Source organism: Panthera leo, chromosome C2 (assembly GCF_018350215.1).
Source record: "Panthera leo isolate Ple1 chromosome C2, P.leo_Ple1_pat1.1, whole genome shotgun sequence".
In the NCBI taxonomy this organism is placed as follows: domain Eukaryota; kingdom Metazoa; phylum Chordata; class Mammalia; order Carnivora; family Felidae; genus Panthera; species Panthera leo.
Window position 1 is genome coordinate 84391779 of NC_056687.1, and position 72089 is coordinate 84463867.

The 72089-nt window shown below is 38.9% G+C and overlaps 1 long non-coding RNA gene across 1 annotated transcript; it reads left to right on the forward strand.

Moving 5' to 3' along the window:
* The first annotated feature begins 10321 nt into the window (after positions 1-10321).
* On the forward strand, positions 10322-39061 carry LOC122198848. The gene is made up of 3 exons (XR_006193183.1): positions 10322-10389; positions 38099-38166; positions 38905-39061. It is a non-coding gene; the product is annotated as an uncharacterized LOC122198848 (long non-coding RNA).
* Positions 39062-72089: the final 33028 nt, after the last annotated feature.

The window sequence follows — 72089 nt, forward strand, 5'->3', positions numbered from 1 at the left end:
AAAAGAATAGTATTAGTCTCAGTTCTCAGCACTCTGCCTGGAACAGAGTAAGCACTGGAAGTGCCAGCTGGCGCAACACTTGCTGACTGGTTTTGGCCAGCCCTGATAGAATTTGCTGGTGGCCACATTGGTGGCCACGGTAAACTTTGTAGTAGGGTGCTATGATATAGAACGTTCCAGATCAGCGGACTTCTCTATAAATAGCATTCCTTAAGGCTCACAAAGAAATGACTTCTGTGACCAGTAGTCGCACGTGGCACAAGTGCTATGTCAGGCCTGGTCAGGAGCTAAGCGACACCCTGTCTCATCTGGCTCACTGCTTTAATCTCATGTCATGCCCTGTGGTCCTGGAACTCCACATCCACCCATATCTGTCCCTCTTAGGTCTTAGGATGTGACATGCTCTCTTCTCTCTCAAACACACTACTGCTTCTACTTGGAATGCTCTTTCTTCACCACCACAGCCCCAGGCCCACCAGTCAGCTTGCTCACATCCATCCACATATCCCTTAGGTCTCAGTTCAGATGTCATTTCCTGGGGAGGTTTGTCCCGATGCCCTTAGACTGGTTTGGAAAAAAGTATTAAAATGCAGTACGGTCTCTAATGATGATTGAAATGAAAATTGTTACCCTGAAAACTGTAATGACATTTGCTTAACCAATTGTACATTTGTTTTATATAAACCATATGCTATTTTTTAATATCAACTAAAAGTAATTTATGCGTTATATTCTCTGCTTATTCAAGGTAGTTTACTCAGTTTCTGAATTATACAAATTTCTTTTTTTTCCTTCTTTTTCTCTTTTTGGCTACTTATTCCCTTGTGCCAGCTCTTGACAAAATCAAGATTGACTTTTTTTTTTTTTTAAAGAAACAATGAGTTGAAACTTTCATACCATTGCAAAATCTAGAAAGTGTCAAATGGCTTCTACTTTTCTTACAAACACTTATCTGAAACAGTATTGTACAACATTTAGCTATTGCTCACTGGTTTTAGCCCTCCTCATTTTGTAAACAAAAACAATAGAAAAAAGACAGAAAGATTTATACCTAAGCCTGACAGTGTTACCTGTGAGAGGTAGGTGAAAGCAAATTTTTACTCCTTTTGCTTCCTGTGCATTGTCTAAATTTTCTATAATGAACACACTTTGTCATAATAAAAAGTTACTAAAATTTTATAAAGAAAACAAGAACAACTCAGTGTTGTTCAGTGAACTTCAGTGTTCTCTGAATTCAACAAGGCTCAATAAGCAATAAGGGTTGGGAAGAAGAAGAATTCACAAAAAGTAGACTATGTCCCTGTCTCCAAGGAGATGGATATCCAGAAGATGTTTCCCTTTTAAACCTTTACTCTTTCATTCTTTTTTTTTAACTTACCACCTGCCTTCCTGACCATTCTTTCAGTCCCTCTTTTCCAGTTATGTCTCCTTCAGATGAGATTGTTCCCCCTTCTTCTTTCCATGTCTTCCTCACCAGTGTTTTTAATCTGTATTCCACACACTGATGGCAGACAAAGGAAGCATGTGACATCGCATTTCAAGGTATTTGGGAATGTCTTTGTAGTTAGTGCTTGGAAATCTTTAAACAAGAGGTGCCTGGGGTGGCTCAGTCGGTTGGGTGTCCGACTTCAGCTCAGGTCATGATCTCACAGTTTGTGGGTTCAAGCCCTGTGCTGACAGCTCAGAGCCTGGAGCCTGCTTCAGATTCTCTGCCTCCTTTTCTCTCTGTCCACCTCCCCCCCCCACCCCCCCCCCACCCCCCCCGCTGCTTATGCTGTCTCTCTCTCTCTCTCAAAAATAATAAATAAACTTGAAAAAAAAAAGAAATCCTCAAAACTTTTCATAAAGTTTTTATAGGCATCAAGATAGAATTTTAGTGTTTTTTAAAAAAATTCCATATTATGAGAAGTTAGCTATTTGGAATTGTGTTTTTGAAGACCCTTGGCTAGATTTCCTGTTACATGCCCAAAGGGCCCTGTCACTTATCATACATTTAGTATTTACCTCTCTCCTGCTGGAAGTGGCAATCTGGAAATAGTGAGCTGTGACTCTTACGTAGTTTCTAGTACATCTCACCAAGATCTGTCTGTGCCTTTCTCAGAATGATAAATTTTACATTTCAGCAAATAAAACATGTAAGTCTTTGCAAGAAATCTCTGAGCAAAAGTTGTGCCAGCCTCTTCATTAATGCCACAACTCAAGACCAGAAGAGGGTCTGCCCACTGTCCTTACTTCAGATGAGTAATAGAACTCCATGACCAATTGTTTCTGTCTAAAGAGAGGTCAGAAAGGGGGTCACAATGCCTCTCCCCTCTGAAGCAAACACCGTTTGTATAAAATTCATTGTGTCTGCTCCACAAAAAAATGGGGGTCCAGATCTGTTTGGATAGTTGATTTTTAAAAAAGTAGAATCCAGTATTATAGGTACAGCATACTATTTGTTGTTTTAACTGGCATTTCTTGTGAGTCTGAACATTTTTTCATGTATTTATTGGTTCTATCTAAATATCTAGCTATATCTTATTTTGAATATTTTCTATTCATGCCCTTTGTGTTCTTTTCTATTACTATGATTATCTCCATAATGATTTATATGAACTTCTCATATATTAAGACGCTATCTTTTTGTCCCACATGTTTTAAATGTTATTATTTTCCAGTGTATTTGTCTTTTAGTTTGTTTCTTATGTGAAAATTAAGAATGCATGTAGTTGAATCTTCCAATCTTGTCCTTTTAAAAATGTGTTTAAATTTTTTTTCAATGTTTATTTATTTTTGAAAGAGACAGAGCATGAGGCAGGGAGGGACAGAGAGATAGGGAGACACAGAATCCGAAGCAGCTCCAGGCTCTGGGCTGTCAGCACAGAGCCCTACACGGGGCTCGAACTCACAAACCATGATATCAAGACCTGAGCTGAAGCCGGATGCTTAACCGACTGAGCCACCCGCATGCCCCTAAAGATGTGTTTTTTATTACTTCTTTATTATCCTTGTTTCCAACTCATTAGAGACCGAGAGAGAGAGAGAGAGAGAGAATCCAGTGTTTTCAATGAGTTAATAATCAGCCTTTAAGTGTTATTGAATCTGAGAGTGAGGAAATAATAATAATTCTAAAACATAATTTTTTAGAAAAAAGGAGGAGGGGAGGAAATATAAATTGGAATTAATCCTGAAGTTAGGTGGCTCTGGGTGTGCTCCCCCCATTTTACGTGTCACAATGGAAAGGGAACTTAGGTGTCAGAGGTCATCTCTGTCAGCCCCCAACCCTTACTCAATGGAGGAATCCTGCCCACACTATTTTTACCATCCCCTTGACAACTGCCAGGATAGCTCGATCTTCTGCACAACTCTGCATGTCAGCAGGACATACCTCTCTTATGTTATGCTGAAACCTGTCTGCTTGCCAGTTCCACATGCCGAGCCTAGATCTGCCCTTTGGAGCCACATAGACAAAGTCGGTTCAGCTAGGAAAACTTCACCAGCTAGAGAAAGCTGACATATCACATCTGAGACATCTCTCCAGGGCACACACCTTCAAATCTTTTCTCTCCTCCTCCCACACGATGTTGAGACTCACCACTAGCCCGTTTGCCATCTACTGGACACAACCCAGCATCTGTCTCTTTTCTTGTATGGGCCCCGCACTGAGCCCAGATCTGTGTGCACCTGATGGGGCAGAACTGGCACAAATATGGCATGCTCCTTCTGTCTGCCTAGACCCATGCCCACTCAGGCTCCCTTTGCTGCTTTTTACTTTCTTGGCCACTGCCTCTGTGTCTCAGGAGCCCTACAGCTGGTGGCCTAGGTACCTTGCCTTGTCTTTATCCCATTCCACCCTCGTGTGGAGGCTGGATTTTTAATTTTGTTTGTTGGGCTTGCTATTGCTGACAAAACCCTGGTAAACTCCTTACATAGCTGCTTGGCAAGAGCTGGCTGAAGACTGTTTATTTATGCTCATTTCCTTCTTCTAGTTTTAAGGTCCCTGCCTTTTGTTGACAATGGCAGCAGTTTTCAACCTGGGTTTGTGGGTCAGGGTTTTGGTTCTGGACCTTGGCCTCACTATCCTGTTAGACCAGTGTTCAGGCCTGGCTATTCAAGGGCCTCCACTGACACTTGGCTGTTGGGGAGGGCAGGGCAGGGCATGGCTGGGGTAAAGTAAAGGTGGGGCTCATAGGGCTGGGTGGGGCTAGATTGCATGGGAAACTGACTTGTTTCTCTACATCAGTTGGGACTGGTGATGGCACAGCTGGTAGGTGGCCCAGGTGCCACCTAGCAATGGCAATGGGGGAATTGGACTTAACTGAGTCATAGTCCTGGCTAACCAGCTGGGAAACCCTGAGCAAGTCATGGGTCAATTCTCAGAGGATGACCCTGGAAGGCGGTGCCTTCTACTGCCATCTATCTAGCAATTGTTCGGGGACCATGCAGCTAGCAGGGTCATAGGAATCATCCCATTCAATTACAGCAGCAAATTCAGGACAAAAGTCCCATTCCTGTGCTCATTTTACAGATGAAGAGATAGTAACTTAGAGAGGTTAAATAGTTTGACCAAGGTCACAGTGTTTGTAAATAGCTGAGCTGGGATTTGAACCTAAGTGGTCTAAGTGCCTGTGCTCTTAACCACAACACTATGCACCCCTGGACTCCCCACCCCCAATTCTGCCCAGTTCTGTGGCCTATATGAATTCAGCAGGAGCTCAAAGGTCTGAGGAGAACCACGTTCATGTTATTTGTCAGAAGTATTGAAGCAGCATCCTGGAGACCCACGTGTTATGTTCCTGAATTTTCCACCACTGAGTTAAGGCCACTTACACTCTGCTAGCCTATATGAAACAGCCAGTGAACATTCAGGTACCAAGAGTAAATTTCTATCAGCAATGGCTTTATGTCAGTTTTGCTATCACCCTCTCCATATTCAGGGATAAAAACCCAGAAACAGAACCAAGCAGGAGTTTACCTTGAGTGGGAAACCTGTCTAAAACATTGTTATTAATTATTCATGTTGGCTGAGGCTGTTTCCTTACAATATTTTTTTGTAGACATAAAAAAATTAATTGCTCTGGCCTTTTCTCTGTGATTTCCTGATGTCTTGGCATGCCAATGCCTGAGAAAACTTAACCCACAGAATGAGTAATATTCTGTAGCTAGGAACTGGTATTTCAATTGCCCAAGGTTGTGGAAATCTTCCTGCAACATGGGAGTCAGCTCCTTAGAAAGCAAGCAAGCAAACAAGCCTGCTGTTCTCTGCTGAAAAAACCCCTCCCTCTTTAAGGATTGTAATTTGCCTTCCTTTAACACAACATGATATTGTAGTTATTATTTCCTGGGCCTTAGATGTTAGTTCAATAGGGCACAGTGATTCTTGGGTTTATGTAGTGCCTTCCTAAGAGTGCTACATTTTCATATTTATTATCATAATGTGTGCCTGTATGTGTGTGTGTGTGTGTGTATGAGAGAGAAAGAGAGAGACAGAGAAAGAGAGAGAGAGAGAGAGAGAGCAAGCCCTGATTAGAGAAATGTTTTCATATTGAAAGATAGCAGATCTGAGGCATCAGGAACTGCCAGCAAACCTGTGAGGGGCAGAAGAAGAAACCAGAGTCGTATTTTTATAGATTCATGTACTTAGTGCAGCCTTCCAAGAAAAACACTGAAGTCTGGGCATAAAGACTGCATGGCACTTAGTAGGTGCACTCAATATATGTCGGTTCCATTCTTCCCCTGCAGGGACCTAATCGTGTTTACCACACACTTGACATTTCCATAACAACTAAACTTGGTGCTACCACATAAAAGTCATACTTCTTTCTCCGTAGTTGTTTATTAAGTTTATTTTGATCCCAATGAAATCACTAGGAACCCTCCGGTACCATTTATCTAAATATGGTTCTAGCTCATACGGCTTCGCCTATGTTCTCTCTCTCATTTTTGTACCTGGGTATAACTTAATCTTCTGCCTTTTTGTTTTCTTTCTGCTTAAGTGAAAAACGAGAATGCCCAGATTGCTCCAGGACACACCTGTGCACTGTTGCAGAGCGGCTGATCTTGAGGGAAGGCTGGTTTTGCCACACAGGTGGTGACTGGGCGGCCTCAACAAGCCTCCAAATAAAGAAGGGGGAAAAACAAAGCCAGTGTGTGTGGAGGTGGGGGCTGGGATGGAGGAAGAAAATACCTTTGATGGGGTATTTAGCAGATGTTGCTTAATTACTCTGAGTACCAAAATGTAATTAGAAAGCCAAATACATGTCCTGGAGAAGTAGAATTTTAACACGTGTGCATATACACATGGACCCACTCTGTCAGGTGCACATTTTCTTTCTACATTTTCTACATTTTCTTTCTCAGGTAGTTCCTCTTCCTGGACATCATGATAGAAAATTAAAGATTAGAGACTCCATCCAGTTAACCCCCACGCACTGCGGGAGTCACAGTTCAGAGGGAGATTGCCCCTAAACGTACCTGACTTTTCACTGGGGTTGAATCGCTTCTTTTTTCTCAACACTGAATGAAATCTGTCCCAACTTTGACACCACACACTGAAGAAGAACTGAACATAGCATACAGCTATTATTGACATTTTTGGTGCTAGTGCAGCAGGCAAAATGAGGGGTCTAGATTTTGGAGTTCTGGAACATAAGCTGGAATGCTTGTCAGGTTGTTTTTCGTTGTACAGCAATGGGACTCTGTATGGCTTGGATTAGAATGGAGATAAATGTGAGTCATTTAATATTTCTGCTTTCTACTTCCTGTCTAGAGCACAGAGCATGCCCAACCCATTCTTTTTTCCTTTCAGAATTAGTATTAGCATTAGGAGGCTTGTCAACTCTTTGTTCTCTTTTAGCCATTTCCCGACATTTTTTTGGTCTCACCTTCTTCATTTACAAAATGGGAATGATTCTTGCATGTTGTGATAAATGAATAGTAGTCAATAAAAGAGGCACTTTGAATCTGTAAAATACCATGTGAAGTATTTTAACCTTAAAAAATTAGACTTCAATACAATATTAATGAAATAGTTATTTGAAGATAGTCAAATAGTCATTTGAAGATATTCTGATAAAGAAATGCACCTGAAAGAGTAATGACATTGTATTTGATAATTATCTATCAGATTGGTAAATATAAATTCAATCATAAGTAGTGTTTGTGAGAATGTGGGTATGTTGAATCAACTCTTCTGTGAGGTATACCGTCAGTATATTTCAAAATTAAAAATGATCATACCTTTTGATGAAGTGACCCCTCTTTTAGAAATTTATTCTCAGGAGAAAGTCAGAAAGGTATTTACAGATATATTCATAAGTTTGTTCATCTCAGCTTCATTAATAAGATTGAAAGTGGGGAATAAGATACATGCCCACGAATAGGAAATTATTAAGTGGATTGTGATATACCCCCGAATAGAATAAACACTCTGTTCAAAAGGGGGACGTAACTCTGCTGATATGGAAAAATACCTAGAATATATTGCTAAGTGGAAAGTAAATTATAGAACTATATGTTTATTATCCATTTGGATGGATATGCTTATCTTTATACCTATATTTATATTAAATACATGAAGAATATTTTTGTCTATAGTAGTCTTTGGAACAGGAGGTAATTGGAAAGGACCTTCACTTTGTACTTTATACACTTTTGACATGCTTAAACTTTTTTTTTTTTTTTATAATGAATGGTGTTATGTTGTATAATCAGCCAAGATAATAACAGTAAAGAAGAAAAAAGAACCCAAGGGGCACTGAAATGAAAAAAAACCTCTGAATTCTACTGCTTCAGCTAATTTCTCTCATTTGTAATATGACCATTGAATTGGATACACTGAACCTCTGATCAACTAAGAAGGTCCACGGGCCTAGGCTATTTACAATGGACTAAAGAAACAGTAAAAGATAAACAAGTATGAGATAAACAGTACGAAGATACGATATAAATTGGTGGGGACTGCCATAAATAACACACTAATCTATTTAATGAAATAATATATGACAGGCACCCGATGGGCTTGTGAATTGAATATCATGTGAAAATAAGGTCGTTGAATTTAGCGAAAGTGATAGGGGCCACGGCCGGGGGGGTGATAGGCACTGCATTCAATGCTGTGGGAAGCGTGATTCTCTCTCCAACCTCTTTTCTTTCCGAGAGACCCAGTGGTGGGCATTAGAGACTTTCAGTCTACTTTGCCTTTATTTTGGACTGAGACCTAGATGTTATCATGTAAAAATATCCCTGCTAATGCATATTAAGATGTGACATGCTTCCTTTTTCTATTTTGTATGCCTTTGTATCATTAACCTGAGAGGGGAAAACAAAGCAAAACAAAAAAAAAAACAAAACAAAACAAAAAAAAGAGAACCCATATCCCGATGTGTAACTAAAAACCTCCCGGTGGGATTTGTTTAGTGTGAGAGAGTGATTAGTAATTTTTAGTGATTAGTAATTTTCTCCCTCAGGTGGTTTTTCTGCATTCCTGTAGAGATCGTGTACACAACAGGGCTGCCAAGTGAGAAGAAAAGGCTCAGGCAGAAAATATCACGCTTTAGAAAACAGTATGTGTGCGTGCGCGCGCATGTGTGCGTGTGTGTGTGTTTTAAACAACTACTTTAGTTACTTTGACAAATAAAGTGCTTTGATTTGGAATCATTGCTTTCATGTCTTATATAATCTCTGGTCTTGCGAAAAGTTCCATTATGCAACAATTTTATACAAGGGAATTATATCTGTGTTCCTATCCTCTCACAACCCTGTCTCCCTCACATCCTTTCTATCCCCCCATTGGGTTTTGGAAAGCAAACCAGCTCTAAAAATCTTAGCTTAACAACGCCTCAGGGCTTTATTTGCAAGTTTTTTTTTTCTTTTTTTTTTTTTTTTAGGGCCCACTGTGGAAATCATAGGATTGAAACAGAAGGAATTTGGCTTTTTCAATTAAAACAAAACAAAACAAAACAAAACAAAACAAAACAAAAGACTGCAGAGGTCTACAGTGAGAGTTCCATGAAGGAGGGCCATGTTTTAGTGTCTCGCCAGGACAACCCTATCTGCTTCCCAATAAAGTGGGCATTCACATGAACGCATGCACCCAGACAGACAGATTGCTAGCCAGAGTGTGTGGTTGTTTTTCTTCTTGTCACTCCCTGAGGACTGAAGTCATGCAGCACAATGACAAAGCAACCCGTGTGGCCTCAGGACTCTCCCATTGAAACCTTTCATAATTTTATTTTTGCATATGCATGGGCACATATATTGAGCCCAGTGACTTCATTAGTAGCAACTGCTAGTTCCTCAGAATGTTGTTGCTCTATGAGCCCAAGAAAATGATAGGTGGTTTCTAACTAAAGTTGGCACTTAGGACATAAATGAAATAAGCTTTAAAGTTGAGAGTGAAGGCACTTACGCAGACAAAATTGAATAATTTGCCAACCAACCTTACCCAATTGATGGTTTTCAGTCATGTCCCCCATCATCATCATCATCATCAGCAGCAGCAGCAGCAGCAACAACATATAGCTACTGCCTTTCACAGTTGTAAGTGCTTTCTCATGCACTTATATTTTTCATCATGGCAGCTCTTTGAGGTTGAGGAAGGTGTTTATCTTCTCACCATTTAAAATTTTTTTTTTTAATGTTTATTTATTTTTGAGACAGAGAGAGACAGAGCATGAACGGGGGAGGGTCAGAGAGAGGGAGACACAGAATCCGAAACAGGCTCCAGGCTCTGAGCTGTCAGCACAGAGCCCGACGTGGGGCTTGAACTCATGGAACCGCAAGAACATGACCTGAGCCGAAGTCGGCCGCTTAACTGACTGAGCCACCCAGGTGCCCCTCTTCTCACCATTTTAGATCTGAAGATGCTGAGGCTCTGAAGCCACATGTTTAGCATCAGAGCAAGGAAGAGAATCTAGACTTTCTAATTCCAAGCTCTGTACTCTTCCTGAAGCACCTCAGGGGTGGCTCTGGGAGGGGGACACCAAACACTCTAACTCTGTGCTGGGATCCTCGCCTGCCTTGAATTCCGATCTTGAGGATAGACTGAGGTTACTTTAGAATTCAAGCGATGACTTTGAACAGATAGATTAGTCATTCTGCAAGTTCAGTGTAAAAATCCAAGAAAACATGATTTCCCCCCTCTTTTGTAAATTGGCTGCATCATGGTACAAGGAGGTGTTCTGACAAGCCTGAGGCATCACCTTGTGAGGTCCTCCCAGATACCGCTTCAGGTTACCTGCTCCATGCAGTGGGTGAACCACTCCCCAGTCCTATCTCCATGGATACAAACAGAACTTGCTCACATTCTCTGAATGTGAATGGCAATCCCAGATTGGCTGTCCTAAGCCACTCAGGGCAGCAAGAAGCATTTAAATGTTCAACATGTTAAATGAATTAAAAATACAGGTGAGTGAGACTGACTCATGGCTGGGGAAGAGGCAGAGGTGGATGGCTTTCCATTGTCCTGGAAGGAGACCATGCATGGGCTAAAATGCATCCCTCCTCCCATCCTGGCCATCACCCGTTGGTACACCAGGATTGTAAGCTGTTGTGTACTGTGGAGAGAAGAAAGGGAGCTGGGGTGGGGTAGGGGCTCAGAACAAAAGGTGGAGACAGGGAGCATTTAGAAGTTCCACAAGACAAAGCAGAGGGAAGGACAGAGAGAGAGGATCCTGAGCAGACTCTGCACTGTCAACACAGAGCCCAATGTGGGGCTCAAACTCACAAACTGTAAGAACCTGACCTGAGCTGAAACCAAGAGTCGGCTGCTCAACTGACTGAGCCACCCAGGTGCTCCTGCCTGCACTGACTTCAGATGGAATCATTTTCAGGTAGCCTGTTTCAAAAATTCTCAGCTTCCTGGGACACCTGCTTGGCTCAGTAGGTTAAGCATCCAACTTTGGCTCAGGTCATGATCTCACGGTTCATGAGTTCAAGCCCTGAATTGGGCTCTGTGCTGACAGCTCAGAGCTTGGAGCCTGCTTCGGATTCTGTGTCTCCTTCTCTCTCTGCCCCTCCCCTGCTCATGCTTTGTCTCTCTCTGTCTCTCAAAAATAAATAAACATTAAAAAAAATTCTCAGCTTTCCTTTAGTTACAATGAAACCCCAAATGATTCTGGAAAAAATGTAGGCCCTTTTAGAAAACTATTTGTGAGACAAATTATTTTTGTAACAATATGAGACCCCACACGTATGGTGGTGATTTTACCAAAATTTTAGTTCTCATACTCCTGGCTAAAGGAGTAAAAAATTTGCTTTTGGGGGGCTACTTGGCTATGTCTATCAGAATTAAAGGGTACCTGGGTAGCTAAGTCGGTTAAGCATCTAACTCTTGATGTCAGCTCAAGTCTTCAGGTCTTGATCTCAGGGTTGTTAGTTTGAGCCCTGCATTGGGCTCCATGTTGAGCATGGGGTCTACTTAAAAAAAAAAAAGTATTATTAAAATTTAAAAAAGTATAAACACGTTGATCTAGTAATTTTAGTTTTAGAAATCTAACTTACATAAATCTGTGCCTATAATTATGAAGATGCTTAATGCCACATTATTTGTGATTGTAAAAAACAGAAGTCATTGTAAATTTATTAACAAGGAAATTGGTAAATGAACTATGATGTGTCCACACAAAAGAATGCTATTCATCAAAATACTCTTCGTTCAAAGGGAATCATGGAAATCAGGATTTATTTTTATATTTAATATGCAAGAAGCTGAATAATTTACATAGTATGATCACATTCTTTAAGATATATATGTGTATATATATGCAAATATATGTGTATATGTATATAATATATATATAATATATATAATATACACACACATGTATTTTCTACTTGTGTATACTTGTGTATATGTATTCATATTTGTGGATATATACATAGGCAAAAGTCTAGAAAGACACACACCAAATAGTTAAGAATGGATATCCACAAAGAGAAGAAATGGAACAGGATGATTATATAAGTAGCTGCTCATCTACTGCTCTGATATCTTCTCTTTCCTTCTGCCATTTTGGGCCAGGTATCTTACAGGAAGATTAAATGAAATAATAGTTAACTTAGTTCTGTATTTATTAGCATTTGTGTCTATGCCTCTTTTCTCTCTGATGGCCTTGAGTGTGTGTGTGTGTGTGTGTGTGTGTGTGTGTGTGTGTGTGTTTGTATTTGTGGGGGAACTGAATCATTGGGAAACTATTGGTGAATTTGAGCTTGTGGGTTACTGTCAGAGTTCCTATATCTCTTTTTTTCTTGCTTCCCATGATCACTGACCATAAATAGTATGTACTACCAGGGTTAGATGAAAGATATTTATAAATCTGAGTAATGTATAATTTCCTGGGGCTTTATGTTAGCATGCAGATGACTTCTTTCTCAGATTTGAAGAAAACCTTGAACAAAATGACAAGAAAGATGCAGGTTGTTTGGTGCCCTCCCTTCCAGTGCCCATGCTCTCTTGTTATATTGAATGGCACACTTCTTTTTGAGAAGACAGTAGGTATGAATGAATGTCAGGTCCATCAGTCACCAACTATGTAAACTTGGGCCACTCATTTAGTCTTCCAAAGTTTAGTTTTCTTCTAAGTAACATAATAGTATCCATCTAGTAGGGTTTTTGTGAGGGTGAAGTCAGATAACATGTGTGAAAATGTCTAGTACACACTGTAGATGCTCAATGACTATTTTCTTCCTTCTGATTCTTATTTTAAGGATTCTCTCAAATACGCTGTTGAGCTTTGCTGTTGTCAGAGCATTTTAATCTTCACTAGCTCCCTGTGGTTTCAGAACAGCTGCAGTTATGTCGCCTCTTTCCCAGCTGCCACCACGATTCTGTTTCCCTTGTTTGCTCTCCATTCTTCTCTCCTTAAGCGCTTCCTCTTGCCTTCGGCTCTTCCTCCTAATTTTCATTTCCACTTAGTTTTCGTCTTTTTTTAATTCCCTACCTTCATACCTTCTACTTCTCCATTCAATTCCTGAGACCACTGTGGGGGAAAGGCATGTGGTTCAGAGAGAGAGAGAAAGAAACAGAGTGTATTAAGAGAATAAAACCAACTGTTCCTCCTTCACACTTGAGCCACCCTGGGTTTCTCTCACTTCTCTAAGTGGTGCTTCATCATACCTCCGTGTCTTTGCACATGCTGTTCCTTCTTTACTTTTCCTGACTTTACCTGGCTAAATTCCACCTGTGCTTCAAGTCTCAGATGCATTATCTTCTGGGATCCTGGTCCTGGGCTCCAATATAGTAGGTCAGCTGCTCTTGCTCCCTGTGCTTATAGTGCTCCGTAGACTGTAATGGCTCATAGAACAGTCTCTCTTTCTTGTTCCAATACCAGCTTGCACACACAAGTTGTTCCTTGTTTATTTTCACGTTTCTAGTGCTTGGCTCAATGCTTAGCACTTAGCAGATGCTTATCGAATGGAGCTGTAACTTGACGTGTTCATCATGAAGATATCTATTTGGGAGAGCCGACCTGTTTTTCTCAAGCTGAAGCGTACTCTGGGACCTCTGTCCTGGTCTTATACTAAAACTAGTCCACAACTTTGAGTGGCCCTCATAAAAGCAAGACAAAATTTCACATACTATCTGTGTCTATTTTATTGGAATAAATTTCCAAACTCTCCCTTAAGCCTGGGAGTTAAGTCTCCAAATAAACTTTTCAGCTTTTCAACCTTGATGAACCTAATGATACAGTCACACAAACTTTGTCAGCATCTTGTTCCTGCTCATGCTGTTTCTTCACTTTGCAGAGTTGTCCCCATTCTTTGACTATTGAAAGTCTTTTTATCCCTGAAGCTCCTGTTCAAATAATTGTTCTTACTTCCTGGAGTTATTGTGAAAATTAAGTAAGATAAATTGCATAAATGCATACCACAGTGGTTGCCATAGAAGTAATCACTCCATAAAGATTAGCTATTAGCATCTTTTCTTAACCAGACTTTAAGCTCAGAGAAGGTGGGATCCATGTTTACATTAATTATATCTGTACCCTAAGCACCCAGCGTAAATGGTCTAAATGACCACTCAACAGTGTGGACCACATAGTAAATGTGGCATGCTACCTCCAGGCAAAGCCAATTACCAGGTGTGGTGGGTTTATTCACATGAATTATTAAAAGCAACTCCAGTTGTTTAGACACTTAGGTATGACCTAAAAGATTTTCTGGGAATCACTAATAAGTGATCGGCTAGGCTACAAAAGCACAAACAATATGTAAATTGTTAGCCAAAGTTCTTTGAAATTGGAAAATGTTAAGGTGAGAACAATGAGAGGAGATTTCATGTTTGATCTGGTCCAGTTCACTGAGACCTTATAAAAAAATCAACTTTAGAAATCCTGCTTCCTCCCATTCTCCTTCACTAGTGGTACAGTTTCAAACCAATTGTTAATAGCAAAAAATCAAATACTCTGTGTTTTGCGTGTTGAATTCTTTTAGATGAAGTCTGAAATGGTCAACTATTTTAACTAAATTGAACAGAATGCTAGATAGATCTTTTTGAAATATAAAATAGTTTTATTTTGACAAACAGTCCATGTAAAATATGAGACTGTTTTGAATGTAAGGATAGTACTTTGGCAGTATATTCATACATGAATGCAAATGTCAGTACTTGCAGAGCAGTCTATAACCCAGTCTGCAGTATTTTGGGATAAAATTCTCCATTGCTTCTAGGTACGATTACACATGGTCCTTCCAGTAATTCTTTTTTTCCCCTCCTTCAACATTCCTTTTCCTTTTCCCATTCCCCTTTTCCAAGAGTGATAGATAATCTCACAACACCAGACTTTGAGAGGAGAAGCATTAAAGATTCAATTTTGAATGACACGGTCCTTCTTAACATTAGCTTTCATTTCTAACAATAAGAAAAACCCTTGGGTTTAAGATGATCAGCACAACTGGCACACCAAACAAATAAAAATCAACAGCAAATAAGAAGTGACTCCAAGTCCTCTGAGACCAAGTGGTAGTGTCTCCCTGAGCTGACCATCTGGACAGTTAGGAGCCATGATGATTTCATCAGCTGCTATGACAAACCAGAAGAAGCAGGTGAGCCCTCTGTTCCTTTATGCACTGGAGGTTATGGGACAGATGGGCCTCAGACCTGTCGGCATTGACATGGCTCTGGAAATCTCAAGTTATTCCTGTTCTAGAGACTGTGGAAGGTGTTAACTCAATTTGTGTAGAGAAATGACCATTTCTTCTAAAGGCTGAGGTCATTCTCATCTTCTCTGAGACGTCAAAAATGTCTGTGAGGCTCCTGAGACCTTGCTCTTTCCCAAGGCTCTGGATTCCCAGAGAAACCTAGAGCCTTCTCTACAGCACAGCTGCCTCCTGTTTAGGCCACCATTATTGACCAATCACCCTCTCATGCCCAGAAAAGTAATCTCAACACCATTGAATAGGTCCCAGCTTATCCTTTTTCTAGCTACACTCTTTCTTTGTTTCTTTAGTGGAGTACTGGTACATATGTAGTGTGGTTTTCACTGTCTCCCTATAACCTCTGAGAAAACAAGTTGACATTAATAGCAACAACTCACATTTTAGTGGCTAATTTCCCGTCTTCTTACATAACATATATCTTTCGACCCTCTGTTCAAAGTCTCTCTCAGTTCTTTCTGGTATTATTCAGTTGTTCCCAGTCACTTCATAGGGGCTTCCATGAGCTCATGACTAATTCTATCTAGTCTGTTCTAGATCCTCCTTTGATGCCCGTGGGCATCAAATCCAAATTTGTGAAGCTGAGTCAGAGTGACTCCTCATTTTCTGCCAATCTCCATGAGGGTGTGATTTTTCTCTAGTACATTCCAAGGTTGCAAACCTGTAAGATGCCAAAATGGCACCACACTTAGCTTTCACTCCACTAGAACCACAGTGGCTCACATAGTAATTAGGTGAAAGCTCCTTTTTCCCTTTGTTACTCCGTTATGATAAAAAAAAAAAAAGCACTCTCTGTGCACCAATGTTTCACAAAATCCTCATGAAAATAACTTTTTTTGTGTGTTCTGATTGAAGCCCTGTTTTTCACAAGGCTCACAGATGATATTTTGACCTGGGTAAAGAAAAACAGTCTGCTCTGTATCTTTCCTTGTTTTGTTCTACATGTCTATACCAAACTCTTCTTTACAGACGTTTGGCTTTTGCTTGTGTGTTTATATTTTGGGGGCATTCCTCCTCTCTTTTAAGGAGATTGCCCAGAATTCCACAGAATGCTTTCAGAACCTGGTTACCTGGCCATATATAGTTGTAAGAGAAACTGAGAAAATGTGGCCTTTTATTCCATGTGTTAATGTACCTAGCGAAAAATCAGTATTCTCTTAAAAAAAAAAAAAAAAAAAGGAGTAGGAGAATGCATTTGGTACAGAAAACCAGCAGTCTCTGCTATAGGTTTTAACCCACTTTTCCAGTTTTTCCCCCTACCACTCATCCCTTTCGTACACTTGTATGGAAGACACCCAGTTTGTTCATTGGTTTGGACACAGAAGTGTCCTTACTCACCATGTTCCCTTTGAAATACCTCTGGACTCCTTTTCTTGCTCTGGAGTTTGTATCCATTGAGGCTCAGATTGGAGTTTTCCTCCTACATAAAGTATGGTGATTACATTTCTTCTAGATTTCAATGTTCTTGTCTATACCATTCATGGCAACTTTTATCTTTCAAATTTATACTCAATGCTTTCCTTGTAAACCTGTCAGTGCAAGGGCTGATAGGTTTTCTGAGGCAAAGAAGTGAGAACAATGTCTTGCTGAAAGCCAGTGCTTGGCAATTACTTATTTTTGTTGTTACGATAACCTAGGCTAAGGTTTGATGAAGTGCATTAGGGGTTGTGTAAGTGTTCCAGCCTGAGAATAGTTGAGTCAAGTCATGGGATTGTGCTATGTCTATACCTTTCTTCTGAAAGTAAAAATAATACTAGGAGCATTAGTTCATCACAGGGATAAGAAGCAGGATTAAGGGGTTTCAAAAATTATTGTAACCTTACTCCAAGAATTAAACTCTGCAATTGTTGGATTACATCAGTTTGGGGATAATATATTTATTTTTTATTATTTTTAGAATTGGTAATACATTCACATTTTGAATATAAAACATAGAAAATCTTCATAAAGACTCTTTCCCTTACCAGCCCTTCATCCAAACAACTCTATATCTCTGATAGGCAACTATTATTGATTTCTTAATATACTATGAAAGATATTTAAAAAAATTTTAATATTTATTTTTGAGAGAGGGGAGAGACAGAACGTGAGTGGAGCAGGGGCAGAAAGAGAGGGAGATACAGAATGCGAAGCAAGCTCCAGCTCTGAGCTGTAAGCACAGAGCCTGATGTGGGGCTTGAATCCACAAACAATGAGATCATGACCTGAGCTGAAGTCGGATGCTTAACCGACTGAGCCACCCAGGTGCCCCAAAGATATTTTTTAATGCAAATCAAAGCCATACAAATATCTATTCCTTTTCTGACTCAACCTCCCCCCCCCCACCAAATCACAAAATACTGTACATACTTTACTTTTACTCAGTATAACTTAGAAATGTTCCTTATCAATACAACAATCATCTCTTAATTCCTTTTTGACAGTTGCATGGTGTTCCATTATGTGGACATACCATAATTTATTTAATCAGCCCCCTGTTAACTAACATTTAGGTATTGGCAAATTTTTTCCCATTACAACAATCTGCAGGGAATATCCTTGTACTTAATTCATTTTGCATTTGTATATCTGCAGCATAAATTCCTAAAAGTAGAATGGGATGTGTATTTGAAGCTTTGATAGATATTGGCAGATAGCCCTCCGTGAGAATCCCACCAATGTATATTCTCACCAGCAACATATAAAAGTGTCATTTTTATGCAGTTTTGCCAGAATAGTTTATTATAAAACCTCTGAAATTTTGCCAATCTGTTAGGTGGATTAGGTGGAGGAAAAAACTCCAACCTCATCTAGTTTTAATTTGCATTTTTATACCATGAGTCAGGTTGGGCATCTATTTTTTCTACTTATTTAAGAACCATATCTATTTCCATTTCTGTGAATACTCTGTATCTTTGTGAACTTTGTAATTGGATAAATGACCTTTCATTCACTCTTAGTGGATTGATAGGTACTATTTATATATGTGAGAGATTGGTAGGTACTATTTATATATGTGAGAGATTAGTCCTTTCTCTATGTTCCAAACTGCAAATATTTTTGCCTAGCTGTCATTTGTTTTTCAGTTGGCTTATTGTTTTTTCCTTAAAAAAGTTTTTTTGATTCTTACAGAGTGAATCTTACCAATTTTCAACGGTTTCTGGATTTTGTGTGAGCTACAGACTTTCAACACACAATATTATAAAACAACTCTCTCAAATTTTTCTTTATTTATTTTACACTTACATATTGAATGTATTTGAAATCTCAAGCTTCCTTTTAAACCATTTCAAACAAATATGTCCTTGAGATAGGGTTGCTAAGTTTTACAAATGAAAATACAAATGCCCCATTAAATTTGAATTTCAGATAAACAGTGATTCATTTTTTAGTACAAGTGTGTCCCATGAAATATTGGGAGATTTATTTGGGACTGACTTAAAATAAATAGTAACTTATTATTTATCTGAAATTCAAATTTAACTGAGCATCTTGTATTTTATCTAGTTTGGGAGCCACTAGCCTATCTGCTTAGACATTTTAGATCGATTCTCAATTTAGGCTATGCCAGGGTCCTGTTCCTCTCCCTCATTTTCCATTTAAAAGTTTAATAGTATCATATAATGTCTGCATCCATCTCTTACAGGTTCTGAAGTTTGTGCACACAGTTGCTATTAGACAAACTGAAATAAATTAACTTACTTACTTATGAGTGAATACCTAGTTCCCTTCTGGTATTCCAAAGTGTGCTACAAGAAAATCATATTCTGGAGCAGGGAAAAACAACTACCTGGTGGCAGTGGAGAGTTAGTTCCTTGTTTGTTTTGTTCTAATGAAACAATTGAATTCCTAAGAATTTTCAGTTACCAAAATGATCGTCTCAATTATTGTTTCAAAGGTTAGAGGCCAGAGTATCAGATTTATATAAAATAAAATAATAAAACTAATATTTTTTTACAGGAGAATAAACAATAATATTTTAAAAATATAAGCATATTCTGTTCGATTATATTGGTCAAAACCAAAACTGATGCCTCTTTTCACTGCTTTTGAAAACACCCAGTAAGGAGTTTTATCTCCCTTAGCACTCCCATTATGATTAACAAAGCACAATGTTGAGATAATACTGCCCTTGCCTCCATAGGATTGTACACAAACCACAGCCATCATGATAAAGACACGTATCACTGAGGCAGCCAGGTCCCAGTTATGTTACAACCAGCGGAGGACAGTATACTTACCTCTGTCTAACTTACTTGATTGCCTTTCATTAATCCACTAATTCGTTCATTCAACAAATATTTCTTGAGTGCCTACTAACTTGTAGGTACTGTACTAGTGCTAGGTTGAACAAAACCGTCATAAACCCTGTCTTCGTGGGGCGTTGCAGTGGTGTGCTAGAGCCGGCTCCTGGAAAGCCCATTGTTACATTTTCAGGAACTCTGTGAGCCTTATAATCAGCACTCGTGAGAGTATTTATACACGAAAATTGGCAAACACTACAAATCAGGGCTTTCTTTGTTGTTTCTTTTTCTCCTTCATTGCCCCTTTTATTTAAACAGAGAGCTGGTTGTTAAACCCTGACCAGCACACCAGTGAGTTTACACAGATGCCCCCTGTCTGAGTCTTCCTTCCTGCCTTTCTACCACCACACAGGGCCCCACAGCACCAGTACACCTTGCTTTTCACAAGAAAATGGCTTCTGGAATGCTGTGAAGGAATCAAATTATTATATTATAGGTGACACGTGTTATAGGTTGTTGGCTACCTAAAGAAACCCAAAGTGGAACTTTGAAAAGATTTTTGCAATGTTAAAAGAAATCATTAGTTTATATTTAGTGATGTAAGATGGGGACAATAATAACACTTACCTCATAGGGTTGTCATGTGGATTAAATGAGCTAATATGTATAAGGCATTTAGGGACATGCCTGGTACAGTGTAACATAGAGTAAGCATCATACAGGTCAAGGTCCACCATGTTCTTATGATGCAGGATGTATCCAGATACATTTTCTTTGTGGTACTAATAATATGGAAGTGGGAAGCTTTAGCTACATCTCTTTACTCCATTTAGTCAGCTAAAATGACCTCTTTAATTTAAAAAGATCCGTAAAGGATTTTAGATCTGGAATTGTAACTGCTGGAAAAAAGGCAGAACATCATGTCCTTGGAGCCAGGAGAAATGCTTCTTTTTGCTATCTGGCAACATTAGGGCTTTTTATGAAAAAAATCATACTTTTTCCTGTCTTAGTGCTTCCTTAGCTTTCTTTCCTAAGTGAGTTAGGGCTCTCTGAGTATGTCACATGTGATTATTATGTAAGAAGAGCTCAGAAGGGAGAGGAGACCAGACAGCCTCTGATGAACTCTACTAAAGGTGGGATTTTGAAACCGAGAGTCTCACCTCTGGAAGGATTCCCCAGTTTTTACAAAGATAGAGAATATACTTTATTCCTGATTTATTTCTTGATTTTTATACACTAGAAGAGTTTTCTCTCCCCATTGAAGGTCATTTCTCACATGCAGATCCTCTATAGATTTGGTTAGATTTATGCCCAACTTGTTGCTATTGCTTTGTTCTTCCTCTTTTTAGTACTCTTGTAAATGGTATTGTGTCATAATTTCCTATTCAAGTTGTTTATCGCCAGTGTGTAGGAAAGCAGTGACTTTTGTATACTGATACTATTTCCTGCAACCTTGCTAAAATCACTTATTAGTTCCAGGATTTTTTTGTAGGCTCTTCAGAGTTCTCCACATGAACAATCATGCCATCTGCAAATAAAGGCAGTTAAATTCTTTCTTTCTGATCAGTACACCTTTTATTTTTCTGGTCTTATTGTATTAGCTAGGACTTCAAATAAGAGCGATGAGAGAGGATATCTTTGCAGCGTAACTGATCTTCAGGGCAAAGTGTTGTGTCTGTAAACATTGAGCTATAGGTTTTTCATGTAAACCCTTTTTAAAGGTGATGTGTGTTCCCTTCCAGTTCTCATTTTTGGAGACCCACAGAATATAAATGGTTCGTTTGAATCTAATCTAGTGAGAGGTCTGATATGTGGTCATTCCTCTCAGGGCAAGAGTGGTTTGGAAGTGGTAGAAGGAAAGGACATTCCACCCTTGATTCCTGTGATGATTAGTCCCTGAGTCAGCTCTGTGCTGCCTCTGTCCTCCACCCCCTGTCATAAAACCAGGAATCTCCAGCAGCTGCATTTGGGAAAGAGTCAGCATGAGGTGGAGTGATGAACTTGCTTTTAAGTCTGAAGAGCTGCCACTTCTTATCTGTGTGACCTTGGATGAATCACAAAAACCTCATTTTTAAAGTCAGGGCCATAATTATTTTATAGAGCTGTGAAGATAAGGTTGAAATGATGTAAACTTTAAAGCACTCTACATATTTATCATTTAGATTCTAAGTTCTTGGAGGGAAGGATCTGTGTCAGTTCATTTTTGTATTCCCTAGATAGTATGGAGATGTATAAATGCTAATAAATAAATGGGGGTAAGTAAATGCTTAATATACATCTAATTGTTGTGCCATCACATATAGTTATCCCTTCAAGATCTCTTTGTTTGCCTGTGGGCTGTGTGTGTGGGGGTGGTGCAAGATAGTGGGCAAAATCATGTGACTCTCACCGTCAGGCTCTGTGACCTTGGACAAGTCACCCAAACTCCTTAACAGAAATCGGGCTCTGTGGATGACTACATGAGATGATCCAAGTAAAGGATTCTGCAAAATATTGGCTCACAGAAAACACTCAGAAAATGCTAGCTGTTATTTTTATTTGGGTAGAAACTTCATTATTGAGCTAGAGAGCTAGAGAGGGAAAACCATGGGAGTTTTGGCTTGTTTGTGGTTGTTTTTTGGTGTCTCCTTGAGGGAACTTTCTTGTTTGCTCATGGGTGGTAACAGAGAGCCAGAATGAGGGGGAAAAAGTGACCAAAAGCTGACAGCTGGCCCAAATTTCCATTTGTGCCAATTCACCAATTTTCTTCTTCTTCTGTCCACTAGGTGACACTGTTTACTCATCTATACTACTCCATTTAGCCCTTTCCACAAATCTTAATTCAAAAGTAGCATGTTTTGTTTGGGGTAGTGATGAAGGGTGGGGTGGGGGACTCAACTGGGAGAGAATATATAAATAAACTGCCAGTGACCAACCTCTGAGGTACAGTTAGGGGCCAATTGTCACCCATGGTTATTTGATTTTACGGCCTAGTTTCAAACTATTTTTTAAATTGATTTTAAGAGCAATATGCAATTAGTTTCCACTTCTAGTCCAAGAAATGAAGGAAAACATGGACCGCTCCTCTTCCCAAACCTTCACAGAAGCAAAAGATAAACTGTTGTGTCTTTGAGTGTAGAGTTGAATAGATGTTCTTACATGTCTATGTTTCTGTGTCCTCCACAATAATTGGTTAATGAGGGCACAGACCACTAATAAGCAGCTGAAGCAGTTTCTAGGCTAAGTTTAAGTTGGGCCTTCAAATCTAGTAAAAATTAGTCAGTGCTGAGAAGAAACCAAATGCAATGTGTTCATTTGGATGTGGAGTTAGCAGAGGCCCCCCTTACCTTCCAGGTTGGTTATGGTCCCATTTCTGCATTTCTATATTGCCACAAAGTTAGAGGAAGCTGTCACTTACCTGCATATCCCCACGTTGAAATTTATGATGATTCCAAAATGGCTCATGTAACTGTTGAATAGAAAAAAAAAAATTAGAAATGGATGTTCTTCCCTTGTATTTCCAGGCTGTGAGCCAGGGAAGTGTGTCAACCATATCAAACCAAGGGATCAAGAAATCAAAGTTTTCATCCATTTGTCTCAGAATTTAGGGTCTGTCTTTTCTGTGTATTATCACCTTTTGTCCATTATAACTCTAAAATTAACTTATTTATGCTACTCGTTATGTTTGTTTCGAGATTAATTTATTTATTTTCCCTCAGAGGTAACAACCAAAATTCTGCAACAAATATGTCCCCGTTCAGAATTTTCCTGAAGCTTTCCCGGCCTCTCGCTAATGAGCTCTAATTTTCTGTGCTTTTCTGCGTGTCTACCAGCACGCACCACCTTGAGTTGGTGTGCAATAAACAACTAAATATAGTCACAGTTTTGGCAGCCAACTTTTGGAAGACTGTCACAAGGGCCCCTAAAACAGGAATTAGGCTGATTTAAAATGAACAGGCACTCTTTTGGGCTTGGGAAGAGAGGACATTTTCATATGTTGTGAGCAGTAGTTACCACAATGTCATCCTATATTTATGCCCTACTTTATTTAAACAACAGTAATAATTCTAATGATCATTAGCAAAGCATTGCTAAATGCTCAGCACCCCTCTTTGAAGTGGGGCTTTTTCCAGAACATTCTTTGTGTGGAACCAATACTGTGTAATCTGAAGTTGCATGAAGAGGTTTGGGGAGCAGAGCAGGGAACAGCAGCCTTGTTACTCCACAGAACGGTCATGGCTGAGACATGCACTTTGTTCCCTGATTCAGTGTAGAGCACCCATGACATCCGGGATTTGCTCACTCACATCTCCAGCTTGCACGATCTTCTGAGGAAGAAAGGAGAGAGCAGAAAAAGGAGAAGAGGGAAAAGGGAGAGAGAAGGGGACAGTGAGAAATTCAGGGCTGGCTTCAGCGCATTTGATTTCTAACTTTGGGGCATTCTCCTAAGTAGTGAATACTAATTATACTGAGTGTGTCAAATCGTGTCCTGTTTTTGTGAATCAAACAAATGCTCCCAGGAGATAGGCGGAGGCCACCAAGCCCGTTTAGTTTGTGACCCAAGCTGAATGTAAAGCCAGGATTCTGGGGGGTGGGGGGTGGATAGGCTTTGTGAGTTTATTTAATTTTATGACATGTGCCTCGCACCTTCAGTGCTACCTTGACATGAATGTTGGAGGCTTTCATTTGAACAGTTAATATGCTATTAGGGATGGCTGTACCACTTTGTAGAAACATTGAGAGAAAACAAATTGTTTTGAGGGACATGGGTGGTAGTGCTTTTCTTGGCAAAAATGAGAAAGTTGCGTAGATGATGTTGCTCTCATCAGGAACGGCTGCAGATCTTTACCAAACTCTTGTGAGGTACTTGTGTGTGATCTACCAGTGACAGTACAACAGGGCTGCTTTTAGGAGGAAGATTTGCCATTACAGGTTACATCGGAACACTACAGGCCCTCAACGGTCCCAGGTCCCATCTGTGCCTCTTCCAGTCTTTGTGCTTCTTGCTCCCCTGGATCTCCCATGCTGACCAGATGGGACCTGGGATTTGGCTTTGCCTGTCTTCGTGGAGCCCTGTCATTCTTCCCAGGAGGCCTTCAGGGACCCTCCTCTCTGAAAGCCATCTCTTAGCAGGAGAATACCAAGAAGTTCTTCAAGAAGTTCTACCTGACTCCCTCTGCCTCTAGGCAGAGGTAATCTTCCATTTTTGGAACACCGTATCTCTTTTGTGGCATTTCACTCCTACTTTAGTTGGTAGGTACCTGTGTGTGCAGCATCTTTCCTACAAAACTACAAACTCCTAGGCACTGGGGATTAGAGAATGTGTCTGTCTCCGTGATCTGCACAGCACCCTATGTAGACTATGTGGTCATAAATATTTTTTGAGTAAATGAGTAACATAAAGCATACACACTATCTTGCTGGACTAATTTCAATAGCTGTGTCTAAGAGCTGATCATATAAAATAAAGTGTCAAAAATAAAGCAATTAGGAGTATATTTCTTTATGTGGGTTTTGCTTCAATGCTCTTTTTCAAACAGCTACCTTCTTTCAGATTGTGTTTGACACATAGTGGGTGCTCAGTCAACCAGCTCATAGCTGCTTGAATGCAGTATCACAGCAAATGAGCTTCTACAATCAGGCAAAGAGAGTTTTTAATCAGACTTTTTTGAATTTATGAACTGGAGAACAATCTTTCCAGGTTTACATGGAAACTGGAAAGCTTAAAAGGCAGAATGAATCATTTCCATTCTTGATGCACATGAATCTGTGGACTGTTGATGGTAAAGGATGGGAAACCTGTCTAAATGTAATATGAACGAACACACACTTACTGAGCACTTCTGGTATCCCAGGCACTCTGCTCATCAGTTTACATGCATCACTTCATTTGGCCTCCCAATAATTATTATATCCATTTATAGATTTAAAACACCTGGGTCTTAGAAGAGTTAAGTAAGTTGCTCAAAGACATACAGCTAGTAAGTGGCAGAACCGGGATTCAAACCCAGATAGACTAACTCCAGTGCGTATACCATTCTGCGTCTTTGTGCAAAGGTATGTCCTTCCAGAAGAGAGTGTAGTGTTTCTTGAGCAGTGTTAAAAAATAGAAGTTTTTTTTTTCAGCCCGTACCTCTTCTCAGTGCCCTCCTTTTACAGATGAAGGAACTGACACCCAGAGAGGTTATGTCACTTATCCAGGATCACAGAGATAGTGAGAAGTGGGATTAGACCACAGATATCTAGACTCCAAGTCTAGAGGACCCTCATTTAAAGATGGTGTGTTATCCCACAGATTTGGATGTATATGAGTCTGGCTATGTTCTCTTAAACATAAGCCCTGTGTTCAGTGAAAGCCAAAGGCAGCTCGGATGACCTGAGCTGGTGTTAGTGCTGTCTGATTTATAAAGGGTTCTGACTACCTTTCCTTTTGCTCATTGGTTAATCCAGTAGTACTCCTCTGAATCCAGCATACATGCCACTATTTATGACCAAAGCAACCAAGAGTGCCACACTTGTCCGTTCACGCACCAGAGACCAACATGCTTCCTCTTCTGTGGCTGACTCAGCCCTCTTTATGCCACAACCCCAGTGTGAAGAGCTGGCTGGGTTTGGTCGAGTGTGCTGTTTCCTCTGTGGTGCCATTTGGAGTCCTCTCTACCACTTGGGGACCACAGGTATCTAAAATATCCATGAAGGATGGTCGCTTAGGGTTCAGGCACTTCTTTAAAGATGCTGAGATTGTTGGGGCACCTGTATAGCTCAGTCGGTTAAGTGTTGACTCTTGGTTTTGGCTCAGGTCATGATCTCACGGTTTTGTGAGTTAGAGCCCCGAGTTGGGCTCTGTGCTGGCAGTACAGAACCTGCTTGGGATCCTCTTTCCCTCTCTCTTCCCCTCCCAACTTGCACCATCTCTCTCTCTCTCTCAAATAAGTAAACTCAAAAGAAAAAGATGCTGAGATTGTGGAAGCAAAACAAAATAAACAAATAGCAATGATGGCAAACAACACCAATACAGCACCGTAGTAGAGCGTCAGGAGTCAGGAAGCTGGAGGACTGGGCAGCAAAGGGTTGAGACTTGAGGGTGGGTGAGGTTTCCTTCCCAGTTAAGCAGGGGGTGGCCCTTCTTGGGCTCCACCAGGGGGTTGATAAGTGCTTAGGTTTCCAGATGTTGAGATGAGATTTGAAGTCAGAAAGACACTGTTGGTGTCAAGGGATCATGGAAAAGATACTTAGTCTGTTTGGACCTCAGTTTCTTTAATCTGTAAAATGATATAAATCTTATGGGGCTGCTGTGGCCATCGGGTTAAATTGGACAAGGTAACTGAAGGATCTTAGTAAATGCAGCACCATACACACATCTGTTTTCCATTAATGACCAAGTGTTGCATATACATTCTGGGAGAGCAAACAAACTTAGTTATTTTTTCTATCTACATTACCTTTTAAAAGTTGGTTTTATGAGAAAGGATGATTCTGGGTAAACAGGGTATAGGTAAGGGCATTTCTCTGGTTGGGGTGAGTGGGATGCAAGGAGAAGAATGAAAAGTCAGGAGCCAGAGCATCATTTAAGGGAGGGTCTCAACAGCCAATCAATGTGAAGGCCATGGGCTGGGGATACAGATGAAGAATTTGAAGAGGTCAATCTGGGCAAACTTTTTTCATGTAACTGGCCAATAGCTGTCCTTTTGCAGGTGTCTGAGTTACCTTATGTGCTGTTAGTCACTGGGCTTTCAAGCTGCTGATACCAAACTCCTGTGGTGACCCAGCAACTTATAGATCTTGTAGTTATCAGGTCGCAGAGCCTGATATGCCAGTAGCAGGAACATGTCGGGGAAGAGATACTGAAATAGTCTTAATCAACCTCTGTATCTTCTGATTGTGTTTCCCACACCTAGGACTTTTGTTGAGAGAGGTGATGTTGGGTTATATTTTATTATATTTTCCATTTTAAATTTCAGAGACAAGTAAACCCCCATAATCAAGGTGGGCCTAGGGGTGCCTGGGTGGCTCAGTTGGTTAGGTGTTCAGGTCATGATCTCTGGGTCCATGAGTTTGAGCCCTGCATCAGGCTCTGTGCTGACAGCTCAGAGCCTGGAGCCTATTTCAGATTCTGTGTCTCCCTCTCTCTCTGCCCCTCCCCCACTCATTCCCTCTCTCAAAAATAAATAAACATAAAAAAAAGGTGTGCCTTTACGTATAGGACAACTCCCAATACCAAACACATGAAAACATCAGGTAATAGTAATCACTATAATATCTACCCTGTGTATTATACCTTTCTTGCCAAACTATCAAATTAGGGTTTATAACATCTTAAAATTAAAACATAACTTAAAAATTTTCTATCCTCTATACATATTTAAATCATCCTAAATACAAAGGAAATTCCCCTGTCTTTAAGAGGAGATTCCCAGGGTCCCTTGAAAACTCACTTCAATATTTTGCTACTCTTCTCACTGAGTATTTAATCCCACTGCTATCAGTTTTTCCCTAATTGAAGATAGAGACTAGCTTATTGCCATATTTCTCTGGGAGATGCTTTGTGTCATGTTCACACTTGCATTCCCAGCATTTACCACTGCCTTGAAACAAGGCAATTATGCAATTAGTGTTTATTGAATGAATGAATGGGAAAGTGCATGAATGAATGACTCTTCTAATTTACTCTATTGGTGTGTCTCCTTTTTAGTCAGAATGATTCTAGTTCTTTAATGTTTCATGAGGAATCTACCTTCTTTTGAACATCTGAACCTTTTGATTGGCTCTTTACTCAATCCTCTCAAAGTTTTTCATGTTCCTCTTTGGTCTGAAGCCCAGAATTGGAGATCAGTGAAGCTATCAGGTGAAAATGCTAAAACTCTTCCTCATTTACAGAATGGAGTAAAAAAAAAAAAAAAAAAAGAAAGAAAGAAAGAAAGGAAGAAAGAAAGAAAAAGGAAAAGAAGGAGTGTCTATAACTGTCTGAGGTCTAGATTGCAGGAGGCTTTGGGCCTTGAAATGTTAGAGTTGAAAAGGATTAAGGGAATTGTTGCTAAGTGTTTTTGTTCTATTATTTTTGATTTTGTTGGTTAGTTTGTTTTGATGCAATGATGATAATGTAGTTAAGCCAAAAGTCTTTATCTCTTGGAAATACTCAAGTGTTTCCTGGTGAAATGTTATGGTGTCTAGGCTTTGCTTTAAAAAACAAAAACAAAAACAAAAACAAAAACAAAAAAACATCAGCAGTAAAGGATGGGGGGAAATTAAGGCAGGATATGAGAAGCAAGATATATTGGCAATTTTTGAGGCTAGGTTAATTATAGTGTTGTCTCTGCTTTTGTGAATGAATTTTTTTTTCATAATACAAAGAAAACCGTATGTAGACAAATGTCCTTATTCTAGATGGGAACAACCAGGATGCAGAGAGGTGAGGAGATAAACCTAGTATCACAAAGCTAGATAATAGAGCCTTGGACTACAAGGCAACTCATCTCTCTCCCACTCAGATGCTCTTTCCAATATGCTGTGTGTTAGGTCAGCTTGTCATACACTCCCTGTAGACATTACTCGTGTCACCATCATCCTGCTGATGATAACTTCGCCATGCAAAGCCCATTTATGATTCCAGTCTACTTCCAACCTAACTTAGTGTTCTGTGATTTAAATGAGCACAAAGATTTTCCCATTCCATGTAACAATCAAAAGAGCAAATAATGTTGATATAACTCCCTGTTCTACAGGATTCTTAGTGACTAAAATAAAAACATTAACAAAGAACAAAACAGACAAACATATGTGCAAGGAATTTCAACTGATGAACAGTCACTAAACATATTTAAAGTTTTAAACAAGAAAGTGCACACTGCAATAGAATCTAAGTGATGTCCTAGAAATAATTGCTAATTTAAGAGTGCAATAAAATGATAAAATGCCTTGATAGGGCTCTGGACTGCAGAGTCCCTGTGATACATCCAGCAATTTGGCAGCCATCCAAAGCTCAGCGCGGCTTCAAGTCTGGAATGTGTATTTCATCAGTAGCCAAGACCATGTCTGGAATTCACCTGGGCCCAGAAAACTCAGGGTTACATGGCTTTTCCCATATTCCTTTTGAGAAAGAAAGAGCGAGCATCTCTTTATTTGGAGGAAGGGAATGGGGGATGGGTCTAAAGAAGGGGGGGGATGGAAAATTGTGTGTGTGTCAGGATGGAGGTGTGGGTGGGAGGGAGGAAATTGTTGGGATGTTAGCTTGTTGGGGTGTAGCTCTAAGAAAAATTCCATGAAATGGTTGAGCAAACTGTCAGAGTGGCATAGCCCAGAATACAAGTTTGATAGTAGGAAACCTAAGTCAGGTGACTTACTCCAGGTGAGAAGCGGTGTTTCAGGGAGTGCCTAACCAGGGGGTCTGTTCAGAATGAGGGGAGACCCCATGCAAGATGTCTCTGGAAACCAGTCATGCCATAGGGTGCTGGAGGTACTAAAAGGAAATTTCTAAACTATTGTGGAATTCAAATAGCACTCGTTTTCTTGGATAGGTTTCAAAACATTTTTGGATTAGATCTAAGACATTTTCTCTGATTTGTATTTCACAAGCAAGACATAGGTATTTTGTCCAGTTTTTTTCCCAGTCAGAACTAATTGTCTTTGCCTGTAAGATGTGGATCATCAGCATAACATTGTTTTATTCCCCCATATTTTTTTATTGTATCTTCCAATTCCCAGGGCGATATAAAACTTTTAAAGAAGTTAATGTCAAGTATGGATTTCAATATTAAATGAGCTTCTCAGTGAGGACAAGCCAGACATGAAAGCATACTTCCAAGTGAATTGTGTATTCATTTAAAGTTTAGGAAAAAAATAAAAACAAACCCTGCTCCACCTCCGCCCAGCATGTGACTCCAGGTCACCACCCTTGAAACATTGTGCTTTTGAGCTTTTGACTGGATTTGCTTCTGAGGCTAAGAGAAGTGTGTGGCAGATGTTGAGAGGCAGTTGGGGACGGGGGTGGGGTGCAGGGATGAAGGGTCTGCCAGATGTTGAGTGGGAGGGTGGAGCCGTGAGGATGAAAGCCTGCCAGATGTTTGCAGTGCAGAATGTTGGGGCACCTGCTCTCCATGATCTTCAGAAGAGGATTTGTATCCTCTACTGATGTGCAGTAGGATCCCATAAAGGTCCTACCCCTCCTCAATAAATACTGAATCCAGGACTCATACAACTATTTTCTGCATGGTTTCTTGCCTTGGACTATGTCTTTTTAAAAATTCAAGTTAAAGGTTATATGAATGAAAAATACACAATCAACCAATACAGTCATTTGTACATAAAAGAGGTGTGTGTGTGGGGGGAGACTTTACATTTAAATCTGTTGTTCTAGATTATAAAGACAATCACCTTTTATTTTCTATTTATTTTATCCTTCCAATAAGGGATGATTTGCTCATCTTTCTTCCCCACAATGAATTTAATAGATTTATTCATCAAGTTTTCTAAATTTAGACACCAAACTGATGTTTTTCTCCCACTGCTTAATTTTATTCTTAGCAGCACTTACATAAAGCCAGGCAGTGAAAGATATGGCAAAATTACTAACTTGCTGTGACCTGGAATGCACTGATAGAATAAAATAACAATAATAAAGATTGATGTACCAGAGAGACTTAATACCGAGCGCTCCTAATGAAATCAGTTTTATGCTTACAGTTTTTCCCTACGGGCTACATGTTTCCTGTGGTTTTTAGGAGTCTAAGTTTTCTTTGTGATGCCTGGAATAGACTCAATTCTTAGGCTAGTAGATGGGCCACACAAAGGAAAATATGTGGATCTTATCATTCTTTTGGATTTTAGGAAACTTTAGTGTTTTCCAGGACTAGATTTGATTACAACAGGTAAAATTCCTCACTCTGATCTTGTTTGAGAGGCTTAGAAATAATGGTATTTGGGGACTTAGAGTGACCCAAGAGACTGGGAACATTAAAAGAGAAGGTACATTCGTCCTAGTGGGCTCTCAATCTTCAGAAAGCCAGGGCTTGTCATTCAACATGGACCACAGTTAGCAGTGTTGATCATTGTTCCTCTACACTGCACTGACATTCACGCGTTTGGTAAACAGTCACTGAGCACCTTGTAGGTGCCATTCTGCTAAGTTCTGGGAATATGTGGTGAAGAAGTCCTTTCCTTTTTAGAACTCCTCAGGTACTGGGGAAGACAGACATTGAACAGATAACTGCCCAAATAATTATTCATAAGGTGTGCTATGAAAAAATATACCAGTGGGAACTTTGATGGATGCCATCAGATAACCATGGATTGAATTGCTGTAGGATTTGGCAAATTGGTTCCCTCATTTAGGGTCACCAGATGGACTACAGACTCAGTTGGGTAAGTCAGTTTTCAGTGTGATGGTGTGCAAGCATTTTGTCGGGTGGTAATTTTTAAAGCCTGCATTTCAGGTTTTTCCAGGGACAACCCCAGAGTTGAAATTTGTCTTCATATCCAGACCCTGTATTTTTTTAAAAATAAACTTTTAATTTTAGAATAGGTTTAGAGTTATAGAAAAGTTTTAAAGGAAGTACAGAAAGTTCCCATATACTCCACACCCAGTTTTCCCTGTTAGTAACATTCTACGTTAGGAGGGCACATTTGTCACAACTAATAAACCAGTATTAATAGATTACTATTAACTGAATTTAAATTTGTTACTCAGATTTCCTTGCTTTTTACCTAATGCTCTTCTTGCTCAAGGCTTTCATCTGGGATACCACATTACATTTATTAGCCACATCTCTCCAGGTGTTTTGGCTATGGCAGTTTTTCAGACTTCTCTTGTTTGTGGTGACCTTCATAGGTGACCTTTGAGGAGTACTGCTCAGGCATTTTGTAGGATGCCCCTCTTCTGGAATTTGTCTGTTGGCTTTCTTATGATTAGATAGGATTATGGGTTTTGGGGAGGAGGCCTATAGAGGTAAAGTGTCCTTGTCAGCACATCATTTCAAAGTACATCCTATCAACGTGACCTACCACTGTCGATGTTGACTTTGATCATCTGGCTGCAGTGGTGTTTTTTAGGTTTCTCTCCTGTAAGGTTACTCTTTTCTCCCTTTTCCATACTGTACTCTTTGGGAGGAAGTTACCATATGCAATCTGCACTGAAGGAGTGAGAAGTTATGCTCCAGGTTCTTGAGGGTGGAGTTTCCACACATGTTAGTTGATAGTCTTCTGCATGGGAAATTTGTCTATTCTCCCCTATTTATTTCTTTATTCAGTTGTTTATTTACATCAGTATGGACTCATGAATATTTATTTTATACATTGGGTTAGAACCCATTAATTAGTACTTTATTTGACTGCTCAAATTGTTCTAGTTTTGGCCATTGGAAGCTCTTTTAGTTGGCGCTTGTCACCCTTACACATACCACATCATTGTGGTGTGTATATATTTTCTTCTTGCAATTTTTTGGAGTACTTCATCACTTTCTGACACTACAAGGTTCTCCAGGCTCATCTTGTCTATTTTCTGTTCTGGTTCTAGCCTCAGCATTTCTCTGAGGAGCCCTGATTTCTTCTATTGGAGAAGGGTATCAGAAACCAAGACCTGTCTGGGTGACTCCAGTTTACCTTCTACGCTACAAATAACCTGTGAAATAGTGACTGAACAGGAATGGAGAGGAGAAGACAGTCTGAGCTTCACAGTCAGGCTTTCTCTCTGTTTCCCATATTTCCTACTTATTAACTGCAGAGCTCTGGACAAATAGTTTAACCTCTTGGGAGCTTACCTTTCTCATCTACAAAATGGGCATAATCCTACTTACCCTGTAGGGTTGTGAGAATTAGAAAACAGTATAATGGGTCTGGCATGTAGCATCTGCTCCAAAAGTCATTTCTATGGACTGGTAGGTCCATTTGCGTGTCACCACCCCAGAGCTGGCCAAACACCAAGGAAAATAAATGTTTAATTTTTTTAATTGCATAAACAAAACCATATTATCCATGAAGGAAATTGAAAAAAGAGGATGTTTTACTTACAATCCTACTACCCTAACATATGTTCCCTTTTAGTCCCTGTCATTATGTGCTTATTTTAAAAATATTTTCATCACACTGTATATAATAAGAGAAATAATGCTTTACTGTTGTGGATCTAGTAATAATAAAATAGCAGCACTTACTGAGTGCTTATCTGGTACTCAACCTTTTACGTGGATTATTATAATCTCCACTTTAGAGTTGAGGAAACTGAGGCATGGGCACGTTAAGTTCCTTCCACAGGGCATACGGCCAAGGAGAGAGACAGGATTTGAACAGAAGTCTGTCCAGTGCCAGAGCCTGAAACTCTTAATCATTATGTTGTATTTTCCTTTTTATGCAGATACTCACACACACACACACACACACACACACACACACAATCACACGTACACACAGATGCATATGTTTGCATTTCTTTATGCAACATATACCGGGCATCTATCATGCTAAAGGCACTGGATGTTGCTGATAACGAAAAATGACTTTTTCATAGTCACTTATTTTTAGGTGTTTGGGATTTTATAGGAGATGTCACACAGAGACAAATGACTGCGGTGCAATGCTCTATGTAATAAATGTCATTGGAGGATGCAGAGTTTGGGGTTTGGAAAAATTCTCTGTCCAGTGACACCAGGGCGAGTTTGATGGAGAAGGTGACATCTGAACTGAGACTTGAAGGTTGGGCCAGATGCGGATAGTAAAGGCATTTCAGCCAAATGGGATAGTAAAAACAAAACTGTAGAAGCTTGTGGTAGATTAGGTCACTGAACAGCAGTTATTCATTTCATTCCCCAAACTGCATGGGTGGAGCATACTCCAAACTCAGTGACTTTGGGCTTGGCCTTGTGACTTTCTTGAGCCAACGGAATATAGGTGGAAATGTCATCATGCTATTTGTGAGTCCAGGCCTCTCGCCTGGGAAGAGCATGTGTCAGGTTGCTCCTGCAGCCTGGGGCCTGGAATGAGTGCACATGAAAGCAGGCTTGAAAGTGGCCTGGCCCGAGTCCAGCCTGGCCCAGATGAGCCCAGCTGACATCATGCAAACTTCAGCAGACATGCAGAACTGTCAGTGCAAAATAAATGTCAGTTACAAATCCCCGAGATTTAGGGGGTTGTTTGCTGTGCAGCATAATCTTGGCAAAAATCTGATTGATACAAGGACAGAAAGCATAGGCCAAATTAGAAGAGAAGGTACTTGTCCGGTTTGGTTGAAGAATACATATGCATGTCTGCACGTAAACAGAGAAGAATTTTAACCTAATCCATGAAAGTGAGTAAAATGACCCAGACTTTGTCGGAATTTGCCTGCCAAAATGGCCAAGGTGATTTTACAGGCATCTTATATAGGATTTATGAAAAATCTACAAAGTTATGGACTTGGAATAAAGCACAGAATGTCTTTGGTATTTTTTCTTCTCTCCCCTGCTTCTTTTGTGGGACCTAGCACATACCAGGTAAACATTAGGGACATGGGTCTTCCCTCAAAGGACCTTAACAATTGAGTCAACAAGATAGATATATACACAGGAAAAACAAGGAGAGTTCTTACAAACAGGAAAGTCGCAGGATTTAAGGTAAAGAAGGAAGCTGATACCGTTTTAGTTTAGTGACACAAAGGCCATCTGCTAGCAAGATGTTAACTATGGTCGTATGAATGGTATGATTCATTCATAAATACCTTCTCCTGAGGCCAGGTGATTACCAAAGGTCCTCTACTCTCTCTTCTTTTTCATCTTCAGAATCCAGGAATATAAGTGCATATTGTTGATGATTGACAAGCCACTTGAATGCTTAGCCCAAGGTAGAGCACCAGTGGGAGGAAACAAAATGTTTTAAGGCAAAAGAGGTATGGAAGAAAACAAATTGAGTGAGTGGGTGGCTCTGTGGGAAAGGACCACACCGGGGGTGGCTTTTTGGGAAAACCCTAGGGTACGGAACGGAAACATGCTGGGGCCAGGGCTCAGTGGAATGAATAGAGAGGCTTTCTTTAATACCCACCCCTCTGGACTAAGGTTGGAAGCTGTCTCTCTAACTTCCTTCTGGTTTTTCTGTGCTTTGCTATCAGTAAGACATTTGGTGATGGGCTGTGCCATCCCTGTCTCCCACTTACAAGTCACTTGTATATCATTATGCCCAGAGAGCTTGTCCCCTCTTTGCCTTCAGGACATGCTGTTGGTTGATGTATCTCCTTTATGAGATATACTGGTGCCATCACTTTTCAGAGAATGGATTCTGTACCATCGAGTACATTTGGAACCATAACTTCCCTCTGGCTTAAAGATGAGGAAAAATTTGTAACCATGGTACACAATTTTTGAGGTGCTTCTAGCACTGCCTCAGTCTCCAGTGGATCAAATTTTACTCTGTCCAGGGTGGGCAAGAGAAATCTAAGTTCTAATTGAGCACGGCTCCAAACGCCTCTCCTGGCGTGACTGCAGGGACCCTGACTGTAGCCGTAAGTCAGCTCCATAGGAAGCCTTGCCACTTAAAGTTCTACAAAACATAATCTGCCAACATTTGTTGAACACTTGTTCTTTGACAAGCATTGTGGTAGGCATAGCAAGGGACATAAAATGAATAAGACATCGTTCTCTCCTCCATGGGGGTTTATAATCTAGTGGAGAAATAGATAGGCACAGAAGCAACACAAGGATGTGGGAGGCTGAGTGTTAGAACAAGTTTGAGCATGGGCCAAATATGGAACCACCCAGCCTCTAGGTTCAAATTGGAACATAGTGTAACAGAAATCTTACCCTGGCCACATGGAAAAACAGAGGCAGTCTGGATGGAGGGGACTGATTTAAAACATTATCTAGCAGGGTGGTCAAAGCTGAGGTAGCCTAGACTGATCTGGGGAGAGAAGAACAGACCCATATGGATAAAAGTTCCTCTTTTTTAAAGCCCCACTTCAGCAATTTTTCTTCCTAACCTTCTATTTGTGTCTCACCTCCCAGAGGCACTGTCTAGGAGGCTTCTAGAACACTCTTTGCCTGGGGGATGAAGGCTGTATGATTCTAGTGGGCCCCAGATCAGAACCAAGTGGGTTTATATTTTTAGCAACAAAACCACGGCACTCACCATGAGCTGATTTCCCTTTGAACTAAGTAGAAGTGAAGGTAGCTCTCCTTTCCTCTATGTAAAAATTAGGCTTCTTCCAGCTTCAGTGAATGCTCAAGGAGATCATCTTGGAGATCTGGTAGCAAAATACCACTTGCTAATAGTTCATTCATTTTTTCCTTAAGTGGAACAGTCTTAGAAGACAGGCATGGGAATTAGACTTATAGGCTGGGAAAACAGACAGGGATTGGGGTAGCAGCTGTTTTTAATGTGTTTGGAGACTACATATGTACTATGTAGAGAACACATTGTATTCGGTAAGATCATAAAATATGCATGTGAGCGTGGCAAGAACATGACAATAAAAATGGTGCTGCCAACACAGTGGGAATACTTCGTTATGCTGGCTGAACCATGTGTCTCCATGTCTCAGAACATGGCAGCCGGGCTGTATTCTTTACAGCTGCGATTTGTTGTGTTCTAATGCTACAATTCTCTATCTTTCCCACATGATTAATATACAACATTGATAGAATTGCTAGTGGTAACTTCCAACATCTGGGGAGAACGCAAGGCTGTCCCTGAGATCTATGGAAATGTTTAAGGACAATATAGTTAAAGACAAAAATCTTCAGATACAGGCAATTTACCATGCTAGCAACAGATAAAGCTTTGAGGGGGGAGGGTCACCGTATCATGATTAAAATTAGGTGAGGTAAGCAATCTCTTAAACTCTCAGGGTACCCCCAAATTGTTCTTTTTATGTTAATAAAGTTTTTATTTTGATATAATTTTGATTCACAGTGAAATTGCAAAGATAGTACTGAGAGTTCCCTTAAAATCCCTTAACCAGTCTCAGTCTTCCCTAGTGTTATGATCTTACAGTGTCATGGTACATTTGTCAAAAATAAGACACCAATATTGGTACACTACTATTAACTGTAGACTTTGTTTGGATTTTACCAGTTTTTCCATTAATGCCTTTTCTTCTGTTCCAGGATCTAATCCAGGATACTGCATTCCATTTACTTGTCATATTTCCTTAATCTCCTCTGGTCTGGGACAGTTTCTCAGTCCTTCCTTGTTTTTATAACCTTACAGATTCGAGCAGTAGGAGAAGTATTTTGTAGGATGTAAAAACCAAACATGCTGTGCTTTAAAATGAGGCCCAAACCTCCCTTGCTTGGGAGAAACTGCTTTGTCTTGGAAGGCCAGAGAGGAAACACAATGGATGCCGGGGGAGAGAAGGCATGGAGGAGGGTGCTGTAACTCCCCTCACTCTCATTTTCTGCTCAGAGGTTGGGAGAGCACCTGAGGACTCTGGGTGGTCCAGTGTATTTGAGGGCAATCCCTGGAGTCTGTGGTGTGAGCCCTCGGCACATCAGAATCACTGGAGAGCTTTTAAATGTACTGATGCCCAAAATTCACCCCAGACCAATGGAATCAGAAGTTCTGGGGATGTAACTCAGGCATGGGTATTTTTCAACAGCATAGCAGGTGATTCTAATGTGCAGTCAGGACTGAGAACTGCAGACTTAGCTAGCAATAAAGAACATATTTGCCTAAGCACCCTAGAAACAGCCATGGAAAAGGAGTAGGCCTTAGCTATGCCACTGGGATTTGGGGTTTGGGATCCTGGAAAATATCTTTATCATAGACTTAATTGGCAGTATTCTACTTACTTTTCTTTTAACTAGCTCGAGAGCTGTGTGCCAAGCAGTGGATTTGTTTCCTTAATCATCAGTCTGATGTGAGGCTAAAACAAGTGAGTTATGGAACCCTCTTCCTCACTGAGTATCCTACTTTTAGCTGTCTAGTGATCAGAGCTGACTATTTGGAGGTACAATCTATAACACAGATAACAATGCCAGACTGGGAATCAGAAACCTGATTCCGGTCTGAGAGTTTGAAAAGCCATTTGGCCATTGGCTGGTCAAGTTACTTAATTTCTCTGGAACTCAGGGCCCTCACCAGAAAATGAAGGGTTTGAATTAGGTCACCACTGAGATCTCATCTGGCTCTAAAATGCTGTGATTTTTCTTAAATCCCAGTTTATCGCTTACTAAATGTTCTACAATGAGTGAACCAATTAATCTTAGGTCTCATTTTCTCATCTGTGAAATAGGGACAGGGATGCCTCACTTTTGGGTCACTCTGGGCTCTACTTGAGACCATTCTTTGTGAGGTGTTGCACAATTCTAGCTGTAATGTTTTCTGAAAAGGGAGTGATCGTTCCCTCCCTAGGGGATCATTGTGTCACCTGTGTATCTCTTTTCCCCCACTATGTAATGCCTCCAAATACTCAGTAAGTATTTGTGGACTGAGTAAATGGCATAATTTGAAGATAAAAACTAGTCAACATAGCAGTAGATTTCAACAGTGGCTTCCCATTAGATTTATCTGATGAGCTTTAAAAACCATGACTCTTCCATTGCACTAGAGACCAATCAAATTAGAAATCTCTGGGATGGAATCCAAATGGCAGGTTTTTTTTTTTTTAAAGGTTCCCAGGTGATTTCCATGTGCAGCCAAAGCTGAGAACCACTGTCCTGCAAGGCCAGATCTTCTTCTTCTTCTTGCTCATCAAGTTGAGGAAACTGAGGATGGCTGGAGTATTAAAGGCTGCCCAGTCCTTGAGAGACGTGCACTGTATCTTTACTTCTGTGTCCATCTACCACAACACTTAGCAGCCATGCATGGCAGGAACTCAACATGAATTTGTTGAACTGGATGGCATTAAAAAAAATTCCAGCTCAGCATTTCCTCCCTCAGTCCTTTCACTGATTATGTGATATGATATGAAGAGCAGGTGAAGTCAAGGGTTCTGACTCATGTTCCCCCTCAATCATATTCTCACTATAATATAGGGTCTTTTTTTTTTTTTTGATTCATACAATTTAATGAGTCTAGTTTGAAAAAGAGCCTCCCTCATTTCACCCCCACACTGCAGCCCCATGCTGGTCCAGTGATACAGTCCTGCAGCTGATTGGTGCCTGGGGCTGGAGAGCAAGGTAGGCATCAGTGTGAAAGTGGTGGCATTTTCAGTGGCTGGAGTCACTGTGAGGAGCCCAGCACATGTCACCACTTCAAGGTGTTTCACCCATTGACCGTAGGCACCCGATTTGATCTCACTCCTTTAGGTTCTCAATGCTTTATTTATCTTCATGTTAAGTATGTATTTTTAAAAAGATTCTGAGATGCTCTCCTTATTATTAATACAGGTGCTTACTTAGTTCCAGATAAATACAGACCCCCCCCCCTCCTTTTTTTGAATGTGTTGTAGCTTTATATGAAGCTAATGGAGCAAGGCAATGCTCAAACGTCAAATTAAACTGCACAGCTCTGTAATCACTCAGACTGACATGGCATAAAAGGATAATTAGTAGTTCATTACATGGAACATTGTTTGTTCAGCTAAATTGATTTCTCAGCTGCCCATGTTTTCTGTTTACTTAGTAAGCGCTCCACTGCACATTTTTATTTGAGAGCTAGGAAATCCCTTTCCCTGAACTTTTTTTTTTTTTTTTATCAGTGCAGTTTTAAAATATAATTTGCTCGAGTTGGGTGAACCTCCGAATGACATCCAGGTGTACGGTAACAATCCCGAGTGCGGATTGATGCTCGGAACATAAAACCAGCTGTGGTCAGAAATCTGCGAGACTACCCGAAGGCCAGAACATACCCAGTGGCTTTGTACCTGGAAATGCTTTTGTGGCTGTTTGCTTTTCAACTTAAGAGTGAACTTCCCTCTCAGAAAGGGAGGGAGTGAGAGAGAAATTGGAATAGACACCTAATCCCTTGCTGTTCAAAGTGGAAATTGTCCAACAAAGTTTTCTTAAAGCCTTCATGTTGCCTGTTAATGCCAATACAAAGGAAACAGTGGCTGTTTTAGGATTTCCTGCAACCCTGTTCACCATTGGTAGGATTTAGAAAAAAGGCTAAATGCTAGCTTTGAAACTTTCAGAAATTGCTACCTTACAAAGATAGTGTGCATTTGCTAGGTTGGGGTAGGGGGGCTATCCATTGCTCATGCCGCTTGGTTGTTTTCATGTCCTTTGCACTTCTCTCTGATGAGTGAGGCATCCACAGAGATTTTTCTGGGCAAATACAGACATTCAGATGTGTAGCTTTTGACACCATCAGCACCTGGCTCTGCTTGACCAATGGGCTGATGCATCGAACTAAATGACCTTGGAGTTTTGATAGCCACAAAGAGAGGAGAGAAGCCAGTTCTGCAGCAAGTTCAAGCCTTGAGCACATGATGAAATATAAGTCTGGGCAGCATGTCAGGCTGAAAGTTCTACCACAAAGAAGTTTGTTTCCTGAAAGATTCTCAATATTAACTAGGTTTTGCTAGTTCTTGGAGGAACTTAGGAATCATTTCTTTTCTTGTCTTTTCTTGCCTTTTCTTTTCTCTTTTGATTAAACATCTACATCATCTGTGTTAAATGGAGAAGGTGAGTCTATGAGAGAAGAGGGGAGGCCTTTTGAGGCCGGGCAAAGGAAAGCTCAGTGGCTCACTCTGGCTAAGTATTCTTTCAAAAGATATGTGTGCAGCTGGGGTTCACGCTAGGGAAACGAAAAACTGGATTAAATTCCACCGCAACCAAGTTCTGGGTTTCTTTCCTTGGCCCATTAGAGGGCTCTTATAACATAAACACAACATATTGAGAAGGCATCTCTCAGTTACCAATATTAATGGGAGGAAATAGAGCCTGCATGAATGAAATCCATGGATAATCCCCAAGGCTCACCAATGCTTTTTGATTTAATCTTCTTCCCTAGCAACATTATTAGGTGCTGGACTCAGAGTTGAAGGTATACTCAGAGGAAGAGAATCCTGGCATTTGAAGAGAGCATGGACATATGATAGTTGTATTCTGAGCACACAAAAACCTAGCAGAAATGTGAAATTTGAAAATTTCAGTTTGCAATGCCATTTCAAAGGTTTTTCTGTACAAATAGTAATTTGGGGGTCAAAGTCCCAGGCAGGCCATTCCCTTGCAGTCTTTGAATGTGGAAACCAGTCAGTGTGGAGATCTGTGATTGCCCCATATATAGTGGGACATTGCTCTGGTTAAAACAACAATAATGAGGGACACCTGGGTGGCTTAGTCGGTTAAGCGTCCAACTTTGGCTCAGGTCATGATCTCGCACTCTGGAGTTGAAGCCCGCGTTGGGCTCTGTGCTGACAGCTCGGAGCCTGGAGCCTGCTTCGGATTCTGTGTCTCCTTCTCTCTCTGGCCCTCCCCCGTTCATGCTCTGTCTCTCTCTGTCTCAAAAATAAATAAACATTAAAAAATTAAACAACAACAACAACAGCAACAATAATGAGTGTTCTGTCATGAACTGCAGCCTTGCTATGTATTTAGCCTCTGCCATTGTGGTGTCTATCCTCCCCACTGGAACTGCAGGCTTCCTTTCCCTTCTTGGGCCAGCCCTGTACTCTAGGTAATATCAGTATCTGACTGTCCCTTATTCCTGAGCAATACCTGGCACCTGGACATTTGACTAGATGCTTGCCCACTCTCTTTATGTCCTGCAAACCCCTTGGTTTCTCTTGGCCCGGGCGTGGACCTTCTGCTTCCCTTTGTCATCCCCTATCTCATTTCTCCTGTTGCTGTTTTCCCTAATTTTTGTCAGAGTGGCTGTTGTTCATACCCCCAGTCCCCACCACTAATGGGGAAGTGTGGCCTCAAACCCAGCTCAGTTCCTAAGCTGATGCCAGCAAAGGCTGAATGTATGTAAGCAATCTTCCCTGACTTACTCATGCAGCAATTTTATTAAAGTTCTACTGTCAGAACTGAATTACCTGGATTGTCTTGTTGCAAACCTCTGGGTTCTCATTTTCCGCTAACTCTCCTTGGCTGCCAAAGAGACCCATGAACTGCTTCTCTAAGGGCAAATCCTGGGCTCCATGCACCTGTCTCCTCAACCACAGCCTCCCTTTGGCCCTCTTGCCTTGGCCCAAGACACAGGGCTATAATTCTGTCCAGATGCCGCTACGGGTTGCAGAGATCAGAGACCAGTCCAAGCTAGCCTTTCTTTTCCTGCCTCTCTTCATTTCCTTCCCTTCTCCATTTTAAGGTGCTCTCATTTGGCTCCACAGTTTCAAATCCTAGCTGTACATGCTGATGTCTCCTCATGTAGTATCTCCTAGTCTTGACCTTTCTCCTGAGCTCTAGACTCATAGCCAAATGCCTCACCAGCATTTTAGGTATAATAGGCATCTTTAACTTAACAGAGCTTAAAAGGAATTTGGGATTTCTTTCCTGAAATCTGTCTCTTTCCTTCCTCTAAGTTAATAGCTACATCTGGTTGTTAATGCTAAAAACCTAGGAATCATCCTTGATTATTCTCTTTTCCTTACCTCCATACCCAATCCATCAGTGAGTCCTGGAGATTCCTATTTTCAAAATGTACTTCCAGCTTGTTAACTTTTCTCTGGCTTCCAGCTAACTATGGCAATACCCTCCTTACAACTCCTCCCTGCTTCTGCTTTTGCCCCTCATCCTATTCTTAGCAGAGTAGGTGGAGTGCTCTTTCAAAAACAAAATTCAGGATTGTATCATTTTCCAGTTTGAAAACTTCTATGGTGTTTACTGTAGTTGGAATAATATCTAAACATCACATGTCCCTCTGGCTCCACATGATCTAACCCCTTCTCACTTTCTGACAGCATTTCACACTTTCGCCTCTTCCCTGAAGTGGCCATGTTTCTCCGACAGCAGAGCCCTTGCATTTATTGTTCTGTCTGCCTAGAATACTCTTCCTCCTATCTTGGTATGATTGTTTCTGCCTCATATATTAGGTTGCAGCTCAAGTCCTTGCTCAGAAAGATTTTTCCTGGACCTCATCTAAAGTCATTCTCGGTCAAAAAAAAAATAAATAAATAAAGTCATTCTCGGTCAAATTATCCTATATTATTCCCTTTCTAGCATAAATCATTCCTTGACTTTCTAAAAAAATTGTTTTTGGATTGTTTTTACTTCTTTTTTTTTTAAGTTTAATTAGAGAGTGAGCATGAGTGGGGGAGGGGCAGAGAGAGAGGGAGAAGGAGAGAGAGAATCCCAAGCAGGATCTGCACTGTCAGCACAGAGCCCGACAAGGGGAGTGAACTCATGAACAGTGAGATCATGACCTGAGCTGAAATCAAGAGTCAGATGCTTAACCGACTGGGCCACCCAGGCACCCCTGGATTGTTTACTTCTTAGTAATAGGCTCCATGAGGACAGAGCCTTTGTTTTGTTGACGACTGAATCTCTTGTGCTTAGAATAATGCCAGGCATGTAACAGGTGCTCAATATTGTTGAATGAATAAAGTCCAGCATCCTTGTCTAGACTGGGGAAGGGTCCCACCTGTACCTATTAACAGTCATGTCTCTGCTCTTCATCTACCAATATCTTTGAAGCTGGTTTTCTTAGCTTTCACTCTGCCCTCTCTTGCTGTGTGTGGCTACGAGAACTATGATGTCTCACCCCTGAGTCCATAAAGCTGAGTTACAACAGCTGTGCCCTCCAGTTTCCCATTTTAATCTCTTGGCTTTTCATCTTTGCTTCAAGCTTCTGAGGCTCTGGACATCTGCTTCAATCGCTGTTTTCATGGATGACTTTGGTTTGTCAAGGTCTCGTTCTCTCTGATGTTGACCTAAACTACTAGGTCTTGCTTCATATTCCCTAGGGCCAGTTGCCTACCACATTCTGGAGAAGCAAGGCATCGGGGGAAACGTTTTGAAGTTAAACCCCAGCAGAGCCTGATGAAGGCAAGTTGACTCTCCATCTCAAGGGACGGTTTCCATTGCAGTCATATTCCACGAATGTTCACCACCACTTGCCTGAGGCATTTTATTTCACCACTTGACCCTCACTGGTGAAGAACAGCCCCTTAGCTGAGTATCTTAAGGCCCATTAAAATGCAAACTCTGGTTGTAATATAAACCAAGAAAAGCAAAATTTACAAAATCCCCTGTTTGAGACACAGTGTAAAAGACTGATATGGAAAAGAAAGGTAATAGACGCAAAAAGGAAATTCCACTCTGATGTCCTATCTATTGTTTGGCTTTTTTGAGAGTAGGTGTGAGTACAGGAGTGTAAATAATTTGCATATATCTATACTCCAATTACTGGTTTATACATGATGTATGTAAAGTGTAGGTGATATCTATATTTTACTTTAATGAAAACTTATAAAATGAGTAATAGTTATTCAAGAACCTAAAATAACTTTTTTGGATTTACTTGGATGATTAGGCCAGAAACACATTCAGAAAATTATATATATATCTATCTAAGAAATACCTAACAATATCTAAAAACTATCTCTCTGAAAGAACAAAGTACTAGTTCTGCAGCACTTCAACCTGTCAAGCAAATATATATGAACATGTTTTCCTTTTGAAAGGCATATTATTATGTACCCAGTAAATCAAAATAAGCTCCTCTGAGTGACTTACATCTGTCAAATAAATAAAATTTAATCCTAAATACACACACACACACACACACACACACACACACACATATATATATATATATATATATATATATATATATATCACCTGTTAAACAAATCCAACTTAGGGACAAAACTAATTCAGTTATGCAATGCCTGTAAAAACAAAACAAAATTAAAATAGGTAAAATGAAACAAAACTTGTTTTAAAAAAGAATTATAGGGGCGCCTGGATGGCTTAGTCGGTTGAGTGTCTGACTCTTGATTTTGGCTCAGGTCATGATCCCAGGTTTGTGGGATTGAGACCCACACTGGGCTCTGTGTTGAATGTGGAACCTGCTTGGGATTCTCTCTCTCTTTCTCTCTCTCTCCCTCTGCCCCTTCCCAACTTGTGCACACACACTCTCTCTCTCTCTCTTACCCTCTGCCCCTCCCCAGCTTGTGTGCTCTCTCTCTATAAAATAAAATAAAAAAGAATTATATCCCATACTATTGATAATTTGTAATTTATTTAACCATTCTACTACTAATGGACATTTAATATTAATTTATTGTGTGATTATAAACAATGTTTATATTTGTATCCACATGAAAATATTTCTATTAGGTTCAGTTCTTAAAGTGAAATTACTATTTAAAGAGATTATGCATTTTTTTAAAGATTTTATTTTTAAGTAATCTCTACACCCAATGTGGGGCTGGAACTTATTACCCTGAGATCAAGAGTCGTGTACTCTATGGACTGAGCCAGCCAGGTGCCCCTAGATTGTGTGTTTTAAATGATCCATACTGTGAGATTTAAGTTACAACCAACATTGCATGAAGTTCACTACTTTATACTGTCTTCACTACTGGACTCCTAGTTGTGCTCATTTGATGAGTGAAAAGTTCCCCTACCCTCTGTTTTATAATTTTATTCAAGTATAATTTACACACAATAAGCTTCACATGTAACTTTCTGTGTGTGTGTGTGTGTGTGTGTGTGAAAACCACCAAGCTAATAAACCAAGCTAATAAACCAAAACCAAGCTAATAAACATTGCTATTACTTCTAGAGGTTTCTTTGTGCCCTGATTTAATTTCTCACCACCTCTCCCATCCCCTCCCTACATTGTCCGCAGGCAACCACTGATCTGCTTTCTGTCTCTATTCTATTTTCTAGGCTTTTATTTAAATGGAATCAAATAGTTTTCCTTTTTGTCTGGCTTCTTCCACTTAGCATTATTATTTTGAGGTTCATTTATGTTGTATGTATCAATACTTCATACCTATTTATTGCTGAATAGTATTGCATTGAATGGATATACCACAATTTATTTTTCATTCACTTGTTCATGCATATTTAGGTTGTTTTCAAATCTCTCGGCTATTAGAATTATGTGTCTCCATGCTTTTAAAATGGTTGAACGGTTTTCCAAAATGGTTGTAACATGTTATATTCCCACAGAGTTCCAGTTGAATCACATCCTCTCCAACACTCATTAAGTCTGTTAAATTTTAATTATCTTAGTGGATATGCAGTGGTATCTCATTTCAATTTTAATTTTCACTTCTCTAATGACTAATGATGTTGAAAATCTTACTGGGTGCTTATTTGCCATCCATACGTCTTCTTTGGTGATGTGTCTAACATTTTGTCTATGGTTTTATTTAGTTGTTGTGTTCTTATTACTAAGTTGTAAGAATTCTTTATACATTCGAGGTACAAGTCCTCTGTGGGAAATATGTTCTGCGAATATTTTCTTCCGGTCTGTGGCTTGTCATCATCATTTTCTCCTTTTTCTTCTTCTTTTGTTATAGTGTCTTTTGAAGAGAAAAGTTTTTAATTTTGATACAATCTGTCTTATTGATTTTTTCCTTATAGTTTGTGCTTTTGGGTTATATTTAAGATATCTTTGCCAAATCCAGTATCACTTGCTGGCTTTGAAGGTAGAGGAAGGGGGCTACAGTTCAAGGAATTAAGCAGACTCTAGAAGTTGGAAAAGGCAGAAAAATGGATGTATGCCTAATGCTTCTAGAAAGGAAAACAACTTTGTCAACATCTTGATGTTTTCTAGTGAGGCCCACATCAGATTTCTAATATACAGAACTTTAAGATAGTAGTATGATTCCATTTTGATTAAGTATTTATGCACAATATTGTGTTTGTATGTATACTGACAGAATGTAACCATCTCCACTAAAATGTAAGCTCCTTGGGGCACCTGAGTGGCTCAGTCAGTTGAATGCCCAACTCTTAAGTTTGGCCCACCTCATGATCTTACAGTTCCTGGTCTTGAGCCCTGTGGTGGGCTCTGTTCTGGCAGTGCAGAGCCTGCTTGGGATTCTCCCCACCCAACCCCACCCCACCCCACCACCCCCGTCCCTCCCTTGCTTGTGCTATAAATTAAAAAAAAAAAAAAAAAGTAAGCTCCTTGAGGCCAGGGGCACATTATTTTATCTCAGTGTCTGTAACAGTACATGGCAGAGAGTTGGGAGGGGGTCAATATAACTTGTTGAATTAATGAATTAATAATCCATAATGTTACCACATTTATATAAAATAACTATACAGGTATAAGTTATGTGGAGGAGGTTGCATATTTTATATCCATATATGTATCTAAATGCACAGAACACTGTTTGGGAGAATATATACCAAACTGTTTTCAATGGTTATCTCTGGGGAAGGAATAGGATTGGGTAGAGGGAAAGTGAAAATAGACATTTACTATTACCTGATATATTTCTGAAATTGTATGTTCCTGTCATCATATATTATTCTTATAAATAAAAATATCAGTAAAGGAAATAATTACTGTCTCAATTCTAATCAAACATCTTTAAATTTGATTTGAATATCCTGTTTTACATCATTAAACACTATGTTTGCCTAGGAGATTTTAAGGAGACACAAATCAGTATTAAATAATTAAAACTAATGACGAAGTGATTATTATCAGGAAGTGCAAGCTGGACTTGGAACATGGCAAAAATAAATATGGGTGCATGGTGAATTTCATCATCAGGCTTTGGGAAAGATTTAGAAGGTAGTGTCAGAGTGTGTAGATCAGTAGGGTTGTAACGAGTATTATGTGAGAAGACACTAAGTTACTTCGTAAAGAAACTGGTAATCTGGTATCCAGGTATGAAATTTAGAAACTAGAGAAGAAAAATACACAATACTTCTGATGAACAGACTTATGAGTCATGGGGCAGCTTGGATGATTTTTGCTTGCTAAATTTTATGACCCAGTAGTACATATAGCAGTTCTCATATCTGAGGTCATTATAAAGTTTCCAGATGGCTCAAATTAGACAAAACCATTCCTTTTGATCAGCTTCATAATCGGTATTGATTGTCAAAGGTAAATGTATCATGTAATCATTCATATTTCATTTAAGAAGAGTTTATGGAATGCTTGTAGGACATAAGGGTCTGGCATAGGTTCTGTCAGGGAGGCAGAGATAAATCAGGTATGGATCCTCTTCTCTAAAAACAGAATCTTAGGAGATGAATCGAAGCAGGAATGTAAATTGCTATGAAAGGATTAGGGTGATGAAGATATAAGTTGTGAAGTAAGACAGTATCAGTGGGACAGAATGGCAGGGATGAATGAGAGAGTAATTGAAGAGGGATTGGAAAGAGCATGGCCATTGATTGGCTATAATGACTGTAAGAAAACTGCCAAGACTGTTGGATTCATTGAACACCCCAGGTGACTCTCTTGAGGGAGTGGCTTTAGCAGGATTTGCTTAGTTCCAAAGATTTCCTGGACTATAAATACAGCTACTTATTAATTATAATACAGCTATTTATTAAGCGGTGTCTGCAACCTCTATGGAAAGCAAAGGAACTATTCAAGACTCTGACCTGGTCAGGACAACCCATATTTTACTTATTTATCTCACTCACCAGCCTGCAAGGTCCTTCTGGGAGAGGATTCATAGTTCTCTATTGCTAGTATCTTACACATTGCTTGGTATATAGCAGATACTCAATTTTTACTTGAACACAAAAGCAATAATTGGTCATTAGGAAGAGAGACCATGACCAATATATAGGACTCCAATAAATAAACAAATTTGGTCTGTCTAGTAGAATGGAGTCCCTGATTACATGTGATATTCATTTTACAGAAAGCAACACTGGGGTTGCATACATCCATTGTATCTGTTGGGCAGACTGCTCCTGGACAACTAGAACATCAAGTCTTTCTATGCCAGAACTTATGCTAATTTTCTGGGGGTATAGATTGATTATGATAAGGTGCCTCTCCCAAGGAACTTAGAGTCCAGAGAGAGTTCATCGGCTGTACTAGATGGATGCAGAAGGAAACTACAACTCTAAAAGGGTGAGTATGCCCACATGTATTATTCAGGATGGGCTTGGTTATATTGTGGCCACAAGCAACCTCCATATCTCAGTGGTTCCCAAGGACAGTTTTTTGCCTACCCCACATGTCCATTTTGAGTTGGCTACAGGTATGCTCCACATATTCACTCAGGGACCCAGGCTGAACTGCTTATCTTTTTCACTTCGAACATTGCTGGTCATTGTGGCAGAGGCATGAATTGGCTTTTCTTCCTGGAAGTGACATACATCACTTCACGCATTTTGTCAACCAGAGCAGGTCATATGGGCACACCTGAGTTCAACAGGCTAAATGAATATAATCATCCCATGGGAATGAGTATTGATTAACAGAAATATAATCTATGGCATCATTCCTCTGCAGTCCAATTTCTCAACCCTAAGACTCCAAGTCTTAGATGAGAATCTTGAGACTTTAAGACGTTTCTGGAGAACAAGGAATAGGTTATAGGAATAAAGAGGATGTTCTGAGAGAAGCTGGGATTGTTGGAGAAAATTCAAATAAAGGAAACATCAAGATAAATGTGAGAAGACTTTTAATTTAGTCATATACCCAATGGGGTAGTTGGTAGAGATGGTTGTGAAGTCACGGAATTTTATTTTTCTCTGCAGATGATATTATCATATGCTTGTCACGACTAGGCTATTACTGTGAATTTTTTAAAAGAAGAAAAATGAAAAGATTTTGATCTAATGTCATCTTTATTTCAGAAAAAAGATAAGAACACTAATTGTTAAGACTGACAAAGATTTAATTTCTAGTTGCATTGAGAGGAAAAAAATTAACAGACTAACAAAATTATAACCTTAACATGATTGAACTCATTACTTTTGAAATGTGGAGCAGATACTTTGTGTTGGTTTTTTAGTTTGTTTATAGAACTGGAAATGACTTTAGCATGTTAATATTTTATCAAATTAAAATTAATATCATTATGTTTTGAGAATCAAAATGTAAATGTAATGTAAATGCCATTATATATGTGAGAATATATGCTTTAGTTTTTCTAAAAATAATAGATGCTTATTATCAAAATATCAAGCAACACAAAAAGTATGAGGAAAGAAAAAATTGCTTATAAATAACCTAGTATGATATTTGGTGAACAAGATGAATTGATAGTCAGAGAGATAGGTAGGTAGGTAGGTAGGTAGAGAGATAGAGAATAGTTTTATAAGAATGGGATTATCCTATGCCAACTATTTTTTTTTTAATTTTTTTTTTTAACGTTTATTTATTTTTGAGACAGAGAGAGACAGAGCATGAACGGGGGAGGGTCAGAGAGAGGGAGACACAGAATCTGAAACAGGCTCCAGGCTCTGAGCTGTTAGCACGGAGCCCGACGCGGGGCTTGAACTCACGGACTGTGAGATCATGACCTGAGCCGAAGTCGGCCACTTAACCGACTGAGCCACCCAGGCGCCCCCTTATGCCAACTATTAAAAAACATTTTATTTTATTCTAATTTACTAGATATTGAAATGCAGAATTTTTGAATTTTTGATAGATGTTTTTCTTCTCAAGAGATATTACGTCCTTAAAATCCTAAGCTGAAAGATTTTGAAAACCATCAAGACATTAGCAACATCACATTTGAAAGCTGAAATGTTCCAGTTTTTACAGTTCTCACTGATTTCCTGCTATGAAGGAGAAAGCCTTTAAATACTCTTATCCTCCCTTCCTCTCCTTCAATTCTATTTTTTTGTCCTGATTTTATTTAATTTTAATATAATTTCAAACTTATTCCAATGTGGCAAGAACAATGAGAGGCATTCCCATATACCCTTAACCAAATTTTTATATTTTACCTCATTTTATTCTCTATAATTTATACACTGTATATTATTTTTTCTAAACCATACTTAATACATAGTTAAATATGCACTTCTGAAGAACAAGAACATTTTCTCAAATAATCACAGTGCAATTTTCAAAAGCAGGAAATTTAACATGGATGCAATAGTATTATCTACTCTACAGTTCATATTCAAATTTTTTCAGTTATTCCAACATGCCTTTTACAGATTTCTTTTTCTTAGTACAGGATCTAATCTACAATCATGCATTACTTGATTATCATGCCTCTTTAGTCTCCTTTAATCTGAAGCAATTCTTCAGCCTTTTATTTTTCTTGATCTTGACATTTGTGAGTTTAGGCCAGTTATATTGTAAAATGTCCCTCAATTTGGATTTGTCTAATATTTCTTCATGATTTGATTCAGGTTATGCATTTTTGGCAAGAATACCACTGAGGTAATGTGCTTTCTCAATGTATCATGTTAGAAGGCACAAGATGTCTGTTTGTCCCAATGTTGGTAATGATAACATCGATCGCATGATTAAAGTGGTGTCTACCAGGTTTCTCTTCTGTAAAGGTAACATTTCCCCCTTTTTAGTTAGTGAGTATAGTAAGCAGACACATTCTAACAGTATTTAATATCCCATGGCATCCAAATTTTGCCCACTATTTTAAGCATCCATTGATGATTTTCTATTTTTATAATTTCTTCTGTATTAGTTGGCTTTCTACCACAAAGACGACTTTTATTTTATCTTTCATTTATTTATTTTTTCATTGCAGTATGAACTTTTATGTTTTGAATTGTTTCTCTCTCACCTCCAAGTCCTAACCCCTAGTACCTGAGAATGTGACCTTGTTTGGAAACAAAGTCTTTGCAGATTTAATCAAGTTAGGATGAGGTTATTAGGTTGAACCTGAATCCAAGATGACCGGTGTCCCTATAAAAAGGGAAAATTTGGACACAGACACACACACAGAAAAGATTGTATGAAGACACACAGGGAAGACACCATGTGAACAAGGAGGATCAGAGATATGCATCTACTAGCTAAGGACTGCCAAATATTTCTGGCAAACCACCTATCAAGGTGCCAAGAGGCAAACAAGGATTTCCCTAGGGGTTTCAGAGGGAGCATAGCCCTGATAATGCACCTCAATTCTGGACTTCTAATCTCAAAACTGTGAGACAATAAATCTGGTTTTTCGGGTCACCCAATTTGTGGTAACTTTATTATGGCAGCCCTAGGGAACTAATACAATATGTGTGGATTTTTATTTTATTCAAACAGTTGTAATCAATTACCATCATTATTTATTTTGATGCATTTATAGTCCCAGAGTTTGCTGGAAGGAGCCACTTGTAGCTGGCTTAAGCATGCTTTTGACTCCATTGTTCTTGGGGCATTTCCTTAATTTTTGGCACAAGAAGATGGTCCGGCTCATCTTGTAATTCCTCTGCCCTAGGCCCCCAATTTTACAGCTAGGCAATACCTCTTTCTTTCTTTCTTTCTTTCTTTCTTTCTTTCTTTCTTTCTTTCTTTCTTTCTTTCTTTCTTTCTTTCTTTCTTTCTCTATGTCCTTTTATGTCCCTATCTATCTATCTATCTATCTACCTATCTATCATCTTTCCCCTGAGTTTATACTTATACTCTTAGTTTCAGTTTGACATCTCAGAATACATTCTTGGCTTCCTTTTCTTTTTTGTATTTGCAATTCCCTATGCCACAAGGAGAAATCTGGCTCTAATTATGTTCAATATATTCCTCATTTGCTCAGCCCTAAAAAATATATATTTATTTGCCTAAACTCACACTAATTCATTTTAGAATTGCTAATCTGTACCACAGATAAAAGCAAATTTACTAACCAGAGGTCAATATTTGTATGTAGTTTTTTCACTTTTGGGGGGTACAATTTATTATTATTATTTTTAAATTAATTAATATATTAATTATTTTAAGTTTTTATTTAAATTCTAGTTAGTTAACATATATTGTAATATTGGTTTCAGGAGTAGAATTTAGTGATTCATCACTTAATATTACACCCAGCTCATCACAAGTGCCCTATTTAATAGCCACCCTGGGTAGTAAAATTTTCTTTTTAATTTAACTATTTTTAATTTATATCCAAATTAGTTAGCATATAGTGCAACAATGATTTCAGGAGTAGATTCCTTAATGCCCCTTACCCATCTAGCCCATCACCCCTCCCACAAGCCCTCCAGTAACCCTGTTTGTTCTCCATATTTAAGAGGCTCTTATGTTTTGTCCCCCTCCTTGTTTTTATATTATTTTTGTTTCCCTTCCCTAATGTTCATCTGTTTTGCCTCTTAAAGCCCTCATATGAGTGAAGTCATATGATATTTGTCTTTCTCTGACTAATTTCGCTTAGCATAATACCCTCCAGTTCCATCCACGTGGTTGCAAATGGCAAGATTTCACTCTTTTTGATTGCCAAGTAATACTCCATTGTGTGTGTGTGTATATATATATATATATATATATATATATATACATATATATATATACACACACACCACATCTTCTGTACCCATTCAACCATGGATGGACATTTGGGCTCTTTCCATACTTTGGCTATTGTCGATAGTGCTGCTGTAAACATTCAGGTGCATCTGTCCCTTCAAAACAGCATACCTGTATCCCTTTGATAAATACCTAGTAGTGCAATTTCTGGGCCATAGGGTAGTTCTATTTTTAATTTTTTGAGGAAGCTCCACAGTGTTTTCCAGAGTGGCTGCACCAGTCTGCATTCCCACCAGCAGTGCAAAAGAGATCCTCTTTCTCAGCATCCTCGTCAACATCTGTTGTTGGCTGAGTTGTTAATATTAGCCATTCTGACAGGTGTGAGGTTGTATCTCATTGTGGCTTTGATTTGTATTTCCCTGATGATGAGTGATGTTGAGCATTTTTTCATGTGTCGGTTGGCCATCTGGATGTCTTCTTTGGAGAAGTGTCTATTCATGTCTTTTGCCCATTTCTTCACAGGGTTATTTGTTTTTTGGGTGTTGAGTTTGATAAGTTCTTTATAGATTTTGGATACTAACCCTTTATCTGATAGGTAGTTGGCAGATATCTTCTCCCATTCCATCGGTTGCCTTTTAGTTTTGTTGATTGTTTCCTTCGCCATGCAGAAGCTTTTTATTTTGATGAGGTCCCAATAGTTCATTTTTGCTTTTGTTTCCCTTGCCTCTGGAGATACGTTGAGTAAGAAGTTGCTGTGGCCAAGATCAAAAAGGTTTTTGCCTGCTTTCTCCTCGAGGATTTTGATGGCTTCCTGTCTTACATTGAGGTCTGGCATCCATTTTGAGTTTATTTTTGCGTATGGTGTAAGAAAGTGGTCCAAGTTCATTTTTCTGCATGTCGCTGTCCAGTTTTCCCAGCACCACTTGCTGAAAAGACTATCTTTATTCCATTGGATATTCTTTCCTGCTTTGTCAAATATTAGTTGGCCAAACGTTTCTGGGTTCTCTATTCTGTTCCACTGATCTGAGTGTCTGTTCTTGTGCCAATACCATATTGTCTTGATGATTACAACTTTCTAGTATAGCTTGAAGTCTGGGATTGTGATGCCTCCTGCTTTGGTTTTCTTTTTCAAGATTGCTTTGGCTATTCGGGGTCTTTTGTGGCTCCATACAAATTTTAGGATTGTTTGTTCTAGCACTGTGAAGAATGCTGGTGTTATTTTGACAGGGATTGCATTGGGTAGTGTCAAAATTTTAACAATATTGGTTCTTCCTATCTGGGAGCATGGAACCTTTTTCCATTTTTTTGTGTCTTCTTCAATTTCTTTCATAAGCTTTCTATGGTTTTCAGTGTAGATTTTTCACCTCTTTGGTAAGATTTATTCCTAAGTATTTCACGGTTTTTGGTGCAATTGTAAATGGGATAGAGTCCTTGATTTCTCTTTCTGTTGATTCATTGTTGGTGAATAGGATGCAACTGATTTCTGTGCATTGATTTTATATCTTGCAACTTTGCTGAATTCATGAATCAGTTATAGCAGTGTTTTGGTGGAATATTTTGGGTTTTCCATATAGAATATCATGTCATCTGTGAAGAGTGAAAGTCTGACCTCCTTCTGGCTGATTTGGATGCCTTATGTCTTTGTGTTGTCTGATGGCTGAGGCTAAGACTTGCAATACTATGTTGAATAACAGTGTCAAGAGTGAATGTCCCTGTCTTGTTCCTGACCTTAGGGGGAAAGCTCTCAATTTTTCCCCATTCAGGATGAAATTAGTGTTGGGTCATTCATATATGGCTTTTATGTTCTTGAGGTATGCTCCTTCTATCCCTACTTTCTTGAGGGTTTTTATCAAGAAAGGATGCTGTATTTTGTCAAATGCTTTCTCTGCATCTGTTGAGAGGATCGTATGGTTCTTGTCCTTTCTTTTATTGATGTGATGAATCACGTTAATTGTTTTGTGGATATTGAACCAGCCCTGCATCCCAGGTATAAATCCCATTTGGTTGTGGTGAATAATTTTTTTAATATATTGTTGGATCTGGTTGGCTAATATCTTATTGAGGATATTTACATCTATGTTCATCAGGGAAATTGGTCTATAGTTTTCCTTTTTAGTGGGGTCTCTGGTTTTCGAATCAAGGTAATGCTGGCCTCATAGAAAGAGTTTGGAAATTTTCCTTCCATTTCTATTTTTTGGAACAGTGTCAAGAGAATAGGTGTTAACTCTTACTTAAGTGTTTGGTAGAATTCCCCTGTAAAGCCATCTGGCCCTGGACTCTTGTTTTTTGGCAGATTTTTGGTTACTAATTTGATTTCTTGACTGGTTATGGGTCTGTTCAAATTTTCTATTTCTTTCTGTTTCAGTTTTGGTAGTGTATATGTTTCTAGGAATTTGTCCATTTCTTCCAGATTGCCCATTTTATTGCCATATATTTGCTCATATTATTCTCTTATTGTTTTTACTTCTGCTGTGTTGGTTGTGATGTCTCCTCTTTCATTCTTGATTTTATTTATTTGGGCCCTTTCCTTTTTCTTTTTGATCAAACTGGCTAGTAGTTATCAATTTTGTTAATTCTTTCAAAGAACCAGCTTCTGGTTTCATTAATCTGTTCTACTGTTGTTTTTTTGTTTTTTTGGGTTTTTTTGGTTTCGATAGCATTAATTTCTGCTCTAATATTTATTATTTCCTGTCCTCTGCTGGTTTTGGGTTTTATTTGCTGTTCTTTTTCCAGCTCCTTAAAGCATAAATTTATGTTGTGTATCTGAGACCTTTCTTCCTTCTTTAGGAAGGCCTGGATCACTATACACTTTCCTCTTATGACCACCTTTGCTGCATCCCATAGGTTTTGGGTTGTGGTGTTATCATTTTCATTGGCTTCCATGTACTTTTTAATTTCCTCTTTAACTTCTTGGTTGGCCCATTCATTCTTTAGTAGGATGTTTAGTCTCCAAGTATTTGTTATCTTTCCAAATTTTTTCTTGTGGTTGATTTCAAATTTCATAGCATTGTGGTCTGAAAATATGCATGGCATGGTCTCGATCTTTTTGTACATGCTGAGGTCTATTTGTGTCCCAGTATGTAGTCTATTCTGGAGAACGTTCCATGTGCACTGAAGAAGAATGTATATTCCTCTGATTTAGGATGAAATATCTGAATATATCTGTTAAGTCCATCTGGTCCCGTGTGTCATTCAAAGCCATTGTTTCCTTGTTGATTTTTTGATTAGATGATCTGTCCATTGCTGTGATGGGGTGTTGAAGTCTTCTACTATTATGGTATTACTATCGATGAATTTCTTTATGTTTGTGATTAATTGATTTATATATTTTGGTGCTTTCACATTTGATGCATAAATGTTTACAATTGTTAATTCTTCTTGGTAGGTAGACCCCTTGATTATGATATAATGCCCTTCTTCATCTCTTGATACAGTCTATTTTAAAGTCTAGATTGTCTGGTGTAAGTATGGCTACTCCAGCTTTCTTTTGTGATAGATTGTTCTCTATCCCTTACTTTCGATCTGAAGGTGTCTTTAGGTCTAAAGTGAGTCTCTTGAAAACAGCATATAGATGGATCTTGTTTTCTTATCCATTCTGTTACTCTATGTCTTTTGATTGGAACATTGAGTGCATTGACATTTAGAGTGAGTACTGAAAGATATGAATTTATTTCCATTATGTTGCTTGTAGAGTTGGAATTTCTGGTGGTGTTCTCTGGTCCTTTCTAATCTTTGTTGCTTTTAGTATCTATCTATCTATCTATCTATCTATCTATTCATTTTTTCTCCCCTCAGAGAGTCCCCCTTAAAATTTCTTGCAGGGCTGGTTTAGTGGTCACAAACTCCTTTAATTTTTGTTTGTCTGGGAAACTTTTTATCTCTCCTTCTATTTTGAATGACAGCCTTCCTGGATAAAGAATTCTTGGCTGCATTTTTTTCTGATCAGCACATTGAATATATCCTGCCACTCCTTTCTGGCCTGCCAAGTTTCTGTGGATAGGTCTGCTCCAATCCTGATCTGTCTTCCCTTGTAGGTTAAGGACTTTTTTTTTCCTTTGCTGCTTTCATGATTCTCTCCTTGCCTGAGTATTTTGTGAATTTGACTATGATATGCCTTGTTGATGGTCTATTTTTGTTAAATCTAATGGGAGTCCTCTGTGCTTCCTGGATTTTGATGTCTGTGTCTTTCCCCAGGTTAGGAAAGTTTTCTGCTATGATTTGCTCACATAACCCTTCTACTGCTATTTCTCTCTCTTCCTCTTCTGGGACCCCTATGATTCTGTTGTTTTTCCTTTTTAATGAATCACTGATTTCTCTAATTCTTAAATTGTGCTCTTTTCTCTTTATCTCCTCTTTTTTTTCTGCTTCATTATTCTCCATAAGTTTGTCCTCTATATTGTTGATTCTCTGTTCTGCCTCATCCATCCTTGCCGCTGTGGCATCCATTCGAGATTGCAGCTCAGTTATAGCATTTTTTATTTAATCCTGACTAGATTTACTTCTTTTATCTCCACAGAAAGGGATTCTAATCTATTTTCGACTCCAGCTAGTAATCTTATTATCGTGATTCTCAATTCTGGTGCAGACATCTTGCTTGTATCTGTGTTGGTTAAGTCCCTGGCTGTCGTTTCTTCCTGCTCTTTATTTTGGGGTGAATTCATCATTTCATCATTTTGAAGGGATGAAAGGAATTAGTGAGGTAGAAAAAATTAAAATTAATAAAATTAATATTAAAATATATTAAAATTAAGAAATTAAAAGCCAACACACACACACACACACACAAAATCGAATAAATGATGCTAGATCCTAGGTGTGTTTTGGTCTGGGTGTTGAAAGTGGCTTGATAGATGAGAGAAAAAAGGGTACAAAAAGAAAAAAAAGGAAATCATTTGAAAATTTGAGAAAATGAATATGCTGAAGTAGACTAAAATGAAATGATGGAAGTAAAATAGGATATGAAAAAATTTACACAAAAGGAAAAATTTTAGTAGAAAAAGAATTAAAGAAAAATATTTTTAATAAAAATTAAAAGTAAAAATTAATTTTTTCTCTTTGGTATTCAAGAAAAAGAAAAGAAACAAAAAAGAGAAAAAAAGGAAAGAAAGAATGAAAATTGAATAGTTGTACTAGCTAACAGACTGAAAAGGACTGAAATTACTTCGTTTTCACCCCAGAAGTCAAACTATGAAGTCCTTTATAGTCCATTAACTAAGCAGGTGCTGAGACTTGTGTTCTTGAAGAGTGAGGTTGCCACAGTTGGGTGGAGCTTAGTGTAATGGCTCCATTCTCCACTAGATGGTGCTGCTAGCCTACTGGGGTGGATTGTTGTGGCGCTTATAGGTGTGTATGCACATGCCGGGAGAGGTGAAAATGGCGTCCCCTAGCAACCCAGTCTCTAGTATCAGAATTCTGTTCTCCCTGATCAACAATCGTGCACCCGTCCTTCATCTTTGGCTTCCGTCCACTCCCCGCTTCCACACTGTCTGTGACCAAGCCCCAGGCAGCACTTCCCTCCCGAGTTTTGTCTCAGATGTGGCTGCCTTCCCTGGCCCCCCACTTCTGAGGGACTGTGGCTTTGACCCACTCCACCCCTCTGTGGAGGGTCTCACCGAGCAATGGCTGAATGCTGCTGCATCCAGGAATGCTTGCAGGACCGTGCTATTGCTCATGCCCAGAGACTGAGGCCAGGTGCCAGCCCACCCCAGAAAAAGTTCGAGAGACAGTGTAGCAGCAGCGCCTCAGGGATTATGGAAAAATCACAACACACATCTGGCACTAGGCTTCACTCCCAATGACCCTGGTCCAGCACCAGCGAATGTGGCCATTCTCTGGAGTCTGCTGGGCCCAGGTGACCTCACAGCCTCTACCAAATGTCCTTCCAGCAGTGGAACCGCTTCTCCCCGTGTGGCCTGAGAACCTTCCAGACCCCACTTTGCTCCTGGGGATTTGCCCTTCCCACCAGAGTACCACCAATTATCAAGCTGCAGAGTTTCAGACTCTGCTCCCCGTTTACAGTCTTAATGGAATTTAAGCCCTCTCCTTTCTTCTTTCTCCCTTTTTAGTTCAGTCCCTGCAGCTGTTTCCAATTTTCCACTTTCTTTCCAGCTGCTTTTGGGGAGGGATGCTTTTCCTGTATTCTCCCCCCTGTCTCTGTCCTTTCTCCGCAGTCAAAAGTGGTTCCCTGCCCTCTGAGTCTTCTGTCTTCCCAGTTCACCTCTTCATGCCACATACCTGCTGAATTCTGTGGTTCAGGTTGGGCAGATTGTTGTGTTAATCCTCAGATAAGTTTTCTAGGTGTGCAGGATGGTTTAGTGTTGTCCTGGCTGTATTTCATGGATGTGAGACACACAGAAAACTTCCATGTTATTCCACCATCTTGGCTCCTCCCCTGGGGAGTAAAATTTAAATACAGTGATATCTCCATCATCTGATGAATGGATAAGGAATATATGGTGTATGTGTATATATAATGGAATACTACTTGGTGAAGAAAAAAATGAAATCTTGCTATTTGCAGCAATGTGGATAGAACTAGAATGTATTATGCTAAGTGATATAAGTGAGTCAGAGAAAGACAAATATCATATGATTTCACACATGTATAATTTAAGAAACACAACAGATGAACTAGGGGAAGGGAAAAATAATATAAAAATACAGAGGGAGGCAAACAATAAAAGACTCCTAAATACAGAAAAGAAACAGGGTTGCTGGAGGTGAGGTGGGTGAGGATGGGTTAAACAAGAGATGGGTACTAAGGAGGGCACTTGTTGAGATGAGCACTGGGTATCATATATAAGAGATAAATCACTAAATTCTACTCCTGAAACCAATTCTGGTTCTATTTCTGAAACAAGGATGACACTGTATGTTAACTAACTTGAATTTAAAATAAATAAATAAATAAAGTATTTTCAGGCCTTAAAATACATACATACAGGGCGCCTGGGTGACTCAGTCAGTTAAGCATTTGACTCTTGATTTCAGCTCAGGTCATGATCTCATGGTTTGTGAGTTCAAGCCCTGTGTTGGATTGTGCTGACAGCGTGGAGCCTGGTTGGGATTCTCTCTCCCCCTCTCTCTCTACCGCTCTCTCACTTGTTGATGTGCTCTCTCTCTCTCAAAATAAATATATAAAAATAAAAAAATAAAAAAAATACAGTGATACAAACAAGTATTAAGTATACAATTTGTCAAGTTTTGACAAATGCATATGTGTATGTCTTCCATATCTTTATCAATATACAAAACCTTTCCATTACTCCAGAAAGATTCCTTATGTCTGTTACCAGTTAATCCCCTCCCCAAGGCAATATGTTTTCCAGTTTTTGTCACCATTGTCTGTGTGATTTTTAGTTGTAACTCCTTTTTTTATTCCTATGTTAGTAATTTTGTTTTCCTTTTTTTCTTATATTTTCTAGATTTATCAAGCATTGTTTTCCATTTCATTGATTTCTTCTCTTTATTTTTCTTTCTTGTTACTGAATTTGATTTTAATTTGTTAATTTTTTGCCTTCTTAAAATTGAAGCTTGATCATTGGTTGTAAACTTTTTGTCTATTATAACTATTTGACTCTATAAATTTCCATCTAAACACTGCTTTAGCTGCATCCCATAAATTTGGTATATAGTAATTTAATCATCATCCTATTAAAAGTATTTAATGATTTTTTTGTTTCCTTTAACTCATGTATTATTTAGAAGTGTGTTGTTTAATTTACAAATATTTGGTGGCTTTTTAAAATATCTTTTTTTTTTCATGGACCAATCTAAGTTATTTATTTAAGCCACTTCCTAACATAAGCAAAGGGATGGAAGATCAGTATACTGGTCATAATTTAATACAAGTAAGGAAGGTGAGCTTAAGGTCCCATATACTTTTCTGGTCCGTGTGCAGAGTCATGGTCCAAACCAGTGCTGTGGTCCCCACTGGGTTATGGCCCAGGTTCTCTTTATTCATCTTCATAGCCGGTCAGAAGTGGATTTACATGAGAGTTATGGAATAGAGTATGATTACCATCTCCCCAGGGAAAGGGCTTGGACCCGATGCGGGGATAGGGGTAGGTGATGAACTTGGGTCTCTCGTGTTCTCCATGATGCGACTTCAGGAAGACGTTCAGCATGCTCACTCCCACGCAGGGAAGAACTGAGCCCTCCTCGTTGTGGGCGCCACTTGACAGGGACCACCCCAGCTGTGCCCCGGACCCACCTAGCAGCGGAGAAAACGGGCACAGCTCCCACCACCATTTTCGACCTGGACTAAAATATCTTATAACTATTGATTTCTAACTTCCTTTATGATTAGAGAATATACCCTGTAAGGTTCCAGACTTTTGAAATTCATTGAGACATTTTATGCCTCAGCATATAGAGATTATTTTGGTAAATGTTCTTTGTGTACTTGAAAAGAATATATATTCTGAAGTTTTGAGGTGTTCCATAAATGTCATTAGGACAAAGTGGGTAATAGTGTTGTTCAGCACTTTTATGTTCTTACTGATTTTTTTTAGTGTTTTTTTCTCAATAACTAAGTTAGGTAAAATGTACAGAATACATTTTATTCTGTAGCCAAATTTCCCCCAAGGAATAGTCTTTGGTATATATTTAAATAGATTAAAATTTCACCATCACTTCCCTTACCGTATCTTATTTAATGCTGATTTCTTCATTTAGATTTCTCATAGTATTATAGGTATTTTATTTCCTAAATTCTTTAAAATTTAAATATATCTGGCCTATTGTCTTTCATTTTGAATGGCAATGTGATTGGATATAACATTCTTGGTCACAGATATTTTTTTCTCCTAGGAGTTGAATTCAAGGGGGCGCCTGGGTGGCTCAGGCAGTTAAGCATCCAGCTTCAGCTCAAGTCATGATCTCTTGGTTCACAAGTTTGGACGTCACATCTGGTTCTGTGCTGACAGCTCAGAGCCTGGAGCTTGCTTCAGATTCTGTGTCTCCCTCTTTCTCTGCCCCTGCCCCACTTGTGCTCTGTCTCTGTCTGTCTCAAAAATAAATAAACATTTAAAAAAATTATTTAAAAAGAGTTGAATTCAGTAATTGGATGATGTTGCATAGATGTCAGAATATAGACTGGTATTTTTTTTTTCAGAGGTGACTTAATTTTTCTGTTTAGATATGATAAGGATTCTTTCTTTATCCTTAAATTTCAATAACAGGATTTGTCTTTATGTAGATGGTTTTGTGTCATTTTCCCTGGTATATGCTACATCTTTTTGATCTTCAGATTTAGTTCTTTCATGTTAGTATTCCTACATATTGCTAATTTCTTTCTATTCTTTTGGTTGGGTTCTCTGATACAAGGACATGGATTATCGTTATGTTGTGAAGATTTTACCTCTCTTTCACATCTTACAATTTCTTTGTAATTGCTTTAATAACTTGTCTTTTTTCTTTTATATTTAAAAATATATATGTATATTTATATTGTATAATATATACATATATTGCTTTTATATGAAATCATCCCAAGCCCTTCTTCTTTACCATTAATTTGGATTTTTTTTAGCCATATGCTTGTTGTTTTCAACTCCTTTATAAGAACTTCAATGTTGTTATTTGATTCTTAATTTGTTGATCTGGGGTCTTCTGTGTGTTTAATTATGTTATTTTACCATTCCATCTTTGAATAGATATTCTTTTAAGTTCTTTTACGGATAAAGAAGTCTTGGGAATATTGCATTCTTTGATAATATTTTCTGAGTTCTTTATCAAGTTTTTACTCTGTAAGTTATTTGGTGCTTTTGAAAATTCTTTTTTTCTGTCGTGTTATTATAAACTTGTCTTATAATTAATATTCAAATTACTCAAGCTTAATGTGTGAAGCTCAGTCTAGATCTTATATTTGATTTGACTTTTCTTTGGCACTATTTTTCTCGATTTTTTGGTCTGATCAGTGTGGGGACAAAGTGTTGCTTTCTAGGTACCTTCTTAGAGCCTGAGGGAATGTGGGTGGAGTAGGCCGATCTCCCTTGATGTCCAGCATACCTACCCTGGGAGCCCTGCTGTGTTGAGAACCTGCTTAATATTCTGTACCAGGATCTACAGATGTACCATAATGCCATGAGCTTCAGCTCATTCCCCAACACACCACAGAACCCTGGGACATTGCAAGCTCAGCCTACTACTCATGCATTATACAGGAACTTCTACTTTTAAAAGTTCTTCCTTGCAATATTCTAGGGAACTTTATTCACCTGAGTCTCCTTTGCTCCAAGAGCACTGTTCAAAAATCTCAAGATTTTGCTGACACACTTTGTTTCCTCAGTTCTGCTTTTAATAGGTTAGAAGTTGTGGGAGCAAGGTTAGAAGGGGAGCTCTGATAAACCAGAATCTTTTGTTTCTTCCCCTGGCCACCATTTTCTGAGTTTAGAAACCAAACCCATTACCCTGTCTTCCAGGTTACTAATCCTTTCTACGTCTGTTGTTGAACCCCTTTAGTGTATGTTTCAGTTCAGTTATTACATTCTTCAGCTCTGTGACTTCTGTTTGGTTCTTTATTATATTTTATGTTTCTGTTGAAGTTCACACTGTTTATCCCAGATTGGTGAGCATCTTTGTGAATATTACTGTGAACTCTGTATCAAGTAAATTACTTACCTTTTCATCAAGGTTTTTTTTTCTGGGTTTTTATCTTGTTCTTTCATTTGTAACATATTCCCCTGTTTATTCATTTTGTTTGTTTCTAGTTATTGGGTTAACCAGCTATCTCTCCCAGTCTTGAAAGATTGGTAACAGAAAGAGTCTGGGGGGTATGTTTCAGTATGCTGTCTGTGCAGTGCTCTGGGATTGGTAGCCTGCCAAGAACTATCTCTCCAATTATTTCAGAGATTGTTTTAGTGTATGGGGCCCAGAGATGCAAGAGCCCTGGCCATCAGAGCTAGGCATTCAAATGGCATCGCCTGTGTGCTCTGTGCATATCCACCAGATATGTGGAGCCACTGGGGAGTGCTAGGCTGAGGCATGTCCAACCCTCAGGTTTAGCAGGGTGGGGCTTCATGAGAGCTCAGGGCTGGGGTGAGTGGTGCTAACAAGGTAGACGAAGAGTATAAAAATGGCACCTGCCAGTGTCTCCATCCTCAGAGAGAGTTCCAACAGACCCTTGCTCCTGTGGCAGACACTTTAAGATAAGTCAGTGGATCATTTTCACATATGATCTAAGCACTTTTCAGCTTGCTGCTATTTTTAAAAGAAAATTTTAATTCCACTATAGTTAACATACACTGCTATATTAGTTTTGGGTGTAAAATATAGTGATTCAATAATTCTGTATATTTCTCAGTGCTCATCATGATAAGTGTACTTTTAATCCCTCTCACCTATTTCACATATCTCCCTACTATCCTTCCCTCTGGTAACCATCCATTCTCTATAGTTAAGAGTCTATTTTTTTGGTTTTTCTCTTTTTTTTAATTGTTCATTTATTTCCTAAATTCTACATATAAATTAAAATATGGCATTTGTCTTTCTCTGACTGACTTATTTCACTTAGCATTATACTCTAGATGCATCCATGTTGTTGCAAATGACAAAATTTCATTCTCTTTATGGCTGAGTTATATTCCATTATATATGTGTACCACCTCTTTATCCATTCATCTATCAGTGAACATTTAGGCTGCTCCCATAATTTGTCTATTGTAAATAATGCTGCAATAAATATAGGGGTGTATTTACCTTTTGAATTAGTGTTTTTGTTTTTGATAGTGGAATTACTTGATCATAAGTAGTTCTATTTTTAATTTTTTGAAGAACCTCCATACCATTTTCTACAGTTGCTGTACTAGTTTTTATTCCCACCATCAGGGCACAGGGTTCATTTTTCTCCACATCCTCACCAACATTTGTTGTTTTTTGTGTTTTTGATTTTAGCTATCCTGACAGGTATGAGGTGATATCTTCTTATAGTTTTGATTTGCATTTCCCTTATGATGACTGATGTTGAGCATCTTTTCATGTGTCTATTGGCCATCTGGATGTCTTCTTTGGAGAAATACCTGTTCATGTCTTCTGCCCATTTTTTAAATTGGATTTATTGGGGTTTTTTTGTTTGTTTGTTTTGTTTTGTTTTGTTTATGGTGTCGAGTTGTATAAGTTCTTTATATATTTTGTATACTAATTCTGTATCAGATATATCATTTGCAAATACCTTCTCCCATTCAGTTGATTGTCTTTTAGTTTTATTGATTGTTTTCACTGCTGTGCAAAAGCTTTTTATTTTGATGTAGTCTCAGTAGTTTATTCTTGTTTTTCTTTCCCTTGCTCAGGAGACATATCTAAAAAAAATGTTGCTATGGCTGATGTCAGAGAAATTACTGTCTGTGCTCTCTTCTAGGATTTTTGTAGTTGGAGGTCTCACATTTAGGTCCTTGATTCATTTTGATTTATTTTTGTATATGATATAGGAAAGTAGTCCCGTTTCATTGTTTTGCAAGTAGCTGTCCAGGTTTCCCAATACCATTTGTTGAAGAGACTTATCTTTTTTTGATTGCATATTCTTGCCTCCTTTGTCAAAGATTAACTGACCGTATAACTGTGGGTTTATTTCTGGGCTCTCTATATGATCCATTGATCTATATGGATCTATTGATCCATTGATCTATATGTCTATTTTTGTGCCAGTCATACCGTTTTGATTACAACAGCCCAGTAATATATCTTGAAATTTGGTATTGTGATACCTCCAGTTTTGTTCTGTTTCAAGATCGCTTGGCTATTTGGGATCTTTTGTTTTCATACAAATTTTAGGATTATTTGTTCTAGTTCTGTGAAAAATGTTGTTGGTATTTTAACAGGGATTGTATTACATCTGTAGATACCTTTGTTCCTAGTATGAACATTTTAACAATATTTGTTCTTGCCATCCATAAGCATGAAATATCTTTCCATTTCTTAGTGTCATCAATTTTTTCATCAATAGTTTTCAGAGTATAGGTCATACACCTCCTTAGTTAAGTTTCTTCCTAGGTATTTTATTTTATTTTATTATTTTTGGTTCAATTGTAAATGAGATTGTTTTCCTAATTTCTCTTTCTACAACTTAATTATTAGTATATAGAAATGAAATGAATTTCTACATATTGATTTGTATCTTGCAATCTTACTGAATTTATCGATCAGTTTTAGTAGTTTTTTTTTGTGCCCTTTAGTGTTTCCTATATATAGTATCATGTCATCTGCAAATAGTGAATATTTTACTTCTTCCTCACCAATTTGGATGCCTTTTATTTATTTTTCTTATCTAATTATTGTGGCTAGCATTCCCAGTACTGTGCTGAATAAAAGTGGTTTGAACATCCTTATCTTGTTCCTGATCTCAGGGTAAAATCTCTGTTTTTCACCACTGACTATGATGTTAGTTGTGGATTTCATATATGGCCTTTACTTATTGAAGTATGTTCCCTCTAACCATACTTTGTTGAAGGCTTTTATCATGAGTGGATGTTGTATTTTGTTAAATGCTTTTTTTGGATGTACTGAAAAGATCATATGGTTTTTATCCTTTCTCTTGTGATGTATCATGCTGATTGATTGGCAAATACTGAACCAGCCTTGAATCCCAGGAATAAATCCCACCTTTTCATGGCAAATGAGTTTGTTTAACGTATCGTTAGATTTGGTTTGCTAATATTTTGTGGGGAATCTTTACATCTATGTTCATCAGAGATATTGACCTATAGTTCTCTTTTATTTTTGGTAGTGTCTTTATCTGGTTTCAGTATCAAAGTAATGTTGGTTTCCAGAATGAATTTGGAAGCTTTCCTTCCTCTTCTACTTTTTATAATAGTTTGAGAAGAATAGGTATTAACTCTTCTTTAAGTGTTCGATAGAATTCAGCTGTGAAGCCATGTGATCATGGACTTTTCTTTGTTGGGAGTTTTTTGATTACTGATTCAATTTCATTGCTGGTAATTGATCTGTTCAAATTTTTTATTCCTTACTGATTCAGATTTGGGAGGTTATATATTTCTAGGAATTTATCCAATTCTTCTAGATTGTCCAATTTGTTGGCATATAATTTTTCATAATATTCTCTTATCATCCTTTGTATTTCTGTGGTGTCAATTATTTCTCCTCTTTCATTTCTTTTTTTCTCTTCTTTAATTTCTGACTTTATTTGAGTCTTGTCTCTCTCCCTCTCTCTCTCTCAATCTCTCTCTCTCTCTCTCCTTCCCTCCTCCCTCCTCCCCACCTCTTTCTCTGCTGAGTCTGGCTAAAGGTTTATCAATTTTGTTGATCTTTTCAAAGAACCAGCTCCTGGTTTCCTTTATCTGTTCTGTTTTTTTTTTTTTTTTTTTTTTTTTTTTTTTAAGTTTCTACTCTATTTCATTTACTTCTATTCTAATCTTGATTCTACTAGCTTGGGCATTTGTTTGTTCTTCTTTTTGTACCTTCTTTAAGTATAAGATTAGGTTGTTTATTTGAGATTTTTCTTGCTTCTTGAGATAGGCCTGTATTGCTGTAAACTTCTCTCTTAGAACAGCTTTTGCTACATCCCAAAGATTTTGGACTATTTGTTTTCATTTTCATTTGTCTCCATGTATTTTTTTAAATTCCCTCTTTGATTCCTTCATTGACCCATTCATTGTTTAGTAGCATGTTATTTAACTTCCATGTATTTGTTTTTTTTCCAGATATTTTTCTTTTGGTTAATTTCTAGTCTCATAACACTGTGGATGGAAAAGATGCATGGTATGATCTCAATCTTTCTAAATTTGTTGAGACTTGTTTTGTGGCCTAATATGTGATCTGTTCTAGAGAATGTTCCATGTGCACTTGAAAAAAATATGTATTCTGCTGTTTTGAGTTGGAATGTTCTGAATATATCTGCTAGATCCATCTGGTCCAATGTGTCATTCAAAGGCACTGTTTCTTGTTGATTTTCTGTTTGGATGATCTATCCATTGATGTAAGTGGTGTTTTAAAGTCCCCTACTGTAATTGTATTACTTACTATCGATTATTTCCTTTATGTTTGTTATTAACTGCTTATGTTTTTTGGGCCTCCCATATTGGGTGAATAAATATTTACAATTTTTATATCCTCTGGTTGGATTATTTTCTTTATGATTATATAGTATCTTTCTTTGTCTCTTATTACAGTCTTTTTTTTTAAAGTATTTTGTCCAATATAAATATTGCTACCCCAGCTTTCTTTTCACTTCCACTTGCATGATAAATGCTTTTCTACACTCAACTTTCAACCAGCATGTGTCTTTAATTCTGAAATGAGTCTCTTGAAGGTAGCATATACATGGGTCTTGCTTTTTATCCATTCATCACACTCTGTCTTTTGATTGGAGTGTTTAATCCATTTACATTCAAAGTAATTATTGATAGATATGTACTTATTGCCATTTTGTTACGTGTGTAGTGGTTGCTTTTGTGGTTCTTCTCTGTTCCTTTCTTCTCTTGCTCTCTTTTCTCACAGTTTGTTGGGTTTTTTTGGTGATATACCTGAACTTCTTTCTCTTTATTTTTTTGCTTATAGATTACTGGTTTTTGATTTATGGTTGCCATTAGGTTTGTATATAACATCGTCTGCATATAGCAGTCTATATTAAGTTGATGGTCACTTAAGTTTGAACCCATTCTTTATTCCTCTCCCCCATATGTTCTAAGTATATGGTGCCATACTTTACATCCTCTCATTTTGTGAATCCCTTAACTGATTTTTATAGATATACTTAATTTTTGCTGCTTATATGCTTCCTACTTTTCTAACTTCTACCTATGGTCTTTGCTTTCCTCTCAAAGAGTCCCCTTTAACATTTCTTGTAGAGCTGGCTTAGTGGCCATGAATTCTTTTAACTTTTATTTGTTAAAGAAACTCTTTTTCTCTCCTTCTGTTTTGAATGATAGCCTTTTTGGATAGAGTATTCTTTGCTGCACGTTTTTTTTCAGCACTTTGAATTTATTATGCCACTCCCTCCTGGCCTACAAAGTTTCTGTTGAAAAATCAGCTGATAGCATTATGGAGTTTCCCTTGTATGTAACTATCTTCTTTTCTCTTGCTGCTTTAAAAATTCTCTTAAGCACTACTTGTTGTCATTTTAATTACTATGTGCCTTGGTGTAGATTTCCTTGGGTTGATTTTTGGGGGACTCTCTGTTTCCTTCCCCAGATCTGGGAATTTTGTAGCTATTATTTCTTCAAATAAATTTTCTACCCACTTTTCTCTCTCTTCTCCTTCTGAGATCCCTTTGATGTGAATGTTATTTTGCTTGATGGTGTCACCAAGTTTCCTAAATCTAATGTATTTTCAGGGGCATCTGAGTGGCTCAGTTGGTTAAGTGTCTGACTCTTAATTTTGGCTAAGGTCATGATTTCACGGTTTGTGAGTTCAAGTCCTGCATTGGACTCTGCAATGACAATGCAGAGCCTTCTTGGGATTTTCTCTGTCTCTGACCCTGCTCATGCTCTCTCTCTCTCTCTCTCTCTCTCAAAATAAATAAACTTAAAAAAATTTTCTATTTTGTTTTTATTGTGTTTTTTTTTTCCTCTCTCCTCTTTGGCTTGATTATTTTCCATTCTTCTCTCCTCCAGGTCACAGTTTTATTCTTATGCTTCCTCTAGTCTACTATTTATTCCCTCTGGTGTATTTTTAGTTTTAGTTATTAAGGTCTTTATCTCTGATTGGTTCTTTTTAATATTTTCTGTCTCTTTGTTAAGAGTCTCATTGAGGTCCCCCACTGTTTTCTCAAGTCCAGTGAGTATCTTTATGACCATTACTTTGAATTGTCTCTCAGGCATATTTCTTAACTCCATTTTGTTTAGGTCTTTTTGCTGTGAATTTGTTCTGTTCTTTCATTTGAGACATATTCCTCTGTCTCCTCATTTTGTCTGACTCTCTGTATCTGTTTCTATGTGTTAGGAAAGTTGGCTACATCTGCTCTTGAAAGTAGTGGTCTTATGAAGAAGAGGTCCTGTAGTGCCCTGCAGTGCAATGTCCCCTGTTCACCCAAACTTGACTCTTTGGGGGTGTCTCCTATGCATGTTGCTGCACCCTATTGTTGTGGCTGAGCTGCTTTTTCCTTGAGTCCAGTCACTGCAATGACTCTCTTTGCCTGTTGTGGGAAGGGTTTAGTCCCTGTGTTATTAGTGGGCCAGTCTGGGGCTACCTTGGGCGTAAGTTGAGTCACACCAGGCATTTGCTAGAGATGCAGTAGGACCAAACTGCAAGAGAACATGAGAGTTTGTTGCATGGTGCCAGAAATGTCTGTGCCAGAGGGTAAATGCGGTAGCTGGGACTGAGGAAGGCCAAGTTGGAGAAGACAGAGCCACTGAAGTGTGTGGTAGCAGGACATTCAGTGTTAGCAAGGTTTGTGGTCTGCTCTGGGAGGAGACCTGGAGCCAGGTCTCTTGGAAGGGGTGTGTCCACAGAAGAACACGTGGGCAAGGTGGACTGTTATCAAGCTACATAGCAAGTGTTGGCACCATGATGGCTTTAAGCTTGGAGGTGGGGGAGGAAAATGGCACCTGTCAGCTCATTTGTTCCTGGAGAAGTCTCCCAAAGATCCCTGCCCTACCAGCACATGCTCTGAGATTAGTAAAATCATATTCCTCCTGTATACCCCCAATTATTTTAAAAAAAAATTTAGAGAGTGGTGGGAGGGAGAGGGGCAAGGGAAAGAAAGAATCGTAAGCAGGCTCCATGCTCAGTGTAGAGCCCAACAAGGAGCTTAATCCCACAACCGGGGATCATGATCTGAGCTGAAATTAAGAGTCAAACACTCAATCACCTGAGCCACCCAAGTGTCCTCACCCAGGCAGTTTTAAAACTGCTGCTTCTATACTGTATCTTTTTGGAGTTGTTTGTTTGTGCTATCTTTTTTAGGGCAGGGTCTTAATTTCCTCTCACCTCTCTGGCTCTCTCGTTAGCCTGCTGATTTTTAAAGTTCCAGGTTTTAAGCCCTGCTGATTGTAAGAATTTGGGAAATTTGGCTTCTCTGATTTTCTTTTCTTTCTTTTTATTTTCTTTATTTACAAAGTTTTAATGTTTATTTATTTTTGAGAGAGAGAGGGAAAGACAGAGTGCGAATGGGGGAGGACCAGAGAGAGGGAGACATAGAATCTGAAACAGGATCCAGGCTCTGAGCTGTCAGCACAGAGCCCGACAGGAGGCTTGAACTCACAAACCGTGAGATGATGACCTGAGCCAAAGTGGGCCGCTTAACTGACTGAACTACCCAGGTGCCCCGGCCCCTCTGGTTTTCAAAGCCAAATGTGGAGATTCGTCTTCCCTGTCCTGTTGTCTAGTGTGAAAGTCTGTTTCTTTCCCCTCTTTGAGGCTGCAGTATCCCTCCCTCCCACAGATAGTCCTGTGGGTCTGTTTAACTCCAGTCCATGTGTCATACTTCTTACCCTTTTCAATGTGACCTCTTCTCTACATTTAGCTTGGAGAGTAGTCTGCCAGGTCTTGGGTTGTTTTCTGGGTTATTTACACTGAAGTGGCTATTATCTGGTTGTATCTGTGGGATGAGGTGAGCTTAGGGTTCTCCTACTCTATCATCTTCCCCAGAAGTTCAACTTGCTTCTTTTGCAATGGATCTCAGAGAAAGTGGTTCCTTCC